This window comes from Dasypus novemcinctus, chromosome 15, assembly GCF_030445035.2.
Source record: "Dasypus novemcinctus isolate mDasNov1 chromosome 15, mDasNov1.1.hap2, whole genome shotgun sequence".
NCBI lineage: Eukaryota > Metazoa > Chordata > Mammalia > Cingulata > Dasypodidae > Dasypus > Dasypus novemcinctus.
Window position 1 is genome coordinate 40,796,499 of NC_080687.1, and position 72,089 is coordinate 40,868,587.

The window sequence follows — 72,089 nt, forward strand, 5'->3', positions numbered from 1 at the left end:
TCTAACCAGACACTGGTGATATCTTGGTAGAACTATTGATGAGGAAATTTGTTGTTGGCGGTGATGTGGTAACATGCGTGGGGTTGAACTGGTCCAGTGGTTTTCAAACATTTGTAGCAGTGTAACAGAGTCTTACATGGAACCCCCAACATAATAATGGTGCTTATTAGACTAAATCTATTTTATACATTCAGACTAATCACATTTAATTATTATAAAGCCTATCACTGTAATAGTGAGACTCTTATGAGCATAAAAATTTGAATGGTGTTATTTATTTATCAACAACTATCAAGTAGTCTCTATATACCAAGCACTGTTGTTAGTGTTGGGAAAACAGCAGAGTTAAGGTTCTTGCTCCCCTGGAATTTATACTTTAGTAGAGGAGACAGACTATCGGCTACTAAACAAATAAATAAGAGAATTTTAGATAGCAATAAGTGCTATGAAGGAAAAATAATGCAGCCTGGTAGAGAGGCGGTAGATGGGTGTAGCCACGTTGAAGTGAGGAGTCAGAGAAGACATCTCTCAGGAGCTAACAATTGAGCTGAGTGACTATTAGGATGCTAAGAAAGAACATTTCATAAAAAAAAAAAAAAAAAAATGGCCAGTCTCGAAGCCAAACTCAGCATGTAAATGCAATGCCTTCCCCCCAGCGTGGGACATGACACCCGGGGATGAGCCTCCCTGGCAACGAGGGACCACTATCAACTACCAACTGATGATGCAACTGGAAAATGACCTTATACGGAAGGTTCAATGCGGATCAGCAGAATATCCACGTCTACATAAAATACCATGACTTCAAAATGCTGTTTGACCTAAAGTAAGGGGGAAATGAAAAGGAGAAATGAGTTTATATGGCTACGAGTTTCTAAAAAAGAGTCTGGAGGCTGGCAGAAGGATTGCCCTCATGCACAACTGAGCAGAGTCAGAGAGACAGATAAAGCAGATACAACCCCCAGATATTGGTTCCTTTGAGGGCTAAAGAGACCCATGGGAGTTATGGTCATGGCCGATGGGGTTAACTACCAGGGCAGATGGCCCCTCTTTGGAAATGGTGTTTATGTGTGATGAATCTGGACTCAGATGGGATCTCCCTTCATAAGACTTTCATGCTAATGTGCTGGAGGTGCAGTTAATGTTGAGGTTTAAGATATATTTAGGGGATTTGAATCTCTGGACTGACAATGTGATAGCCAGGTCCTGAGCCTCAACAGACTCCAGCACCTACAATCTGATCTATTGGACTTACCACACTCAGCTAAGATGGAGTTGAAGAAGGACAACCACCACACCATGGAGCCTAGAGTGATTACAACTGAAAATGGGAAGATTGCATCCAGCATCCATGTGGAATCTGAGCCTCCTCTTGACATAGAGGTGCAATGGACACAACCAATCCAATGTCCACATAGAAGAGGTGGCATTGGATTGGGAAAAGTGGACATGGTGGACGATGGGTATGGGGAAAGGCAGGAAGAGATGAGAGGTGGAGGCGTCTTTGGGACATGGAGCTGCCCTGGATGGTGCTTCAGAGGTAATCACCGGACATTGTAAATCCTCACAGGGCCCACTGGATGGAATGGGGGAGAGTATGGGCCATGATGTGAACCATTGTCTATGAGGTGCAGAGGTGCCCAAAGATGTACTTACCAAATCCAATGGATGTGTCATGATGATGGGAACGAGTGTTGTTGGGGGGGGGGAGAGGGGGGGTGGGGGGTGGGGTTGAATGGGACCTCACATATATATATTTTTAATGTAATATTATTACAAAGTCAATTAAAAAAAAAAAAAAAAAAAAGAACATTTCAGGTAGTGGAAATGGGAAGGCCAAGGTGGAAATGAAGTCCACATGTTTAAGTAACACAGTGATTGTAGTACTCAGTGATTGCAGACCAAGAGGGAGGAAGAGAGAGGTAGACAAAGGACAGATGAGAAGATCTCATAAGCCACTTCTCAATTTATCTATGATAAAGAATCATTTAAAAACGTTTTTTTCCCCAGTCACAGACCAACACGAGATCTAACTGCACATGACTGGTTCTCAGCTTGTGCCACATGATAGCTATCATGCCAGTTTAATAACACTCCAAGTGGATTATATACTCTTCAGTGAAATCAGCCCACTGATCACATGCTTGAATGTTGTGGCAATGTCCAATTTCTGTTAAAAGTTTCTAACAACTTAACAACTTAAGTGTTGATTGTGCTTATCTGCATGCAGACTGGAAATACACAGTTCATGGTTGTGCAGACCACACTTTGAGTAGTACTGTGGTAGGCCATGGAAAGGACCTTGGATTTTGCTTTAAGTACAGTGAGAAGCATATTTGGGGGGTGCAAGAAAGAGAGGAATCAAAGATGACTTAAAGGATTGTGGTGGTGCTCTTTGCTAAATAGACTAGATCAGAGGAACAGATTTGGTGGGGAGAGGGGGAGAGGAAATTTCTGTTCTGAGCATGTTTGGAGATGTCTAGAATTCCAAGTAGAGAAATCAAGTAGGAAATTAGATATATGAGTCTGGGGCTCACAGCTGAAGTTAAGGCAAGAGTTGTGCTTTTGGGGAGTCATGATAGGACTAGATGAATTACCTAGCAAGTGTCATTATGGAAGAAAGGAGATCCCAGGACCTAGACCTGGGGGTGGTCTAGCCTTAGAGTTGTCATCTCCATCTGTCTGGGTATCTAAGCAGTTTGAATTTAACATTTATGGAACCCCAGAGCTTCACAAAACATAATAAAACCCAAATCATCACAATGCTGGCATGAAGTAGCAGTCAGTATTGCATGTGGAATGAATGAATGAGCTCCCAAAACCTTTCCAACTCTAAGATATTATGATTCTAGTATTATTCAAGTTATATAAATCCATGGTGTAGTATGGATTGAATGGCAGCCGCTCAAAGAATATGTCCACATTGACCATGAGGTGCAGCGGTGCTCAGAGATGTATTCACCAAATGCAATGAATGTGTCATGATGATGGAGGAGAATGTTGCTATGGAGGGAGTGGTGGGGTGAGGGGGGTGGAGGGGTACCTGGGGACCTCATATTTTTTGAATGTAACATAAAAAAAATGAATTAAAATAAAAAAAAAGAAAACAAACAAACAAACAACAAAAAAAAAACAACTGGAAAAAAAACACAAAAAGAATATGTCCATAACCTGGGATCTGTGAATGTGACTGTAGCAGTTTGATATGGTTATGAATTCCAAAAATTGATATTGGATTGTGTTTGTAATCTGATCTACACCTGGGCATGATTAAACTATGATTAGGGCTTTGATTGGACCACATCATTAGGTTGTTGAGTCCCCACCCCTTGGAAACCAAGGATTGGCAGGACTCTCTCCCAGAGCTTCCAGAGGGACATTTTGATTTTGGACTTCTGGCCTCCAGAACTGTGAGAAAATGTGGTTTCCGTTGTTTAAAGCCTTTTAGCTGGTGGTGATTTGTTACAATAGCTTCAAGAAAGGAACGCAGGTAGTATTTTTAGCTGACTCCATTGCAGCATTTCCTTTGGAGCTGTGCTTTTTTTTGACTCAGAGGTTCTCAACTCTGGTTGCACATTAGAATCATCTGGTGAATTTAAAAAAAAAACAACTTTATTTTTAGAGAAGGTTTAGATTATATAAATGTTACATAGAAAATATAGGGGATTTCCATATGCCTCACCCCATCCCCACTCCCCCATACTTTTCCACATCAATGACATCTTTCATTAGTGTGGTACATTTGTTACAATTGATGAGCACATATTGAAGCATTGCTACTAACCGTGTGATATAGTTTACATTATAGTTTACACTCTGCCCTGCACAATTTTATAGGTTTTGACAAAATGTATAATGGCCTGTATCCATCTTTGTAATGTCATGCAGGACAGCTCCAATGTACTGAAAATGCCTCCATATTACACCTATTCTTCCTTCTCCCTCCCCTCAGAAGCTCTGGGGACCACTGCCTTTATATTGAATGATACAAGTTCTTCCATTGCTAGAATAATAAGTCTATAATAGAATAATAATAAGTCTATTTTAGTCCATTGTTCATTCCCCATTCTTGAGGATTTTGGGATGGTGATGACTACTCTGTTTCTAATTGAGAGGGGGCTTAGATAATACGCGGTGGATGGATGGAACTATCTTGTTTGCAGTTGCAGACACTCTCTGTTCCTTGGGTTGGGCATTGTCCATCATCATTTCCTTGTTACTTGTCCTGGATGAGTCCAATGAATTGGAGAGTAGGTGTTACAACTCCGCTGAGATTCAGGATTCAACTGGCACAAGAACAGACTAAGGATTTAAGTTTCTACTTAAATCTTCCCGGAAGTCCCCCTGGTGAGTTTTTAAAATGTTACTGCCTGGGCCACACCTTCAGAGATTCTCGTTCAGTCAGTCCATGGTAAAGGCCAGCATTGGTGTACAGCCAGAATTGTGAAGTACCATTTAATTAGGCACAACAATATCAGGGGGTAACACAGAGTACTGGGGGTGTGGGTGGGGGAGCAGCTATAGACGTTTTTTTAAAACCATAGGAATCTGTTTTGAAACATAACATTTTGCATCTTTATGCTCACATATAAAGCATTCTTGGAAACCTGCTGAAGTAGTTTCACATCAGCTCTCCATACAGGTACTTGAGGCACTAAGATGGCCCTACTTTCACCCTGAAGGAGTAAATGAAATCTCTGCAGGAGGTCAACAGAAGCCTTGGGGAGGCATTACCATCTATTCTGAAGGTTCATGCTACTTAACTTGTAGAGTAAATCAAAAGATGTAAGCCTTCACTCCAAATTGTCCCTCTACCTTCTTTAAAACTAGGTAATGACAATTTTGAATTTCTGGTGGAAGGCTACTTTGTGTAATTAAAAAATTTTTTTTACCAGATAGATAAGCCAAAGAGCATAGTAAGTTATTATTTGGAGGGAAGAGGATCCCTAATTTTAGAACAAATCAATTCATTGTATACAGTGCTAAATAAACTTTTTTTTTTTTTTGAAGATGTGTGACATCCTCTAGTGATCCTTGTAGCATGTCTTTGAGCAGTCATGAGTGAACTGTGGTTAGCAATAAACACTGGTACTAGAAGGCATTGAGAAGGTCCTTTGATGAAGAGCTAACTGCATCAATTGACTCCCTGGGAAGTCTTGGGTCACAAGCTTGGCTGGAGCACATGAGCCCAGATAAAGAAGATGGTTTCACCCTCTTGAAACATAGCCAGGAGGAACTTTATACACTTCTTTGTGCACTCTGGGTCATGTGCTAACAATGAGGATTTCTCTAATACTAATCCCCCTAATGACGGCTTCTCCCAGCATTTACACAAACCCCACAAGGCCCTGTGACTTGGCAAGCCAGACAGAATAAAGGTAGTGCAGTCTCTGGCTTTTGAACTGAGTTCAAGGCAATTAAAGTCAAGAGCTAAGGGGGAAAGGAGGGGCTTTAGAAATACCAGCATAATAAGTAGTCTGGCTGGAGCACTCTGTAAATTAACTCAATTAGACAAAGCCCAATTTAATGGGGAAATGGTGAGGAGTGCTGCCCTCATTAAATTTGGCTGTTAGAAGTGCTTATAATGAAATTAAATTTGTTTTTTAGTTGTTTCAGTCACATAAACTAGTGCATTCATGTACATGTGCTCATGTGCACACGTGTGGATTCTGTGATTTCGAGGGGATTTTTTTAAGGGAAGAGGAATAGAACACAAACTAAAGCAGATTCAAAAAACTACAACACCAAAAAAACTGAGTGAATGCTCAAGAGTGGAAGACAAAGAAAAAGGCAAGCTAGAAACGAGGAGTGGAAGCGAGAGAAAGGACTGGCATGAGAGTGAATTCTTCCAGTTGCAAAGCCATGAGCCCCATTTGGTGGGGGCTCCTGGTCAGTTGCCTGGGCTGTGGAATCCTACCTGGAACCTGGGCTCAGTTCCCCCGTGTCTGCATGACGGTGGACAGCCTGGTGGCCAAGGAGTGCTGTCCGCCACTGCGTGGGGAACCGGCCAACATCTGTGGCTCACAGGAAGGCCGGGGCCAGTGCGCAGAGGTGCGAGTGGACACCAGGCCCTGGAGTGGTCCTTATGTACTGCGGAACCTGGATGACCGCGAGCAGTGGCCAAAGAAGTTCTTCAACCGGACCTGCAAGTGTACAGGTGAGAGACCCGATGGGCGAATCTGGCCCCAATCCTGATCTTGGTGGGGAGGGCCTCAGCTGGGAAAGCGAGCCTCTTCTAAGAAGGCATGAGGCTATTGACAGAGACTGGTGGGCTCGGTTTCAAAAGGCAAAAGCGTACAGAGGAAGGCTGATGCTTCAGTTATGTTCTTCATACTGCCTAGTACACCTAGTTACGAAAACTAAACAAACAGTGCATGAGGCAAGCCTGGTTCTATGAATCTGTGCCAATCTACCATTGGCAAGTTGAAGAGCTCAAGCGTCAGCTTTGAAACTGGCAGCAAGTCCTTTCAAGAATTATTCGGGGCCCTCTCCTTCTGAAATGGGTTTACACTTGTTGAAGGGGTGGAAGGGTGTTGAGGCTTGCCATTTAGAGTGCAGGAGTAGAAGGCAGGTCCTCTGTACCCCTCACCCCAGATCTCAAGCAGGGTCATAACTTTGCCATGGTTGGAGAGAGGTGACAGGACGAAGCTTCCTCAGTGAGCTAGGGAAGGGACGGCAGCTCTTAGATAAAAACAAATCTTTTCTCTTGTGTCTAAGATTGAACTGAGTACTTAAAATTTTCTCAGTGTCCTTCTTTTAGAGTCTTGCCTCTCTTATTACCCGTTTCTTTGAAATTTCTGTGCGTTTCTTATTCCTTTGGCTCCCCACGCCTTCCCAAATCCTTTTCAATGGTGCTTCCCTCCCGTTTGCAGCAGTCATGCACAGCGCTGGTGTGGCTGGGTATTTAAGACACAAACGTAACAGTAACTTCAGCAGAGCCTTTGGACACTAGCTTTGGTGACAGGCTACATAGGAATATTTTTGCTTTATGTTTACTTATGCTTTCATATGATGATGAAACAGGAAAATACAGATAACTGAGCTATGTAAGGGAATGTAAGGAGTGCACAATGGACAGTGATGTTGATGTAGGAGTAATTTTCCCCCTTCTTTCTGGTATGTCTTTATAATCATTTTGTGGTTTTACTGTTAATTCTCTCATCCAAAAGATCTTTTAGGTCCTAGTTTTTGGGTGTTTGTCACACAAAAGAATTTATTAGCATATTGAATATATACTCCATTTCCTCTAAGTTATTTAAGCATTTGATTCTATAGACATTCTCATAGATTTTCACAGCTGTTCAGTCTAATGAGAATCAACAGGTTTCAAATTACCTGTGCTTTTGGAAACTACACTAATACAATAACTTTTTTGTCAATGATTCAAAAATACTTCGAGAGCAATTATTTGCAGGTTAATCAATGATAAAGTACAACAGCCTATAAAAGTTAGGAAACTTCATTTTATGGAATCCTGGGCTGAAGGTATTGGGAAATTAAATATAACTGCTAACTCTCCCTATCACTGTCTAGTTTATTTTTCTGACCCTGCTAACAAGTTAAAAAAAAAAGTAGGGATGGGAAGAATAGAGAATGGCAGAATAGAAGGGACAATTGCTAACCTCCTTTACTGAAGGAATGTTTATAACTATTCCTCCAGAAGTGACAGGAACTTAGGGTCACAGTGACCTACTTTCAAAATATAAAAAGGAATCACTTGCTGTGACAGGACAGTGGTGAGTCAGAAATAGGGCCTGTTCTGTAAGTCCAGGCTGTGAGGAAAAAATTCTTACAGAGTCTAGTCCCAGGAAGCAGGGTTTCCGGGCTGTTCCTGTGACCCCATGCCTGGGCTGTGGCTCGACTCCTGTGCTGCAATGATTTGCTGTTTAGATTCATTCAGGACCATTGCTCTTTCCATATCAATTTTGGATGGCTGTACTTCTATTCGCAATTAGGGGCTCCTAGGTAATCTTTCTCTCTGATTCTCAGGGCATCAGACTAAGTCCTTAGTAGCTGAGCTGGAAAGTTATTTAGTATTCACAGTAATCATCATTCCGTGATTCCCACCCTGTGTCGCAAAGCAGGACCTAAGTCCTTCAATTTATTCTATCCAAGAGAGAGTTACTTGCTTTCCTAGAATTGCTTTGTCATGGTTTGGATGGTGGTCTTTAGCTTTCTTCCTCTATGCTAGAATTTAAACCCCAGAGATCCTCCTTTCTTGTAGTCTCAGGATTCTTTTGCAAAAAGGACCCCTGAGACTCTCCTGGGGTTGGTCAAAATTTCGTAAGGAAGAGATGTAGATTAGCTTCTGGCAGCCAGACTATTGATGACACTGAATTTTGTTAAATCAATGCAAATTAAACACCCCACAGTCTCCATGATTGTGAGGCTGATAAAAGATTTTAGCCTAATAAATAAAACAAATACAAACTTTGGGGTAAAAACAAAAACAGCCCTCAATTCTGTGCTCAAATCTGCTATTCGATTTAGTAGGACTAAATCAAAACAAAAAATTACTGAATTATTGTCTTTTATTGTTAGGAAGAGCTGGATTTTAGGAGACTTTGACATTACTCATTCACTTTACAAGTCTTACCAGGCAGTTGGCATTTATGAGAATATACCAGCTGCAGCTGTGTCTTTGGGCTTTTGAAAAAAGAGTACACCAAATAGTTTTTGAACAGTTGGCTGAGAATTTCTTGTCTGTACAAGTGACTAAGTGCCTCCATTTTCCAATCTCTTAAATGGGGATAAAGATCAAACTGTACTTGTAAAATACTTTTGAGCTCTGTAGATGAAAGGCACTGAGTGAGCATAAAATATTGTTATTAAAATAATAGAATCTTTAATTAAAAGGAATAGACTATTTAGAACTCCTTGTAAATTCACTAATCGGTGGTCTTTAAGTTTAGTTAGTCTAATAGTCTTCTGAGGTCGAGTTGATGCAGTTCATGTGCGAACGTGCAAAGTTTGGTGATTCTCATTCTCTTTCCATTTTTTATTAGGGATGTTGTACGTTTATAGAAAAATCATGAAGAAAATACAGAATTACCGTATATCCCTAATTATTTTACATATATATTTTTTATTAGAGAAGTTGTGAGCTGATAAAACAGTCATGCATCATGCACAGAATTTCCATACATCACCCTTCTACAAACGCCTTACATTGTTGCAGAACATTTGTTACAGATTATGGAAGAACATCATCAGGCTATTACCACTAACTATAGTCCACAGCTTACATTTGGTTTATTTTCCCATATATATCCCTATTAACACCATGTATAAGCATTGTATGTTTGTTATGGTTCATGTGATAACACTCTCATATTTGTAGTGTTAACTACAGTCCGTCTTCTACCACATGGCTCACTGTCTTATACAGTCCCATGCCTGGTACAATCTATCCAAAGTGTACACTTAGTAGCTCTCACTTTCATCATAGCATTGTGCAGTTGTCTCAGTAAATTTTTGAACATTTTTCTTTATCAAAAAGAAAAATATTCCATACCCCCTATCATTGACCCATTTATATAATGCATTCTTTGACACTGATGCAAGAATATTACAATATTGCTGTTAACTATAGTCCATAAGTTACATTAATTATTCCCAAGCACCACCATATTATTACCACCTTGTAATAAAAATGTACATTTGTTCTTGTTCCTAGAAGAACATTCTTGAATTTGTGTTATTAACCACAACCCTCATCCACCTCTGGTTCACTGTGTTATTCAGCCCCTTCATTATTCTCTAGCTTTCTTTCAACTGACATTTACATCCCTAGACTACGCCTTTCAGCCACTATCCCATTTATAAACCAGCCGTGTGAGGATACTCACTATAATGTGTTACCATCAACTCTGTTTCCACACTTTTACAGTTACGTTTGTTAAAAACTTACACACATTAAGCTTCAGCCATTTTCAGCCCTCATCCTATCTCCTAGTAACCTATATTCTAGTTTTTAACTCCATGTGTTTATTCTTCATATTCAGTTCATATTAGTGAGACCATACAATATTTGTCCTTTTGTGTCTGGCTTATTTCACTCAGCATAATGTCTTCTCTCTTTCAGTTTTTATCCCAGTCCTAAGTAAGTGTAGGACTCTAACTTTTTAAATTTAATTTTTGCTTAAGGATGTACTCTATGGGAGATAGATCGGAATAATCTAGGGATCTATTTTTTTTCTCTTCATTTCTCAGAAAGAGAACACAATCCCTTTTAAAAGACACCTCTTTTTATATTTGTGCTGCTGATATTAGTAGGTTAAGGGGCAAAAAAATCAACCCATGTTAAATGGATATAAAATACTAATAGGAATTCTAAATTAAATAAACACGTTTTGTGTTGGTCTTTGGCTTTGCTTAACCTTTCCATTGTCTTCAGCATATAAACAAATTCTTTAGGCCAGGTTTGTAAGCTCAAAAACGAAAGGGACCTGATTGTAGAGTTTGATGTATTTTTTGCAGCATGGTGGCATTTTTTACTGGATAAATTTCTGGGTTACAGGTGAGCTCAAACCCAGACAAATGCTTTCTTATTAGTACTTACACATTGTTTTTAGGGGGCAACTCTAGTTATGTTAAAGAAGACATTCTTCGTTCACTGTCATTGTAAAGCATCTCTTAGTTCTTCTGAATCAAGATGAATAATTTTCTCCTTTGTTCTGTGTGCCACAGCATGTTTTTATTCCTGCTTTCACTTTTCCCACAGACTTCAGTTGATATTTCATCATACACATGGCCTTCACCTCCAATAGACTGAGAAGACATTGTGCCTTATTTATATTTTTTGTGTCCCCTAGTGCCAAATGCCTTTTATTCAAATATTCATTGGCTCCTTCACCCCCTCACCCCCCCACCCCACTAACATTCATTTAGCACCAACTACATTAAGGCTTTCAGGTATAAAACAGGAGAAGCCAACATAATTCTTAAAGTGTCCACAGTGCAGTGGATAAGTAAGACAGATAAATAAGCAAATAATTCCAATACTATTTGATAAGTGGTATCTAATAAACTAGTAGTACTAACACCTAATATTGAATTTACTATGTACTAAACACTATTCTAAGTGATCTACATGTATTAATGTGCTTGTTTTTCATAAGAACCTTATGAATTAGAATTTTATCCCAAAATGACAGACTTTGAGAGGTTAAATGAGTTGTCCAAGGTTACCAACTGTGACTACTTGTCTGAATGTAAAAAACACTGTGGAAGCAGAGAGGCAGGTATGCTTAGTTTAGAGTGCCCATTACATAACAGATATTCAATAAATTGGTGAAAAAATAAATGAACGAAATTATTAGTGATTGATTTTTTTCTTTCTGCCATCCAAAAAGAATCATTGTGAAGAAAGTGCAGCCGTCTTACAACTGATAGCAAAAATTGTGAATTATTGTTTCACAATTGATTGAATTTATTATTACAAAAATTTTGTGTATTATTTCTTAGCATTTTGAAGGATGGAAATACTCTCCTATGACAGAGATGTGACTATACCTTTACCACCAATCATCTAACTATAGGTAAACGGCTGGAAGGTGTACTGAATTTTCATCTAGGCATTTATTTTTCTTCAGACACAGCATGTGTTTAAGTCCTTCTCAAAACACCTTCTATTTCTTTAAAAAGCTGCCAGAGTAGGTGATGCATTTTAATTGGAGATGGTTTTAAAATGGATATTATATAGTTTTATTAGGTAGTCTGAGGAAAAATAAGGACACTCCAAGCTCAGTGAGGCCAGAAGATAAGAGTCTGTTCCTGGTTTTGCTTATTAGTGAATCACTAACACCTTGGGTAGCATCTGACATTCTAGTAGCTGCTCAATAAATAATATGTATTGATGAGCTTCATTTCAGTAATCAAAATAGATCTTAATGTTTAACTCACAGGAAAAGATGGATACTTAAACTATTGAAGGGTCAATAGAATATTTTGCAAATTACAAAGATCATAGAATGCAGAAAACCAATTAGTTTCATCTCAATTTTCTCTTTTTATTTTATTATTAAGAGCAAAAGTCCATTGTGGTAAAAGAAAGGGAACCCTGTGCAGTTTCTTTCTATAGTGCAAATGCTAATCACTTTGTTTTCACGCTATTGGTACATTTTCTTTTCCTTTAGAGATCTAAATAACCCTCTCTCTACTATCATCACAGTTTCATTCTTTTTTTTTTTCTTACCGCTGTTTTAGTACTTATAATGTGTCAAGATGATTTACAGGGCCTGTTTTTTTTCCTGCTAAAATATGTGGAAATCCTGAAGGGCAGGGAGAGAAAGGAAGAAGAAAATTTATGTTTATTGAAGTACCTACCTCATACTTTATTCTTCTTTCCTTCATTCAGCAAATATTGATTTTTCACAAGGCCAAGCACAGGCCTAGGTACTGGGTTCACTGCTTTTCAGATGTCTGTAGCTGAGACAAGTATAGAGATGAATAGAGTGGGTATGATAAATCTGCAGACAGTGATTTACGAGCAGTGGTGGGAGCAAAGAGCTGGAGAATCTGACCCTGTTGTGTGGAATCAAGAAAAACTTTACAGACAACCTGGTGTGAAGCTTCAAGGAGTAGGGCCACCCAGGCAGGGGGAATTTGGAGAGGTGGGGAGGAAAGACTGTTCCATGAAGAAGGAATAACAAGGAAAAAGCATAGGGTGCCTGAGGTGGAGGAGAGGAGAGGGAGTGAGTTAGCCTCAGTGGTAAGTGCTTTTCATCACCCTTTAATCCTCTTAGCTACTATCTGAGATAAGGGTTCTTATTCCCTTTTGTTTCAGTGAGTTCTTTCCAATAACATTTAATCAGGGACTCTGACTTATCACCATCTAAGAAAGGAGGCGCTGGGCATACGAGAAGCAATAATCAAGAAGGGTAAGAAGGGACAAGTCAAGGGAAAGCTACAATATTCTAGACTTTAGACGCTCATCAGAAAGATCCTTCCAGCTTGATTTTACTAGTCCTCCTTCCCTGGGCCTTGATAAAGCAGAGCCCTTTGTGTAGTTGACAAGGGACCCTGCAGAGATTTGTACTTCCTGGCACCATAGCAGCTAATTCACCTTTATGACCTGCCAGCTTCCATTGATTTTGTCTTAACTCTGTCTCCTTTGAGAAATAAACCAGATTTTTTATGTTAGATTTCACCTAAATTTCAGGAAATCAACTTATTTATTTGTTTATTTTGGTTCTACCTTTAGCTAGACGTATTTTCTCTTTCTTCTCTAAATCAGTGGCTGTTTTGTGTCAGCCAGCCCTCAGTGATAGCAGGACACAGCAGGGTGAGCACGGGGGCTCCTGCTGGGGAGGGGCAGGGCGTAGGAAGGGCACCCTTGCCTGATTCCTGAGAGGAGGGGGAGTATGGATGAGTATAAGCAATGCCGTTTCGTATCCTGCTTCCTCGTGGGAGTATTCTAGGGAGTTTTTAACCTCCTAGTGTTGGCGACCGTTTGTAGATACAAGGATTTCAAGAGGAAATTGACTTAGCCCTCTGTAGCCCCTTCTTCTCTTCCATTCTACGGGAGAGTTGAAAGACAGATTTCTCCCAGACTGCATAAACCTTTATCTTTCTCCATCTGTCCCTTTTTTGTGAACTAGGAAACTTTGCTGGCTATCACTGCGGGGACTGCAAGTTTGGCTGGACGGGCCCCAACTGCAGTCAGAAGAAAACACCGGTCGTTCGTCAGAACATCCACTCCTTGACTCCTCAGGAGAGGGAGCAGTTCTTGGGTGCCTTAGTCCTGGCGAAGACCACCCCACACCCCGACTACGTGATCACCACGCAGCACTGGCTGGGCCTGCTGGGGCCCGACGGAACCCAGCCCCAGACTGCCAACTGCAGCATTTATGACTACTTTGTGTGGCTTCATTACTATTCTGTTAGAGATACATTACTAGGTGGGTATTCCCTCTGGCTTAAGGTATATTATTAGAGGTTTGGGGGTGTATGGGGTAGGAAGTAATTTCAGGTAAGCTAAATAACAGGAAGAACAAAGGAGGGTTAAGTTTATGTCAGTCATAGAATTCTCAAATCCTGCCTGATGTTAGAATGAAGCTGTTTCTTCCTGTACATTGGCTGCAGACACTTTAAAACGCTCTCTCCTCTAGTTTGTGTTTTTGGTTCAAAGTCAAAACTGCCCTCGATGAAGCTATTAATCTTCAAATGTAAGAGTGGCTGAAGTGGAGATAAATTCATTTTGAGTCCCTAAGAAAACATTTCTAAATATGGTCATGGAAGCGCTCTGTGAACCTTACTTCAAATTGGAGGTATTAGCTGACCATGTGCCCAAGCACACGAAACTTCCCCGTGCAGAATTAGAGTGTTTGTGTTGGAAGTGTGTGTCAAATTAAGTTCCTCTGTGTCATTCAGTAGCCTTGTAGATAATCATTTGCGTTAACCATGCACTGTTGGAAATCCTGAAGATTTTTGGAGTTGTTTTGTCAAGAAAAAGCAGGAGCTGAGTCACAGCAGTATAGAGTTCCTCCTGCCCCGTCCTTGAATCCCAGTCATGTGGACACTTGAGAGCATGGGGCCCTGTCCTTCTGGATCCTAAAAACTGGGGTTTGGGTTGGATTTGGAATGGGGGAATTGTCTGTTATGAGCTTCATTATTTTAGTAGGTCCAGTTTCATCCATATTTATTTTTTCCCTCAGAGAAAGCCATAGACACCAGTTTGTTCCAGGAGAGTTTGAATCCATTCTAGGTTCCACTCAGAGCTGTTCTGAGCCCTTGGCTACATTTGGAAATTTCCTTACTTTTGGGGTCCCTTGTTGGGAACAGGGAAAATGAGGACAAAAAGCTCACTTTGGAATATTTCTTCCTTGAGTTTATCATTTGTCCCACATCATTCAAGTCTCCCTCATCTTTTTTTTTTTTTTTTTTGAGGTACCAGGGCTGGGAATTGAACCCAGGACCTCATAAATGGGAAGCCAGTTCTCAACCACTGAGCCACATCAGTTCCCCTGAGTTGGTTTTTTTGTTTGTTTGTTGTTTGTTTTCATTTTTAGGGAACTGAACCAGGGACCTCCCATATGGGAAGCAGGTGCTCAAAGGCTTGAGCTGTGTCTGCTTCCCCCTCATCGTTTTGTCTGAGAATGTTAAACTTTGTTCTGGATTAAAATGTCAAAAAAAAAGGATTGTGTAGCCAAGCAACAGCAGTTCTTTTCTCTTTGTGAATCTTTGAACACTTGCTTCATAGGTAAACATCTGTCTTTCTTTATCAATAGATAGGGAGGCTTTTCTGGCTATAAATCTTTATAGTTTTTCTGCCATCAATCTGAGGAATTTTTACTTTATGAGAGGGTAGTCTCTCAAGAGGAAAAGAAAGCTATAGTGTCTGGTTGTATCTAGGAATTAAATTTATATTCATGTCTGCTCAGCTATCTGAAGTTATTATGGGTACTTTGAAAAGGCATCAAAGTCTGCTAAAGTTTCTACATAACCATCAAAAGCTGTTCTGAAAAGGGGAAGAAGGATGGAACAGGCAGTAAGAAGGTCATTAAATTGCCCAAAGCTTTTCACTAAAATTGGCAGTTCCCATGGTCAACCAAATTGGTTTGAATGTTATTTTCTCTCTTCTGGTTTTGGCGACCATTTTGTCAGCTAGTAGTTGTAACTGATTGATGGGTGAAGCAAAAATCCATGGAAATTCATTTTGGTTATATAAATACTGCATTAGGATTAAGTACAATTGAAGTTGCCATATTACTAATTGACTCTCTCCTAATATGCCTGGAATAGGCTAGAAAATGTCTTTTAAAATTAAGTATATTGTTTAGGTCTTAATGACCTACTTTTTTGGAGACTCTATTTCATCTCAAAGAATGATTGCTTAAAAATTAAATAAGTTAGGGGGGTTCTTAAAGCTGAAAGGGACTTGAATTTCTGGATCTCTGTTGAAAATCAAGCTTTTGGAGAGCTTATCCTGAAAGCAATCTCTGAAATTGTTTTGTCCTTGTTGTTGTTATTGTTGCTTTCAGATAGAGAAAGGCCAAAAACATCTTTTATATTTTACTGAAACAGCATGGGCTTATTGGTTCTGTAGACACATCATAGGTAAGGTTTTTAATCTGTTAAATTAGATTCTGTGCTTTTAAATATATATAACACTTGTTTTAGGACCAGGGCGTCCATACAAGGCCATAGATTTCTCACACCAAGGACCTGCCTTTGTCACTTGGCACCGGTACCATTTGTTGTTGTTGGAAAAAGAGCTCCAGGTTGGTCAAAAGTGTTTATTTGGTAATTTTTATTTTGCTCTACATTTGGTCAAGACACATAGCAGTCTTTGCCTTTCACTTTCTTGTTGTATCTGGTGGCATAAATTAAATGACTAGGTATATTCTTTTCTTCTAGCAACTCACCGGTAATGAGTCCTTTGCTTTGCCTTACTGGAACTTTGCCACTGGGAGAAATGAGTGTGACATATGTACAGACCAGCTGTTTGGGGCAGCAAGACAAGATGATCCAACTCTGATTAGTCAGAGCTCAAGATTCTCCAGCTGGGAAATTGTCTGCAATAGGTAATGGCATATGCACCTGCAACGGAGACCATATTTTCTTTTTTTTTTTTTTTTATTATTTTTTTTATTTTATTGACTTTGTAATAATATTACATTAAAAATATATATGTGAGGTCCCATTCAACCCCACCCCCCCACCCCACTTCTCCCCCCCCCCCAGCAACACTCCCTCCCATCATCATGACACATCCATTGGACCTGGCAAGTACATCTTTGGGCACCTCTGCACCCCATAGTCAATTGTCCACATCATGGCCCACACTCTCCCCCATTCCATCCAGCGGGCCCTGTGAGGATATACAATGTCCGGTGATTGCTCCTGAAGCACCATCCAGGGCAGCTCCATGTCCCAAAGACGCCTCCACCTCTCATCTCCCCCTGCCTTTCCCCATACCCATCAGCCACCATGTCCACTTTTCCCAATCCAATGCCACCTCTTCTATGCGGACACTGGCATATTTTCTTACCTCTTAGTGAGTTGGATGGAGGAGCCACTTTGTATCTTTTTTTCTAATGCATGTTGGGTTCTGTTGATGTGTTTCTGAAAATTATTTTCCTGTGGAAAGTAGGATTTGTAAAAGTCTAAGCCCTTTAATAAAAAAGCAGATGTATTGAAAGCACATTTGTGAACTGAATATGCTTGGTAATCCCCAAAAGTGTGACCCTATCCATGAGTTAAGACTTACGTTATTTTTCATCTTCTTACAATTTTAGCTTGGATGACTACAACCGCCGCGTTACCCTGTGTAATGGAACCTATGAAGGTTTGTTGAGAAGAAATCAAGTGGGAAGAAACAATGAGAAGTTGCCAACTTTAAAAGACATAGAAGATTGTCTTTCTCTCAAGAAGTTTGACAATCCTCCTTTCTTCCAGAACTCTACCTTCAGCTTCAGGTTGGTGCTCAGAGCTCTGCTGGGCTGACATTTTGCAGTTCTTTTAGATTTTTATGTCTGTGGGGTAGTGGACTAGAAAGAAATCCAGGTGTTGGGAGACATCGGCAAAGTTGAGTACAGAGGAGGTGATGATAAGAAGGGTTAACAAGGTGGAGGACTTGGCCCAGTGGTTAGGGCGTCCGTCTACCACATGGGAGGTCCGCGGTTCAAACCCCGGGCCTCCTTGACCCGTGTGCAGCTGGCCCATGCGCAATGCTGATGCGCGCAAGGAGTGCCGTGCCATGCAGGGGTGTCCCCTGTGTAGGGGAGCCCCACATGCAAGGAGTGCGCCCTATAAGGAGAGCTGCCCAGCGCGAAAGAAAGTGCAGCCTGCCCAGGAATGGTGCCATGCACACATGGAGAGCTGACATAACAAGATGACGCAACAAAAAGAAACACAGATTCCCATGCCGCTGACAACAACAGAAGCGGACAAAGAAGACGACGCAGCAAATAGACACAGAGAACAGAGAACCGGGGTGGGGCGGGGGAAGGGGAGAGAAATAAATAAATAAAAATAAATCTTTAAAAAAGAAAAGGGTTAACAAGGTAAGGAAATACATCTTGTTTGGAATGCCACCATCCACCCTCTAAAATGAATAAGGTAGTTTTAATATATTCTAACTAGGTTGTTCAAAATCAGCTTTATTGTTTTTTATTTAATGATTTATATATTTATTTCTTCCCATTCCCTTGTTTTCCCTTGCTGTCTGTTCATCTTTCTTGTTTCTCTAGGAAGCACCAGGAACCGAACCTGGGACCTCTGATGTGGGAGGGAGGTACCTAATCTCTTGAGCCACCTCCACTCCCTGCTTTGCTGTGTCTCTCATTATGCTTTTTCCTCCCTGCTTCTCTTGTTGCATCATCTTGTTGCATTGGCTTGCCGTGCCTACCCATCAAATCAGCTCGCTGTCTTCAGGAGGTGCGAGGATCTGAACCAGCAACCTCCCATGTGCTAGGTGGGAGCCCAGTTGCCTGAACCACATCTTCCCCAAAACCAGTTTTTGTATTTCTGTCTACATAGGTACAGGCTTAGGAATTAGGGTACATCATACAATATACTATTTAAAAATGTTTACTCCTGCCCTTTCTTTTTCTTTTCTTTTTAATTTTTTATGTTGACACTAGAAATTCATTATTATAAAACTTAATACTGAGGTCTGAGAACTCAGAGGAGTATAACAGACTAAATTCTATCAAATTATAGCACACTGATGATATAATAATGCATGAAATTAAAGACTTTAAGAATTTTGAGAAATTCGTTTACACATAAATAAGATTTTAAGTAAAGACAGATGGTCTGCAAAAAAGGGATGGGGGTTAGGATTCAGGGTCTTCACCATAACCAGAGTCCCCCTCTCTCTAAACTGTGTGTAAATCATACAAATGATAGGATTTTTCAGGTCAGGGACAGGCTAGGCTGAGACTGAACTGTAGATGTGCTGAGTGTGGATGGCTCAGAGTCTGTGCTGAGAGTGGGCAGAGGAGTACCAAGGTGACATAAAAGGTGACAGTTAAGATTGTTCAGAAAAGAAAAGGGCGTTTGCTTTTTGTTTGTTTGTTTTGTTTTTTAGAGGTACCAGGGACTGAATCTAGGACCTCGCATATGCAAAGTGGGTGCTCAACCACTGAGCTACACACGCTGCAGCAGGCATTAGCCACCCCTCCCCCCGGATGGCTCCCTTGTCTGTTGGCTCATTGCTTGTACTCATTGTCTGCTCCGCTATTTTTTGCTAGCTTTCTGGTCCTTGTCTATTTGTTTTTTTTCTATAGGAGGCACCAGGAACTGAACCCGGGACTTCCCATGTAGGAGGCGGGCACTCGACTGCTTGAGCCAAATCTGCTCCCAGCTTTAGTTTTTAATTGTGATAATGCTAACAAAATATGCTGCATTATATCTGGATTTGAGTTAGGGGGTTAGTTCTCAAAGACTCGTGTCCAGATCACCATGATTAACAACACCTTAAAGTTAATTAGAGGGAAGCAGACTTGGCCCAATAGATAGGGCGTCCGCCTACCACACAGGAGGTCTGCGGTTCAAATCCCTTGACCCGTGTGGAGCAGGCCTATGTGCAGTGCTGATGCTCGCAAGGAGTGCCCTGCCATGCAGGGGTGTCCCCCGCATAGGGGAGCCCCACGCGCAAGGAGTGCGCCCCGTAAGGAGAGCTGCCCAGCGCGAAAGAAAGTGCAGCCTGCCCAGGAATGGTGCCGCACACATGGAGAGCTGACACAACAAGATGACGCAACAAAAAGAAACACAGATACCTGGTGCCGCTGATAAGGATAGAAGCGAATGGACACAGAGAGCAGACAACTGGGGGGAGGGGGGGGGGAGGGGGAAATAAATAAAAAATAAATCTTTAAAAAAAAATAAAGTTAATTAGAAATGCAAATTCTTATGCCCTACCTTGAACCTACTGAACTAGGAAATCTGGAAGTGGGGTATGAAATATGCATTTTTCTCCAATGATTCCTATATATGCTTACGTTTGAGGATTATTGAGTTAGGGTATGGACACTCAGAATTTTCTGAGGATAGGAGACAGAAAGAAAGAAGGCTAAGGGAATTTTGGAATATATTTGGGATGTTGAATATATGATAGTCAAGCCACAGGCCTATTTAATTAAGAAATATGCATATAGGATTATATAATAATTTTAAAAATTATCGATCCCAGACTATTTGCTAGGCATGATGTTGAGTCCTGAAAATAAAAATCAAAAGAAAACATAGTCCCTGCCTTGTAGAAGTTCTTATTCTGGCATAGGAGACAAATTTGAAAGTAAATAATTGTCATAGAGTACACAGAAAAGATATAATTCAACTGAACAGGTGTAAAAGTAGCACTGATTGAGAACATCTTCCCCTCACAGAGGATCATCATCAAAGGTTTGGGCTATTCTTAGGTACTTAGCTTCGAGAGCTTTCCATAGCCCTACCCAATCTCAAATTACAAGATTATTGTCTAGGATGGAAACAGTAAAAAGAGACCTTTAGCAATCTATGACTGTTGTCACTGATGTACTGGTTTCTCCTAGGAATGCACTGGAAGGATTTGATAAAGCAGACGGGACCCTTGACTCCCAGGTGATGAACCTTCATAATTTGGTTCATTCCTTCTTGAATGGAACAAATGCTTTGCCACATTCTGCTGCCAATGATCCCATCTTCGTGGTATGTTCGAAAACTCAGAATAGTTTAAAAAAATTCTAGCTAATATGTTGAATTGATTTGCTTTTAAATAAGGGTTGGTGATGTTTCATTCTCTGTGATATATGAGGGTGTAAATTATTTTTAATCTACATCATAGGGGTAGTTGTTTGAAGTCCCCTAAATGGAAGCTCATGTTTCAGGGATGGTTAGCTTTTGAATCACCTTAGACAGGTTTCCACAATCCCGAGGTAGATTCATCTTTATACCAGAAACTTTATAAATTAGCGTGCTGATAGATGACTTTGATGAAGTGAGTGGTGTTGAAGACACACAGTGGGCCACAACGACTGTGCAGGTCCTACCTACTGCCCTTGCCTGAAGGAAACGTAAGGGCCCAGAAAGGCCAGCAGCCTGGCAGCTCGGGAGCACCGCACGGCGTGCAGAGCCCTGTTTGATGTATGGTCGTGGGTCTCCGCACCTCACAATGGACTTTGATGAAAAGTGAGAGGCTCCTGTCATCAGAATATCATTGTGTCCACTGTGGAGGGAAACTTTCATGCAAGACCCTTGTCATAGAAGAGTATGAACTTCTAGGGATGCACTGGGCATACGAGAACTTGTTCTTTCACCCATCTGTGCCTACTCGCTAATAAAGGACTGTAATTTTACCAGGGCTTATACTTGTTTTCATGGTCACACACCACCTGATGACAAGTTTATTTGTGAGGGGGAAACATATGGCCAATACCCAAACTTTTTTTTTGGTGAGAGGCCACTGATACTTACCAAAGAACCTGGTATTGCTGAAAGGACAGTTTAGCTTGGGTCAGCTTGCGAACTGGAAGGTATACTATTCTTGTCTCTTTCATTTGCAAATGAACAGAGCTCCAGCTCAAACCAATTTGGGATAAAAAATCAAATGACTCTCATATTACTGGGAAATTCGCAGGTGCTGCTTGGCTTCAGGCAAAGCTGAATTTGGGGGCTCTGTGTCTGTCTACATAGACAGCCTCTTTTCATGTGGCCACGCAGCCACAGACCCACATGCCCCCAGCTCTGTACACACAGCTAGAAGAAGCTGTGCTTCCTGACGGCCCCAGGAGAAAAGCCCCAGGCTTGGCTAGGGCTGGGCCACTGCCTCGCCTGAACCAATCAATGCACACGGGGAATGGGGGGTTACAATGGGTCAGACCCAGGATGCAGGTGAACCCCACCCAAACCACTTTCAAAGTGTTCCCTGCAGGAAAGAAAGGCTCTATTAGCTAGAAGAAGGGAGGAGAATGGAGAAGAGATGCTGACAGACAAAAGCACCAATGGCATTAAAACAAAAACTCTCATTTGATGTCACCTAATTTGCTAGCTGGTCTCAAACCTCTGAGATGACATCCAGTCTGTAGAGAGAGTTGCTGTGGACTGTGGAGGGACCTCCCAATTCTTTAAAACTCAAAGTGTGAGTACCGCCCTTGATATATTTGCCTTTGATTGCTATCTCACTTTAAAACAAAGGGAAAAACAGAACAAAACATGACAGTGATGGGATTGCCGATTTTAGAATTTCACACTTTCACTTTAATGGCTTAAAAATATGCGCATTGAGGGGCTTTCTTGGGACAAATCAGAGTGAAAGTCGGGGCCACATTATGCCAGCTGCCTTTAATTAATGCCCTACAGTCAAGACCACCAGGCACACATCCATAGTTGAACATGCTGGTTTATTACTTGTGGAGGTGATAGAATGGGAAGCCATGCAGTGCCTCAGGGAGTGTTAGAAAAGACTTAAAAGATTTGGCTTGTGTTAGTGATTTGGGGAAGTGTTTAAGGAAACTGGAAAGGATTTGGCTTGTTTTAGTGAGTTAGGGGAGCCTTTAAGGAAACTGGGCTTTACTCTGGATTTGATGCTCTCAGGAAGCAGGGGTAATTCTAGGATTGGGTATCTCAGTAATTCTTCTCTACAGGGGACACTGGACAGAGGTTACAGCTGTCACTGGTAAAGAAACTGTGGTCGTTCATATTAGCCGGGAGAGGGGATGTTTGGTATTTTGTGGTATGGACAACGTCCATGTTCTGTCTATGCTCAGGCATGATTATGGAGTTCTCTTGCTTTTGTCTTGACCCATCACCGTCACAGAGTGGACTTACCTGATGTTGATGCTCCATGAAATTGTTTTTGCCCAATAGGAGACCATCAAGGCCCACTTGATAGTACCAGCTGGCTCCTGGATGTCAGTGGCTGCTTTTTTTCTGTCTCAAGAACACTTACCAATGCTAGCTTAGAAGCTTTAGACAACATAAATGTTTGTGTCTCTGCTGCTGGATTCCAACAATGTTTCAACTTTACAGACACTTACCTCACCCAAAACTACTTTAACAGTCTCTGTCTTCAGGCTTGTATGACTTGGATAGACGGTTTAAGGAATTATGAAGAGAACTCTCACCTCTTGGTATTCTACCAGCATTTTGAGTTTATATTGTTATCTAGTTTAGATGGTATGGTAGCAAACACTATATATTTTTCCCCAAATTTCTTCACCTTAATGTTAATCTTAGCAATGCATCCCCAAACCATCTATTTATAGCAGTTTGTTTTTCATGGGCTCCTGGGAAGCCATATAACATACTAAAAAGAGCATGAGATTACAGGTCAATTCTATTTTATTTAGCCCTGATGTACACAGTATGAAACTTGGAAAGGTCATCTAACTATATGGAGCCTCAGTTTCCTACTCTGCCAAGTACTGGTCACATGACCTGATCTGGTATTGTGAAAAAGTGTTTATGTTCCTTAAAGCCATCTTTTTTTTTGAAGTACCAGGGGATTGAAGCCAGGACCTCATATGCGGGAAGCTGGCACATACCCATGGCTCCCCTGAGTTGGTTTTATGGTTTATTTTGCTCGTTGTTTGCTTTTTGTTTTTTGAGGAGGCACCGGAAACCAAACACCAGTCCTCCCATATGGGAAGCAGGTGCTCAACTACTTGAGCCACATCCACTCCCAAAGCAACTCTTAATAAATTGGGGCAATATGAAGCTATTCTAGAAGTTGTCAAGTTCGATACAAATGTTACAATAAAATAATAAAAATACTGTGTTTTATGGTTGTCTCTGTAAAAAAATTAGAGAATTATGTGTTGGGTTTAAATTTTCAGACCTTAATTAGGGTTCCTTATCTTGTTCTTCATAGCAGACAGTTACAGCCTAAGGCTATTTGCTGACAAGAACAAAGTTGGAGGAATTGTGAAGATTTATTATTTTTACTCCTCGCTGAGCACAAATATATATAGAGAGAGGGAGGGTAAAGGGATACCTTGCAATGACTCTAAGCTTGCTAGTGTTGTGAAGGATGGAATCCTGCAGGTATGGATAGCTTTTGCGTTTTCCAGACAGATCAAAGCACAGTAAGGGTGAGACTCAAGAAATCCTGAGATGGAAACAGTAGGTGGAGCTGTTTCTTCTTTCTAAAATTTTTTCTCTCTTCATATTTGTGTAGTGGCAATAAACAAAGGAATTGTCAGGAGTGTGAACTACTGGTCCCACTCTCTAATAAGATGGTGGCTCATGGATGAGGACTCCACAGTCATCTCTGCTATATCTTAAGATGCCTGCCGTGATCAATGGTTCTAACTTGATATTTCAGGTCATTTTTCTGCTATCATCTCAGCCATCCGCTTGTTCCAAGCTTTTTTGGTATCTGCCTTCTCTGCTATACATCAAACATCTATATAGCTAAACTCTGTGTTTCTAAATATGTTTTTAGTAAAACATAAATTTTCAACTATATGACTTTTATGTACAATCCATATTTGTAAGGAAAAATTTCACAGAGCTCTAAAATATTATAAGTAGAACAGGGGAATGGGGCCCTCGGACCAACTGAGGACTAGCTCCCCCAATTTTCTCTTCTATGAAATGAAATAATAGTGACTCTACTAATTTGATTTTCAGCATCTTACATCTCCAGAAGTGTTAAACCTTATCTTCTTCTACTTTTGAGGGTGCCCATTAAACCCACAAGGGTTGGCAAAATTTTCTGGAAATTGTCAGAGAGTAAATTATGCTTTGAGGGCCAGATGGTCTCTGTTGTAACCACGCAACTCTGTCACAGTAGCACAAAAGCAGCCATAAATGAGATGTAAACAAATGAGTGTGATGTGTTCCAATAAAGCTTTATTTAAAAAAAACAAAACAAAACAGGTGGTGGGCCAGATTTGGCCTGCAGCTTTAGTCTGCCAACCCTTGCTCTAAGGAATCAAATATCCCTTTTTTACTCTGCAGTAGGGAGAGTTCTTTAATTATATACGTCTTCTTGCTCTAGGTGGATGCCTACATTATGATTTTATGAGGATTTGTGTGACTTACACGTATTTCAAAGATACTACATGTTTAATCATCCTTGTCTGTTACTTTTTAATATTTTAAATTTTGTTTTTTCTTTGGTAATATATTATCATGTACATATAAATAAACAAAAAGCCACAGAAGGAAGAAATTTTTGATACTAGTTGTAGAACTCGCAATGACTTTAGGCCATTTAAAAAGAGTTTCATATTGAAGTCAGTTCAGACTTAAATGATTTTTCACATATTGAGATCCAGGTTAAAGCATTTCATTTAACAGAATTATAGCTTCTGGAATTTCAAAATCACGAACAACTCATTATATTGCATATGATATTAAAATTTTTTGTGTGGACTCTCTTCAAGAAGAGAGGGGCAAAATGTGGTATATGATCACAATAATGAGTAAAACAAGGTACATAATTAAAGTATAGGAAAAACCCTTAGCTAGCCTCTGAAATTCTAATAAGTACTGAGTTAAAAGAAGCAAATACACCCATTTATCATGGAAAATAATAATAGGCCACCGGAATGCTAAATAGTACTGTCTTCAATATTAAATTTAGATATAATCCACAAGAGAATAAAAGGAGGAAACCCATAGATTGTGAAGTCAAATAGTTGACCTAACTGCTAAGAAAGAAATTATATTAGATATTGGTAATTTTCTTCCCAATGCCTGAAAGTAGCATTTTAAAAAATTATTAAACATTTTATTTTGAAATAATTTCAAACATACAGGACAGTTGCAAAAATAATACAAAAGCCGTAACAAGAATTTCAACATATCCCACCACCGCATACCCATATTTGCCAGCTTTTAATATTTTGTTGTATTTGTTTTATCATTATGTATGTATGTGTGTATGTATGTATGTATGTATGTATGTATGTATGTATCTATCTATCTATCTATCATCTGATATTATTCTTAAGTGTATATTTGTATGTTATCCTTTTAGAAAGTACATTTGGAAAGTTCTAAGTTTTTTCAACTCCTGGGTGGCTGGGACTTCATAGGTCACATGATCAGTCCTCACTGAGGAGCCCATGCACTTGTTTTCCACCTTATTCACAGAAATTCTGCATGGGATAATATAGGCAAGTAATCTTATAACCATTTATATGGCTTAATCATGACATAGAACTGGATAAGATAGGTCTATTAATTTAAGAATAAAAAGTAAGAGAAGAGGACCAATGCATTTTTAAAAAATGACACTCTAAAAACAAATATCTAAAGGACTACATTGAGTTAATCTTTTAAGACCATTTTTTTGTTTCTAATTTTTTTTGTACTAATAAATTAGATAATTTTTTTGTTTTTGTTTTTGTTTTTCATTTTTTAAATATTACATTAAAAAAATATGAGGTCCCCATATACCCCTCACCCCCCTCACCCCACTCCTCCCCCCATAGCAACATTCTCCTCCAACATCATGAGACATTCATTGCATTTGGTGAATACATCTCTGAGTATCGCTGCACCTCATGGTCAATAGTCCACATCATAGCCCACACTCTCCCACGTTCCATCCAGTGGGCCATCGGAGGACCTACAATGTCCGGTAATTGTCCCTGCAGCACCACCCAGGACCACTCCAAGTCCTGAAAATGCCTCCACATCTCATCTCTTCCTCCCATTCCCCACACCCAGCAGCCACCATGGCCACTTTCTCCACACCAATGCCATATTTTCTTCTATTACTAATCACAATAGTTCATGAATAGAATATCAGTAAGTCCACTCTAATCCATATTCTATTCCTCCATCCTGTGGACCTTGGATTGGTTGTGTCCATTCCACATCTATGTTAAGACCATTTTTGACTACTCTTCTAGTCTTCAATACAATTAGTAAAATTAAAAGATCACAATAGTAAGTTGATCACATATTCTACTTCTGAGTTACTATGAGTTTAGTTAAAATTAAAAAAAAGAAGTATAGGAAATACTTTTCTCCCCAAGAGTGAAGCACTTAAAAATGGATCCATTTAATTTATTTTTCTTTAAATAAAAAAATAGACTATATTGTTAGAAATAAAAATAACATTATTTCATGTCAATCTTTTATTTCTTTATTTTTCATTTCTGTCCCCCCCGCCACCCTGCCATTTTTGCTGTATGTGCCCATTCACTATGTGATCTTCTGTGTTTATCTCTCTTTTTGTCTTCTTTTCTCATTTTTTTTCCTCCACTAGGATTCACCAGGATTTGATCCTGGGGACCTCTAGTTTGGAGAGAGGTTCCCTGTCACTTGAGCCACCTCAGTTCCTGGTTTCTGTTGCACCTCACCTTGACTCTCCCCTTTGTCTCTCTTTTGTTGCATCGTCATCTTGCTGTGTGACTCACTTGCATGGGCACTGGCTTATCACGTGGTTACACAGCTTGCTGTGTGAGCACTCAGCCTGCCACGCGGGCACTGGCTTGCCACATGGGCACTGCTCGCCACTGTGGGCATGGCCTTTTTTTCACCAGGAGGCCCCAGGGATTGAACCCGGGTCCTCCCATATGGTAGGTGGAAGCTCAATCACTTGAGCCACATCTGCTTCCCTCAATCTTTTATTTTTAATAATTGAATGACTTTTTAATGATTTATAACTATATAAATGTTGGCCAAAAATGTTTTTAAAATGCCCATTATTTCATTTCAATTTTTCTGATTTTTTACTTTCATTATCTTAATGTTTTATGTTGTTGCAATTATAATGCACCTATTATATAAAATATCCATTTTCACTTGTTATTTAATTTTTAGGTCGCTACATATTTTCCTAAATTAAAAAAAATTAAACGTATAATTCATGTAACAGGCTCAAATGTCTAATGTACAAAATGGTCATGTGAAGTCTTTGTATCACCCCATCTCCCAGCTACCCATTATTATTTTTCCCTTATTTTCCCCAATATATTTTATAAATATACAAGCAAGTATGTTTGTATATTTCTTCCCACTTTTATCCAAATTGCAGCATCCCATAGACACTTCCTTTTTTACTGCTGTATGGTATTCCTTCCTATTACTTTATCCCCATATTTTTAACCAGTCCACTATTGATGAACATTTTGGTGATTTCTAATCTTTGCCCCACAAACAATGCTGCAATAAATAACTTGAACATGTAGCATAAGAAGAAAGGATAGAATCACTGGGTTTAAGGGCAAATAAATACATTTGCAATTTTGATAGATATTGCCAAATTGCCCTCGATAAGGCTGAACCAAATTATTCCCTCACCAGCTATGTATCAGATTGACAATCCCACTACTGTTATTAATGACAGTTTATCATTCATCACACTTTTTCATTTTTGCCTATCTGATAGGTGGAAATGATATTTCAGTGTATTTTAATTTGCATTGCTTTCTTATGAGAAAGGTTCAACACTTTTTCACTCACAGCATCTATTTGCATTTCCTTTTCTGTTTTCTGTTTGTTCACGCAGGATATTGACTTCTGGAAGAAGAAAGAAAAAGCACTAACGGTTCAACAGAATATAATTACTAAAAATGACCTGTTCTCTATGTAAATCAATAACAAAATAATTTTGTTTTTTAAAAACCTAACAATCTGCATTGAGACTGGAACTTAGATTCATTAGATTTTTATTAGAACCATGTTATATTATTGAGCATCTATTACATGCCGGTCCTAGCTTATATATTACACAAACATCTTTTAACTTCACAAAACTCTGTATGGTAAACTATTATCCTTATTTTAAGAATGGAGATAATAAAATTCAGAGACCCTAAGAAACATGCCCAAGATCACACCAGTCAGTAAGTGGCCAAGCAGGGATCTTAAGAAAAGTTTTCTCCTCAAAAATTTCCCCATGTCAAGTTTTCTAGCTGCAGATATTTTGTCCCCCTGCCTTTTTTTTTTTTCAGTTTAGACCATCTTAATTTGATCCCATCACAAATGCTTTCATTATAATTGAGGAAATTTAGTCTTGTTAGCTCATGTCAGTAGGAATTAACACTAACTGTTGAAGGACAGGTCTGAAAAATTTGACGTGGCTTTAGAAAAGATAGGGCCATTGGTTTTATCATGAGTATTTATTCATGTCTTTTAAAATTCCACATTTATTTATTTGAAATATAACTTTTAAAGAACTGATATACGCAGTCACTAGTTCCTAAGTAGCATAACATCTTCGTGATTTTAATAAGAGTTGAGAAATGAGAAAGGGTGGCTGACTGCCTGCTTGGGCTGGGCCCCCCAGGCAGGCAGGATTTCTATATGTTCATCTGGGGGCACTGTATGGTGTTTTAACTTGGTAAGAGCTAAATGGACCTGAAGGGGTTCTTTCCAACTCTCGACTTTATAAGGATAAACATTAACTCATTGAGAAGAATGAAACCTATACTAATTGGTAAACTATATACACTTCATTATTGATGGCATTAGGTGTAATGGCGAAGCAATTTATATACAACTCTAACATGGTATTAGGATTGATTTGAGTGCTCTTCTTTTAGAACTTTAGCAACTTCTTAGCCAGGAATGGCCTGGGAGTATCTCAGTTCTTATCTAGAATCTCTTCTAAGACGCTGGTTTGCTTTCTTCAACCTGTATTGTCTGTTTATGATGCATTGAGCTGGAGGTCACTTCTTTCAAAGCTTCCAGACCTTCTGACTACATCTGCTAACTTAATCCTTAAAATACAAGCTTTCTTTGTCAGGGGTTTAGCAACTGTGTTTCTAATGCTCTTGATATTTCCTTTTTTATATAGCCAATTTTATTAGGCACATCTATGCTGAAGTGGTACTTTCTGGAAGTAACTCCTCCAAGATGCCTGAGAAATAATACCTTCTGTTCTGTTCTGCTCTGTGCGCAACGAGGGGGTGGATAGGAAAGGATAGGGAGAGAGAGTTATAGCAAAATTGAAACACGAGCCATCCGGGCTGACGTTGAGCTGGCATAGCCTGTCTTCCTCCGCCAGTGGCCTCCGTGAGGCCAGGACCGCTTTCCTCCATCCTGCAGACTTGCCTGGATGACTCTTACCTACAACCTTATGGTCTCTTCCGGCACCCTGTAACATCGAGTGTCTTCTCTGTCTTCTTTCTCACTTCACCGGACTCCCTTTGCCTCTCCCCAAATCGGGCTGCCAGGATCCAGCCCCGCAGAGGCGACAGTCAGAGCCACGAGTGAGGGCGCCCCGCCGGCGTGGCCGTTCCAGGCAGGCAGCCTGAGCAGCGCCCCCAGTGGACAGGACGTTTCGGCAACGCAGCCTGAGCTACTTGTGTGGATAGAATCAGCACTTGCCGGCTCCATAACCTGACATTTTTATTTTCTTTTTCCTTTGTATTTCCTTGTCTATTCCTTTCCTCAGACTCCGTCCAAGGAGATGCTCTCTGATCTCGTGCTGCAGTTAGAGTCCTTTCCCTTCTCTCCATGCCCCATTCTTCCTTTCCCAAGGAGAGGGGAGCAAAGTTTTTTAGGGACAGGCTGTGGCCATTAATGTCAGGCTAGTGAGGGGCTGGGGGCTGGTGTTTCCTTGGTTCTAAGCTTTTCAGGGGACCATTGCACCTCCAGAGATGTTTGGGGTTTTACCTCTGCCAGCCTGGAAGAGGGTCTTGTAAAGCTGCAGAGGATGGGTTGGTCCTTGCAGTTCCACCGTCTGCTTCCATCCTGGGACCCCTGCCAGTAGTGGGTGGGCAGCCTGAGCTGCCCTGGGCTTGCCTGCCAGCCTGGAGCCCTCTTCCTGCTCTCAGACCACCTAAGCTGCCTCCAGACACTATTTATTTCTTTCCTTCCTTTTAAATTTTATTGTAATCCCAAATGTCTGAATGTTTTGCTGTGTCTAGGGGTTTGAACCCTTCTTCTCCATTCTGCTTCCTTTTTTCCCCCTTCCCTCTCCATGGAGTGATTATGCTGACAATAATGGTTGACTTGTTTTTTCTTCACTGGTTTATCTGCAGGCATTTTCCTGGGCTCTGTGTGTATGTGTGTGTATGATTCAACACTGTGTTAAACGGGGGATATTCCACTGAATAAAAGTGTGGTTTTCCAGGGGAAAAAAAGATGCATGCTCTCCTTCATTTTATTAGGTTTCTTTGTGACTGCAGGCACACTAGTTATTGCTTGATTGCTTTCTTCCTTAAGGGGTGCGTTTAAAAAAATTCACCAGAAAGCTCATATAATCACATTTTCTTCAATATTGTCACTAAGTTGGAGTTAAATGATTTTCCTTCCTGTACCTACCCTTATTTTGTTGGAACAAAATAGGATAAATTTGCGTACCAAATTTCGGAAACTCATTTCTGAAGTCCTCAATTTTTAACACCAAAATTTAGCTTTCTATTTCTACAGCAGAGATAAGGGCAACGAGAATATCTTTTACTCTACTTTTGCTTTCATTTCTTACCCTCAAATTACTTTTGGCCTTAACTGATATATTACCTGAGGTCATTTTCAATTTGTGTCTAACAAAGACACAATTAGTTTCTAGAGAATAATTCAAGGTATCTTATTCAGGGACAATGCCTATAATTCTAATGAAATTACCTGTTCTATGGGTTGCACTGCTTCCCTTTCTATCCTGTGGATTGATTATTGCTTGCAGCGTTTTGTTTATTCCATTTTTTGCATCTTCTTGGCACATTCCAGCCTTTTATTTTTAGTTTATTACTATTTTCTATAATTGGGTACTCTCTGTATACTTCCCACTAGAGTATTTAATGTATAATACATTATAAGTCATCTGAGACCTATAGCTCTCATTTTTTCCCCCTGTTCTTTTCTCTCTCCAGATTATGAATTGCTTTGGAGTCTTGTCCATTCTTATTTACATTTTGCATTGGGTGAATTCTGGTGCTTTTCAAGTTATTTGCCTCTTGCAACAATGAATCTGGATTTTTTCTCTCTTAGGGTGGTAGTATAGAAGGTAGAGGGTAGTAGAGTATGTTGATTAAGATCTCCCACTCTAAACCAGACTACCTGGTTCAAATTCTTACTCTACCACTTACCAGCTATGTAATAGCAAGACTGATATGGCATCTTCATAGTCATCAATAACCTAGGCACCTTCTGTCTTTCTGTACTGGAGACTGGCTTCCTTCTTAAGTTTGCCAGTTAGATATAAGATGGCAGCTGTGTCTCCAGTCATCACATCCATGCTCCAGGAAGCAGAAAGGAGAAAAGAGACACTTTTCAGCTGAAATGACCCCCTTTAAAGAGTTTTCCTAGAAGTTTTTCCTAATGACTTCTATTTAAATTTCATGGAATATGGTATCTATCCGGGAAGGTGGAGTATACCTAAATGCTTGGCATACTGCTTTACTTAAAATACGAAGGAATTTACCAAGGAAGATGGAAAAATGGATGCCACCCTGAGGCTTTCCTCCTCTTGGGCACCATGCTGGAGGCAAGACTTCTCTATGAGGCTGGCAGGCCCCCCAGGCTACATGGGGAGCACAGATTTCCTCCTCCCTGAGAGCCTCCAACCGTGGAGTTCCCAGGGCTCAGGCATGAGCACCTTTCTCAGGGACTTAAACCAACAACTGACACCTCCTTCCCCAGAGCTGACACTCTCCTCCGAGATAACTTTTTCTGAGCTCTACTTTTGGGAAATATTGATCACTTCCATTATTGTGTGTTTGCCCAAAGCTGTGGTTTATGCAACAGACTCTATGCCTTTCCTCCTTCAGGGTTTCACTTTTGTTATTCATAGCCAAGATCTTAGAATTCAGAAAGTCTCTTCTCTCTCCCCCAAAGCCCAGGACTTATTATTTAATGTTTTGATTTTCAAGATGATTGTCACTGCCATGAACTTAAAAAAATCCACCCGTGGGGGAAAAATCTCTTCAGTAAATTACTTGATTTCTTTTTCTTTTTTATTTTATTTTATTTTATTTTTAATTATTTATTTATTTTTTTAAATTACATTATGAAAAATATGAGGTCCCATTCAACCCCACCGCCCCCGCCCCCCACTCCCCCCACAGCAACACTCTCTCCCATCATCATGACAATTCCATTGCACCTGGTAAGTTCATCTCTGAGCATCACTGCACCCCATAGTCAATGGTCCACATCATAGCCCAGACTCTCTCACGTTCCATCCAGTGGGCCCTGGGGGGATCTATAATGTCCCGTAATTGTCCGTGAAGCACTATCCAGGACAACTACACGTCCCGAAAACGCCTCCACATCTCATCTCTTCCTCCCGTTCCCCACACCCAGCAGCCACCATGACTACCGTTCCCACACCCATTCCACATTTTCTCTGTGGACATTGGATTGGTTGTGTCCATTGCACATCTATGTCAAGTGAGGGCTTAGATTCCATATGGGTACTGGATGCACTCCTCCCGCTTCCAGTTGTAGACACTCTAGGCTCCATGTTGTGGTGGTTGACCTTCTTCAACTCCATGTTAGCTGAGTGGAGTAAGTCCAATAAATCAAAGTGTAGGAGCTGAAGTCTGTTGAGGCTCTGGGCCTGGGTGTCATATTATCAGTCCAGAGATTCAAATCCCCTACATATATCTTAAACCCAGCACTGACTACAATTCCAATAAAGTAGCATGCAAGTCTTGTGAAAAGAGATCCCCTCTGAGTCCAATTCCGTCACGCAGAAACACCAGGTCCAAAGAAGGGCTATCTGTCATGGCAGTGAACCCCTTCTGCCATGACCATAGAACCCGTGGGTCTCTTTATCCCTCAAAAGAACCAATACCTGGGGTTGTATCTACCTTATCTGTCTCTTAGACTCTGTTCAGTTGTACATAGGGGTATTCCTGACAACCTCCAGACTCTTTTTTAGAGACTCAAAGCCTTATAATCTCATTTCTCCTTTCCATTTCCCCCTTACATTAGGTCAAACAGCTTCCCGAAGTCATGTTATTATATGTAGACAGGTATATTCTGCTGTTCCGCATTGAATCTTTAATTCAAGGTCATTTTATAGTTGCTTCTTCAGCTGGTATGTGGTAGTGATCCCTCGGTGCCAGGGATGCTCATCCCCGGGTGTCATGTCCCATGCTGGGGGGAATGCATCGCATCTACACACTGAGTTTGGCTGTGAGAGTGGCCACATTTGAGTAACATGCAGGCTGTCAGGAGGAAACCCCCAGGCACAATGCTACTCTAGGCCTTGTTCTTATTGCAGGTGTATAGGCTCAAAAGTGTAACCATTAGTATCACGAGCCCACTGTTGGGCCCTCCTTCCTTCCTGGTTCTTGCCGTTGCACCTGGAGGATTGCCGCTGCTCTCCCAGGGCCCACAACAGTGACCCCCCGGCCAGGAGCCCAGTACCCCCCCAGCTGTTGTTTTTGTTTCCACTATGAGTATATATAGACATTACCATATACCCTGGGCATATGCCCTGTATAACTCCCTGTCAACCATATATATCCTGTCAATAACATCCCATATCAGTATTCCTCCGCTGCCATTGTTGAACCACTCTGTGATCCAAAACTTCCCGTAAAGTGAATCCCAACATAATGTCAGCTTCAGAAGAGTCTTAGATCACTGAAATTCATATATACAATATACAGTATTTCCCCAGATCCACCATAAAACCTTTTCCCTTGCACAGCAATAATCTTTTAACTTATTCATATCATATTTCCTGAAACTGATGTACAGATTCCAACACTATAGTTTTCAAGCAAGGTGACATTTGTGCTTACTATGTGGTCCATATTTTAGGCTGTACAGTTTTCTAAATTTTTTAGTTATCCTATGTTTTGTCTTATGGTTTTCATTATTAGTCTGTCGTCCCCTATATGTTTTTGGTGTAATATTAGCTGTTTTATATTCATCCTCGTGTACTCTCACATAACTCCTCTTTTGCCCCCTTATTTACCTTTGTTCCATCCATTCCACATCCATTTTCCCCTCCCCTTAGGGCCCACAACGCCTGCCAATCTAATACCCTGGGAGCCGTCCTTTCTCACGAGAGATACAGTTCTCTCTATTCGACGGCATTAGTCTTCCCCAGGATATGGGTCCACCCCACCCAATGGTAGAACCCACCTTGGCAAAATGAGCCTTCAGCTATTCCCTCCGGAGTCCGTCACGCATCAGACCATACCCCCTGAGCGTCCTAACCAGGTAACCCTCCTACTTATACTTTGATACGTTTTACTCAACATTTAGTTCTCAACGAACTTCTGACACTCTCCCATATTCGTATGTTGCCCCTCCCTCCCACCTATTTCTTGGACAATATTACCCCTCTTCCCATCCCCAGCCCCCCTCAAACCCAGAAAACCCCACCCGAAGGTAACCCCTTGCCCCCATTTTGTCCCTTCTTTGTGCTCATACTTACCGCCAGCTCATCACAGATTCTACTCCTGCAGACATTAACTCACATCCTTCCTCCACCCCCCGATTTCCTGTAAGCCACTTTTCCAGACTCTAGCTCTCTGAGGCAGTTAACTTATTTCATATCATTGAGGTCATATAGTATTTGTCCTTCAATGCCTGGGTTGCTTCACTCAACATAAGATTCTCAAGGTTCATCCATGTTATCACGTGCGATTGTAGTGTATTGGTTCTTACAGCTGAGTAGTATTCCATTGTGTGTATATACCACATTTTATTGATCCACTCCTCTGTTGATGGACATTTGGATTGATTCCAACTTTTGGCGATAGTGAACAATGCTGTTAAGAACATTGGTGTACATATATCGGTTTGTGTCCTTGTTTTCAGATCTGATGGGATAATACCCAGCAGTGGTATTGCTGGGTCATATGGCAAATCTATGGATAATTTTTTGAGAAACCGCCAAACTGTCCTCCAGAATGGTTGGATCCTTCTGCATTCCCACCAGCAATGGATGAGTGTTCCCCTTTCTTCACATCCTCTCCAGCATTTGTATTCTACTGTTTTTTTCATGGCTGCCAATCTTATGGGAGTAAGATGGTATCTCATTGTAGTTTTGATTTGCATTTCCCTGATAGCTAGAGATTTGGAGCATTTTTTCATGTGCTTTTTAGCCATTTGTATTTCTTCTTTGGAGAAGTGTCTGTTTAAGTCTTTTTCCCATTTTTTAAATGGGTTGTTTATCTTTTTGTTTTCAAGATATATGAGTTCTTTATATATGCAAGTTATAAGTCTCTTATCAGATATATGGTTGCCAAGTATTTTCTCCCATTGTGTGGGTTCCCTTTTTACTTTCTTGACAAACTCCTTTGAGGTGCAGAAGGCTTTAATTCTGAGGTAGTCCCATTTATCTATTTGTTCTTTTGCTGCTCGTGCTTTTGGTGTGATATTCATGAAGCCATTTCCTATTACAAGGTCCTGTAGATGTTTCCCTACACTGCTTTCTAAGGTCTTTATGGTCTTGGCTCTTATATTTAGGTCTTTGATCCATCTTGAGTTGATCTTTGTATAAGGTGTGAGATGGTAATCCTCTTTCATTCTTCTACATATGGCTATCCAGTTCTCCAGGCACCATTTGTTGAATAGGCCATTCTCTCCCAGTTGAGAGGGTTTGGTGGCTTTATCGAATATTATATGGCTATATACATGAGGTTCTATATCTGAACTTTCAATTCGATTCTATTGGTCTGTGTGTCTCTCCTTATGCCAGTACCATTCTGTTTTCACTACTGTAGCTTTGTAGTATGTTTTGAAGTCAGGAAGTGTGATTCCTCCTATTTCGTTTTTCTTTTTCAATATGTCTTTGGCTATTCGGGGCCTCTTTCTATTCCAAATAAATTTCATAGTTAGTTTTTCTAGTTCCTTAAAGAAGGCTGTGTTGATTTTTATTGGGATTGCATTGAATGTGTAGATCAGTTTTGGTAGGATAGACATCTTAATAATATTCAGTCTTCCTATCCATGAACAGGGAATATTCTTCCATTTATTTAGGTCTTCTTTGATTTCCTTGAACAATCTTGTATAGTTCTCGATGTATAAGTTTTTTACCTCTTTAGTTAAATTTATTCCTAAGTATTTGATTTTTTTATTTACTATTGTGAATGTTATTTGTTTCTTGATTTCCTCCTGATCTTGCTCATTATTGGTGTACAGAAATGCTACTGATTTTTGCGCATTGATCTTATAACCTGCGACTTTGCTAAACTCATTTATGAGTTCTAGGAGCTTTGTTGTAGATCTCTCAGGGTTTTCTAAATATAGGATCATGTCATCTGAAAATAATGAAATTTTGACTTCTTCCCTTCCAATTTGAATGCCTTTTATATCTGGTTCTTGTCTCAGTGCTTGAGCAAGTACTTCCAAGACAATGTTAAATAGGAGCGGAGACAATGGGCATCCTTGTCTTGTTCCTGAGTTTAGAGGGAAGGATTTCAGGATTTCGCCATTGTAAACAATGTTGGCTTTCGGTTTTTCATATATACGCTTTATCATGTTCAAAAAGTTTCCTTGTTTTCCGATCTTTTGGAGTGTTTTTATCAGGAAGGGGTGCTGTATTTTGTCAAATGCCTTTTCTGCATCTATAGATATAATCATGTGGTTTTTTTCTCTCAATCTGTTTATATGGTGTATTACATTGATTGATTTTCTTATGTTGAACCATCCTTGCATACCTGGAATAAATCCCACTTGGTCATGGTGTATAATTTGTTTAATGTGTTGTTAAATACGATTACCAAGTATTTTGTTAAGTATTTTTGCGTCTAGGTTCATTAGAGAAATTGGTCTGTAATTTTCCTTTCTTGTGGTGTCTTTGTTTGGCTTTGTACTAGGGTAATGTTGGCATCATAGAAGGAATTAGGCAGTGTTCCTTCTGTTTCGATTTTTTGGAATAGTTTCAACAGGATTGGTGTTAGTTCTTTCCAGAATGTTTTGTAGAATTCACCTGTGAAGCCGTCTGGCCCTGGGCTCTTCTTAGTTGGGAGATTTTTAATGACTGATTCTATCTCTTTGCTTGTGATTGGTTTGTTAAGATCATCAATTTCTTCTTTTGTCAGTATGGGCTGCTTATGAGTTTCTAGGAATTTGTCCATTTCCTCTAAATTGTCATTTTTGTTGGAATATAGTTTTTCAAAGTATCCTCTTATGATAGTCTTTATTTCTGTGGGGTCAGTGGTGATATCACCTTTCTCATTTCTTATTTTGTGTATTTGCATCTTTTCTCTTTTTTTCTTTGTTAGTCTCGCTAAAGGTTTGTCAATTTTGTTGATCTTCTCAAAAAACCAGCTCTTGGTCTTGTTTATTTTTTCAAGTGCTTTCTTATTTTCTATTTCATTTAGTTCTGCTCTTATCTTTGTTATTTCCTTCCTTCTTCTTCCTGTTGGGTTACTTTGTTGTTGTTTTTCTAATTCCATCAAAAGTGCAGTTAGTTCTCCAATTTTTGCTCTTTCTTCTTTTTTGATATATGAATTTATGGCTATAAATTTCCCTCTCAGTACCGCTTTTGCTGCATCCCATAAATTTTGGTATGTTGTGTTATCATTATCATTTGTTTCAAGGTAGTCATTGATTTCTTTCGAGATTTCCTCTTTGACCCACTGTTTTTCTAAGAGTGTGCTGTTTAATTTCCAAATTGTCATGTGAAGTCTGGGTCTCTGTCCCTTGCAAATTTCCAGCTTCACTCCACTGTGGTCAGAGATATTGTTTTGTATGATTTCGATCTTTCTGAATTCATTAAGCCTTTCTTTGTGGCCTAGCATATGGTCAATCTTGGAGAATGTTCCATGTGCGCTTGAGAAAAATGTATATCCTGCTGTGTTTGGGTGTAATGATCTATATATGTCTATTAGATCCAGCTCTTCTAATATACTGTTCAAATGTTTTGTTTCTTTGGTGATTCTCTTTTGAGATGTTCTGTCCAGAGTTGATAGTGGTGTATTAAAATCCCCCACTATAATTGTAGATGCATCTATTCTTTCACTTAGTTTTTCCAGCATTTGCCTCACATATTTAGAGGCGCCCTTGTTAGGAGCATAAATATTTATGATTGTTCGATCTTCTTGACAGATTGTCCCTTTCACTAAAATATAGTATCCTTCTTTGTCTCTCACAATTGTTTCGCATTTAAAGTCTATTTTGTCTGATATTAATATAGCTACTCCTGCCTTTTTTTGGTTGTTGTTTGCTTGTATGATTGTTTTCCAGCCATTCACTTTCAACCTCCATGAGTCTCTGGGTCTAAGATGTGTCTCTTGTAGGCAGCATATAGATGGGTCGTATTTCCTTATCCAGTGTCCCAGTCTGAATCTTTTGATAGGTGAGTTTAGTCCATTGACATTCAGTGTTATTATGTTTAGAGAGTTATTTATGGTAGCCATATTTTGGTTGGATTTGTGTTTGTTATATTTTGTTTGTATTATTTTATTTTCCCCTTCTATTTTTGTCTTTCTTGTTGCTTTTACACTCTCCTCCATCTCTGACTGTCCTGTTTTTTCCTTTCTTCCTGCAGAACTCCCTTAAGAATTTCTTGAAGGGGAGGTTTCTTGTTGATATACTCTTTCAGTTTCTATTTATCTGTGAATATTTTGAACTCTCCATCATTTTTGAATGCTAGTTTAGCTGGATAGAGTATTCTTGGTTGGAAATTTTTTTCCTTTAGTACCTTGACTATATCATACCACTGCCTTCTTGCCTCCATCGTTTCAGATGAGAAATCAGCACTTAATCTTATGGAGTTTCCCTTGTATGTGATGGTTTTCTTTTCTCTTGCTGCTTTTAGAATTTTTTCTTTGTCTTGAGCTTTGGATAATTTGACAAGTATATGTCTTGGGGTGGGCCTGTTGGGGTTTATGACCAGTGGAGTGCGCTGTGCTTCTTGGATATGTACATCTGTCTCTTTCAGTAGATTTGGGAAGTTTTCATTCATTATTTCCTGCAACACTCCTGACCCCTTTCCCTTCTCTTCTCCTTCTGGAATGCCTATAATACGTATGTTTGAGCGTTTTGCGTTATCATTCAGGTCCCTAAGTCCTATCTGGATTTTTTCTACCTTTTTATTGACCACTTCTACTGTCTGTTTGATTTCCAATGCACTGTCTTCCACATCACTAATTCTCTGCTCTGCCTCTTCTAGTCTGCTGATATTTGCTGCAAGTGTATTTTTGATTTCTTGAATTGTGGTGTTCATTTCCATCATATCTGTTATTTTTTTGCGCATGTCTGCAATTTCCCCTCCAAGTGTTGTCTTCATGCTGTTAACCTCTTTCATTACTTCATCAAATTTGTCGGTGATAAATGATCTGAGATCTTTCATTGCTTGTGCGAAGTCCTGCCCCCCTTCCTGATTGGATTCAGCCATGTTTTCCTGATTACTGGTTTGGTTTGTAGATTTTTGTTGCTGTCTTGTCAACATTTTTTCTTGACGGGTTTAATCAGTTCCTTAGCTTCTTTGTCTAGTCTTGGAGATTAATTAGCTGTTGTTTTTGCGTAAGTGTTATATCTTCTCTTTGTCACTTTGTTCTTCTTATTCCAATTTCTTATTGGTAGTTAAGCTCACTTTAAAGGAAAGTATTAGTGCTGGGGAAAGGCAATTGTGTAAGGGAGGAAAAAGTGTGAAGTAGTATTGGTGATATATGTTAACAAAGCAACAATATGAGTTCTGGGAGGATGGAGGTTAGATCATGTAAATTGTGTAGAGTTATAGTAGTAGGAAAGTACCTATAATGAGGTAGACGACTGAATATGGGAGGAATGTGGTACGTACTAAGAGGCTATTGTTTTCGTGAGAGAGGGAAAGAGAAAAGAAAGGTAATAGTTTCAGGGACGAATATCAGATGGAAAACTAAACAAAGGTATTAGAAATTAAGAGTTAGACAGTTTGTGGATCAAAGAAAGGGAGATGGAATATAGGAGAGATAGCAGATGGTGGAGGATATCAAGTTGTAGGGGAAAGGGGATATTGTAGATAGGTTAAATCTATTCACAGAGAAATGAGGCAGTGGAGGGTGAGGAAACCCAGCAAATGTGAGGTATTTCCTGTAGGACCTATTGTACTGTTAAGATAAAATAGTATAAGAAGAATAATGGGGACAGGAAAGAGAGGATTAAAAACAACAACAACAACAACAAAAATAAAATTAAATTAAATTAAAAAAAAACAAAAAACAAAGAACAGAAACCCCGCCGCCAGGCTCGGCTGGGCTCGGCTGGGCTCGGGTCCCCCGCCCGTCGCGGCTCGGCTCTCCCGCCCGGCGCGGCGCAGCTGGGCTTGGCCAAGCTCGTCTGGGCTCGGCTCCCTCGCCCGCCACGGCTCGGCTGGGCTCGGCTGGGCCCGGCTGGGCTTGGCTTCCGTACCCGCCACCCGCCGCGGCGCAGCGCGACTCGGCTCTCCCGTTCGCCGCCCTCCGCGGCGCGGCTGGGCTCGACTGAGCTCGGCTGGGCTCCGCCCCCTCACCCTCCGCGGCTCAGCTGTGCTCGGCTGGGCTCGGCTCCCTCGCCCGCCGCCCGCCGCGGCACAGCGCGGCTCGGCTCTCCCACCCGCCACCCACCGCGGCGTGGCTCGGATCCCCCGCCCGCTGCCCACCGCGGCCCAGCTAGGCTACCCTGGCCGCCGCCCACCGGGGCTCCGCGCAGTGCTAGCTGCCTCGGCTCTGCCTACCCAAGGAGGGAATCCTCCACACGTAGCTGGGATCTCTGTGTATATTTCACAGACGGATCCTCTCTGTTACCTTCCCTCCAAATCGATGTCCAAACACCTTGGGACCAGGAAAAATCCCGAAACAGCCCGGTCCCAAAGAGTCTCCGACGCCTCCCAGCCGATTCCCTCCAGGAGCTAGTAACCGGGAAGTTCCCTCAGCCGCCATCTTGCCTCCTCTCCCTTGATTTCTTTTTCTACCTCAAATCTAGCCACATGAGACAGTGCAGGTTGCAAGTCACTGTTGGGGCTAATAAGTACAAGTAAGGGGGTGGGGAAGGAAACTCAGGTAAGAGTTGAAAATATTACCTACTAAAATAAACACTGGTAATACAAGTCAGAAGGGCAATACAAAAAAGTACAAAAAGCAAAGAATTCAGACTGGGAAATGTGGTGAAAGATGTCTCAGGACAGGGAGCATTTGACTTGGTCCTTGAAAGATTTTGATGCTAGAAAACACAAGGAATGGTATTGCAGGATGAGGACAAAGGGGACTCTTTATGTTGAATTATACAAAACCAGCCTGAACCAATCTACTGTCTTCTTTTAAGAAATGGATATTTTTTGGGGAAGCAGTATTGAATGGCAAAGGACGTTTGGGGAAGCAATTGAATGAGGGTAAACTATGCAAATAAAACGACTTTGCATAATATGCTGTCATCTGATAACAAATATGTATTAAGCGTTGACTCTGTCCCAGTAGCATGCTAAGCACGAGACTTCAAAGGTGAAAAGACCTTATGTGTGACCTTAAGAAGTTAGGGTTCTGTTGGGGGAAGTAGATCTGTAAATAATAAGTTATAGTATAATTTGATAAGTGTTGCAATTGGGGTTCATGTGGGGTATAGTATGAATGTATGAATGAGTTCATTTAACAAGTATTTATTGAAATAAGCCCACTTTCTGCCCTCCTGTTCTGTCCCCCCCCCCCCCCCCCAGTGACAGGCTCTGGGGTGACAGGTGCTAGGGATACAAGGGAAGATCAGATGCTGTTCAGCTCCTTGCACATGTCTAGGGATTGAAAGAAGAATTCTTAACTTCTAGGTGTAAGGCCATGCAGAGCTCTCACGTTTATATCCTGTTGCAAAATTAGGGCTATAAATATGGAAATTTTACTGTTGATACTTTAAAACTTGTAATAATTGCTGTTATTTGAAAAGGTCTTTAACAGCTTTCCAGAAAAAATAAAAATGTAAAAATGGGCACTATGTGTATTACAACATTTAGACTTTCTTGTGCTGGCATAACTCTAAGAATTCAGAGTGAAATAGTTATAAAATGAGTAGATAGAAAAACCTACATTGGAGATTTTTTTTTTAACTGTCTTTTTTTTCAAACTGTCCTTTTTGTATTATAATACTGGTAAACACAACCGCCACTTTCCCTTCTGTTAATACCGAACAAAGAGTCTGAATAGTGACTAAAATAAACATCTCATCATACTTGCCTTTTCTCTGAAGTTAAAATAACATGTTTTTGTTGAAGTTCTAAAATGTGTCCAGAGTAGTATTAAATCTACAATATGAACCTTCCTTTGTGCACTTGACAAGGGATTCATAATTCTTGCTATTCATATATCCTTGGAAACTTAACTAAAATGCCAGGAGGTATGTAATTAAGGTTAGATCGGATATAGTGAAGCTCTTCATGTCAAGAAGAATCCCATTCCACTTTATGGAAGGAAAGCTTGGGATTCTGACTGGAGCAGATCAGTCAATATTAACGTGCTGCTCATCTGTCTTGCAGGTCCTTCATTCTTTCACTGATGCCATTTTTGACGAGTGGATGAAAAGATTTAAGCCTCGCATAGATGCCTGGCCTCAGGAGCTGGCACCCATTGGTCACAATCGGATGTTTAACATGGTTCCTTTCTTTCCTCCAGTGACTAATGAGGAACTCTTTTTAACTGCAGAGCAACTTGGCTACAGCTATGCCATTGACCTGCCAGGTAATGAACATCACCTCTTAATGGGCTGATTCATTCGTCCTCTACCGGAACGTGTTTGCTTTCTTCTTTCTTTTTTTATAGTGTAAACCAAGACCTTTAATATGTAACTAGATCAAGGGCTAGTTTTATTTGTTGGCCATTTTCTAGAACATGTGTGTGACAGTTAAGTTTCTGTGTCAAGTTGGCCGGGTTATGATGTCTGGTTGTTTGGTCAAGCAAGCAGTGGCCTGATAGTTACCATGAGGATACTGTGTGGTTTAAGTCGTCAGTTGATTGCGTCTGTGCCCAATTATATCTACAATTACCAAAGGAGATTGCCTTCTGCATGATAGAAATCTCATCCAATCAATAGAAGGCCTTAAAGGGAGAACTGATGAATCTAGAAAGAATTTTTCTTTCTCCTTCAGCCAGTCAGCTTCTCCTGGGGAATTCATTGAAACCCTCATTGACATTCCCAACTTGTGGCCTGCCCTACTGAATCTGGACTTGTCAGTCCCTGCAGTTGCAAGAGCCAATTCTTATAAGAAATCTTATAATATTTAAATATATATATCCCCTATCAGTTCTGTTTCCCTGGAGTACCCTGACTAATATATATATATCTGAAAGAGCCTTTAAACTACTAATTAAATATCAGAAAGAGACTGGGTAGGTGACTTATGTTTCAGAGAACTGAAAGTGATTAAAAGACCTTACTCTACAGGAGTATCTCCTCCCATACCTGATTTGATAATTCTGTCTGAATTAATTGGCTTAATCAAAGAACTTTACTTCTCAGAGGAGAAAGAATTCAAACTAGTGTTTGAAGTGACTAACCAATAAAGTCAAAATGAGATAGCCACATGTGGAACTAGCAGGATTTAGAGATCATTACTTGAAGGCAAGTCTAGGATTAGGGTAAGGCAAGTGCAGCACTTGCCTCTCAAGCACAAAATTTAAGGGAGATGCCAAAAAGACTCCATAACCAAGATGTCATAATATAATGAAATATTTTTAAAAATCAGTTAAAAGTGAATCCTTGATGAATAAACTATCAAAATGTTGCTATTTGTTTTACACCTTTGCATTATTATGCAACTGGATCAGTTGCTTCCAATTAGCCTGCATGTTGCCCACTGGATGGGTTTATGGGGGTTTGTTGGGAATTGAATTATGTCCTCCACAAAAGGCATGTTTAGGTCCCACCTCTGGTCTTGTGGGTGTGAACCATTTGCAAATAGGACCTTTGGAGTTGTTATTAGTGAAGGAATGCCCAAACTGACGGTGGGCCTTATTCAAATATGGCTGAAGTCTTTATAAGCAAAAGAAATTGGACCCACAAAGAGAAGCCACAGGGAGCAGCCAGAAAATGGAAGTCAACAGAACCTGGAAGAGAAAGGAGATTTGCCATGCACATTGCCATGTGATGGAAAAGTCCAGGAACCCTAGAGATGAATAGCCAACCAGAAGATACTGACCCCTGGAGGAAGCAGGGGATAATGAATTCTTATTGTTAAGCCAAACCATTGTGTGATATTTGTTTTAGCAGCCAGAGAATTAAAACAGAGTTGATATTGGCCTGAGAACAGATTGGGCTACACAGAGCTTATTTATTGTAGAACTTTGTTAACTTTTCCCACCTGGTTCAAAATATGGAAGGATGCTCAGGTAAAGCTGTGCAGAGATTGTCTACAGCGACAGACCACGGGGTACAGAAAGTCTCCCAGAGGGCTGTGTCTTACTGAGTCTTTGTGGCTCATTTATCATCCAAAAGAGTCAGAACTCATTCAGTTCCAGGCTCAAGCACTCAGGCACATGACCCAGCCAGGTAATATCATTGTCAGCTAAACAGGAGAGGGGGCCATAAAGCGAGATGGATATTTTTGGCTGACTCATTAGCAATAACTGAAGATAGAGTCAGCTGAGAAGTTCAAAAGTTGTCTTCAGCAGTCATGACATCATTAGAATCCATGTGTAATAAATATGAATATGTATTTAAGTTCATGTATATTTGCTAAAAGTTCAGTCTTTTTGCTTCATAGCTTCAAGTGTCTTTTTTCCCTTTGCCCAAGCTCCAGTATGCCTCCACACAGCATTTAAAGAATCTCGGAGCTGGTTGAGAAAGGAAAAGTAAAACAATAAAAACATTGTTTATTTTTAATATCCATAAACTGAACAACACACAGCCTATCTGCTGGTGGCTTCCCCCATTTGTGTCTACTTCATCTGCCTTGAATCTCAGCTGACCAAGTAATTAACAGTATTTCTGAACTTATATCTGTCTCTCTCTGTTCCAAAGTCATTCAGGCCCTAGGATCTGTCCCTGACTTTTCCTCCTAGTTCTGATTCTGCTATGGTTCGTTCTCCTTAAAGTTTCTTTTCTGTGGGCAGCTGAGAACACATCATTTTTTTTTTTAATGTGATCATGTTTTTATTTATTTTTTTATTTATTTGGCAGTACCAGGGATTGAACCCAGGACTTCGTATATGGGAAGCAGGTCTCAACCACTGAGTGATCTCTGTTCCCCCATGAGAGTTTGTTTGTTTTTAGGAGGTACTGGCGATTGAACCTGGAACCTTGTATTTGGGAAGCAGGCACTCCACCACTTGAGCACATCTGCTCTCCAAAAACATACCTTTTAAACTTCTTTATTTCTCTTTGCTGTCTGGACTTAATGAGTTTGGAAGGTGATTCTGAGCATGCATCCCTATCCTCTGATCTCAATTAACAAGGATATAGGGAGGGCCCAAACATGCCTGAAATGTGTTAAATGGAAGATACACATTAACCTTCATTTATTAATTTTACAAGGACATTTGCAAACCTGTCTGGGGAGATACAACTGAAAATGAAGGCTGGAGAAGGGAGTGAGGGATTAGGGAAAGGCTTCTTGAAGGAGGTGAACCTTGAACTAGATTCAAAGGGATGGGTAAATTTCAGTTAGGTGAGAGGGAAAGAAGGGTGGAGAACAGAACGAAGTCACGCTTGGTCTATATGGAAGACCGGGTGACAAAAGCCTACTTGTAGTGGAAGGCTTGTGTAGAGGATGTGAATTAAGGTTGGATCTGCAAGAAGGACCTGATTTACAGAGGGCCTTAAAATCTAGGTGAAGGAGTTTGGACAACAACAAAAGGCAGTCATTTTTGGTCCCTGAGCAAGGAAATGGCACAATAAACATCTGTGTTTTAAGAAGATGAAACTGGCAGCAGATGCTTTGGGATTGCATAGTAGGTAGAGATAAAATTAAAATTCTCTTAGAGGTATATATCCAAAAGAATTGAAAGCAAGGACACTAACAGATATTTGCACACCAATGTTCATAGCAGCATTATTCACAATTGCCAAAAAGATGGAAGCAACCCACATGTCCATCACTGATGAATGGATAAACAAGATGTCATATATATTTTTCAGCCATAAAAAGGAATGAAGCCTGATACATGCAGCAACATGGATGAACTCTGAAAATATTATGTTGAGTGAAATAAGCCAGACACAAAAGGACAAAGATTGTATGATCTCACTGATTTGAAATAATTAAATGAGCAAACTCCTAGAGTGGAAATCTAAAATATAGGTTACCAGGGGATGGGATGGGGATAGAGGATGGGAAGTTAAGGTTTAAAATACACAGGCCTCCTATTTGGAATGAATGATGGTAGTGTTTTAGTAATGGTTGGTGGTGATGGTAGCACAGCACTGTGAATGCAAATAACAGCACTGAAATGTATATCTGAATATGATTGAAAGGCGAAATGTTAGGTTGTATATATGGTAACAGAATAAAAATTTTTTTTAAATCCATGGAACTACGCATCGCAGTGAACCCTAAGTTGAAATATGGAAATAGTTAATAGTACAATGATAAAATATGCTATCATTAATTTTTTTTTTTTTTAAAGATTTATTTTTATTTATTTTTAATTCCCCTCCCCTCCCCCGGTTGTCTGTTTTCTGTGTCTTTTTGCTGCGTCTTGTTTCTTTGTCCGCTTCTGTTGTCGTCAGCGGCACGGGAAGTGTGGGCGGCGCCATTCCTCGGCAGGCTGCTCCCTCCTGCGCACTGGGCGGCTCTCCTTATGGGTGCACTCCTTGCGCGTGGGGCTCCCCTACGCTGGGGACACCCCTGTGTGGCACGGCACTCCTTGCGCGCATCAGCACTGCGCATGGGCCAGCTCCACGCGGGTCAAGGAGGCCCGGGGCTTGAACCGCGGGCCTCCCATGTGGTAGACGGACGCCCTAACCACTGGGCCACCAGTGTATCCTGTTAATAATAGAGTGGTATATGGGAATCCTGTATTTTATGCCTGGTTGCTCTGTAAACCCACAACTTCTCTAGTAAAGAAAAACAGTCCTCTTGAAGGAATCCCATCAGACTGAGTAAGGACCCTATTGGTATTGAAGGAAAAGGACCAGAAGGAGAATACTACTTTTAGAGGAATGCAGGTTATAAAACAACATCCCAATTCAGAAAAACTGAATTTAAGAACATCTGGCCAAAGAAAAGAAATGATAAGTAGACATAAATATACGAAAAATATGAAATCCACTAATTTTGTGGAAGAGTGCTTAAAAACTATATTTGAGCAGAGGATTAGATTTATCATGCAAAAGTTTCAGATTTTATTCATAACTATTTAAAAGGGAATAAATTTCATTTTCTCCTGCTGTTGAATGACTCCTGTTTTAAGAGCCAATCTGAGATATCTTAAGCATTTATCACCCTATAAAAAAGGTAGCAACCAGAGCAGATTTTCTCCGCCTCGAGGTTGTATATTTTGCAGTTCCCCAGATACCATTTTAGCATGCACTTTTACAAATGAGTTTCCAACTCGCAAAAGTAGTTATATACTTCCTTGGAGGGTTTATTCTGCATAAGTATTTATTGTAAGAAAAATTTTTAAATGCAATATAAGCTATATTTAAATAATGGAGTGCCATTTCCAACTTCTTTCAGAAAAACAATTGTGGATATGATAAATAGTTGGTGAGGAAGGAGCAGATAAATTTTATTCTGCAAGAGTAGTTTTGCTTTATCAACAAAAAAATACATGTGAAAAGAAAATTGGTTTATTCTTTCCTTATGTCACAGTGTTCAACTGATGAAAATTATGACGGTAGATTCTTTTCTTCTGTTTCAATTTTAGTCGAAGAAACTCCAGGTTGGACCACAAGCCTCGCAGTGGTTATGGGAGTGCTGGTGGTTTTGGCTGGTCTTCTTGCACTGCTGGTTTTTCTTCACTACAGAAGACTTCGGAAAGGATATACACCCCTACTGGAAACATATTTAAGTGACAAGAGATACACAGAAGAAGACTAGAGTGTTCATGACTTACCTTAGAGAAGAGGCTGTCCAAGCTGTAGTTCTGACCCTGATAATGAACCAATTAATCCTCACCTTTCTCCTGTTAGTTTAAGATCTTTGGCAAAGATTCTTCCATTGTGGTGGTGATCCCCAATCCAGAAGATGTTTGGCTGTAGATTCCCGTGTGTTTAACAAACTCAAGTTATTTCTATCATCAAATAAAGATAGAGTGACAATTTGTGGTATCTCATAATAATTCCTCATATTGATTAAACTTCCCAGGTTCCTGAGAGCACGAAGAAATTGATTGGGTGAATTCACTTAAATTTGCAAGTCAGTGAAATTTGAGACCTGGACAAGAGAGTGGCTCAATCTCTCCTGGCTTATATCTTCATTTGTAATGGAGGGAGGGGTAGGAGCTGAATCTCCAGGATCTCTTTTAGCTGTCCACATCTATGCTTCTAGGTGCCCTCCCCTGATTATCTTCCTGAGCCCTACTTTAAAATGGCCTTGAAGATGCAAATAAGCCTTATAAGAGGATGGAGATCGAATGAATGAATGAGCAGTTCAGTCCTTTTGTAAATTAGACTTTATAGGACTTGTTAAAGGTCTGCAGTTTTTAACTTATGGCAGGACTGAATTAGCTGGGTAAATATTGATCCTATATTGGTAAATAAATAGATGAGGGACTAAAATTATAAAGCTTTCTAGTTAACTAATATACTGTTTTAACCTATTAACAAGTACAGAATCACTCATTCCAGGAAAGGGGGACTGAAGAAGACTGGTAAGGTTATAATTCAAGCAGAACCCCATTACTCTGAGGTCTCATTGACTGATCCTAAATCAATTCCTTTACTAGGTAGCCTCCGATGAAAAATTACTCACAGACCATGTGTTTGACTTGTTTGTAAGAGCTGATTTTAAACTTGTTAATGCTTCCTTGTACTGACAGTTACTTATGAAAGTTAAGCAATTAAGCCTTATCATTTTAAAGCAAACCGTCCATACATAATATATAATAGTTCAGAATTTAATGGCTGTTTTGTTAAGCAATCATCAGATCATGAGACGGAAGAATGAAATGATCTTTACTAAGATGTTCAGGCTTTATCAAGATGGTCCCCACTTCTGAGAAGTTGATGGTTATTGAGATTTCAGGGTTAATTTCTTATATGCTACCTGTGCTTCAGGAGTGAGGTTGCAGAGGAGGGGACAGCAGTCTGTAGGCTTGTTTTGGCCCTCTTGCTCTGGAATGGATGCCTGCAAAGAGGGCCCTGCAGCTACCTTCTGCAGGTGGAGGGCCCGGAGGGTGCGAGATTCACAGAGACCCAGTGCTATGCCCTGGGAATAGCACTGTTGAAGACTCGAAAGCCAGGGAAATGGGCAAAGCCCTGTTTGGACTGAACTTGAATCTGAGTCTTACAAAGACACAGGTTCATCTGAGAGTGGGCTCAGACATGAAACTCACAAGATAGACATAATCCCTAAGTTCTTTATCAGTGAAGCCCTTTGGGGCCAGGTAAACCCCATGCAGGGATCTCAACCCATGCCATTAACAGGATTCATGGAAAATACAACAATGTTTCTTTTACATTTTCCACTCTGCAAGGTAAACACTGTGAGCATGCAAAAATGGGAGGGGGCGGGGCGACCACACAGTTTTACATTCTGGTTATAAACTAAAAGATAAATATATTAAAATGGAAATATAATTGTGCATGGTAGATATGTTCCTGAAAAGTTTCATACCAATCAATTACCGGTTAAAAGTACCAGGGGAAATTACTTTTATAGATATACTATTATGAATAATTCTATAAAGCAAATAACCACCTCTGGCTTATCTTTCCGGCATATCACAATTTTCTTACATAAAATTCTTATAAGACTTGTTTAAAGCAAGAGGTATCTGAGGTAGAAATAAATAGTATGCATTTTTACTTAGCTACTTTTATCTATAGTGCACGTGAATTTTTATAAATGTCTTATAATGTCTTCCTAAGAAAAATAATTTCCTAATTTTGTCATTCATATGTAAGGAATAAAATTTTCTAGCATGTTCTAACATTACAACAAATCAATGGTGAAGACCTTTTAACAAATATAGACGCAGGCATTAACCTGCAGAATAAAAAAGGTTGGTTTTTACTTACATTGAATATTATGCAAATTAACCCAGAAAATCATTAAACATTGTGGAGTTATATTTTTCAAAAGAGAAAAAATTCAACCTCGAAGAAAATGAACAGATCACTTTTTTTAAAGTGTTTTTTTTTAAGATTATTTATTTATCTCCCCTTCCCCTCCCCCCACCCTGCTGTTTTTGCTGTCTTCTCTTCTCATTTTCTCTCCTCTTTAGAATTCACCAGGATTCCATCTTGGAGGCCTCTGATGAGGAAGAGAGTTTACCTGTCAATTAATTGCACTACCTCAGTTCCTGATTTCTGCTGTGCTTTGCCTTGACTCTCCTCTTGTCTCTTTTTTTTGATGCATTATCATCTTGCTGTGTGACTGACTTGTGCGGGGTGCTGGCTCATCACACAGGCACTCACGCGAGCACTGGCTTGCCATGCAGGCACGCTTTCTCTTCTTTTTCACCAGAAAGCCCCAGAGATTGAACCTAGGTCCTCCCATATGGTAGGTGGAAGCTCTATCACTTGAGTCACATCTGCTTCCCTGAACAGATCACTTTAAATACTTATCTCCTTAATATTAGAAAAATTATATATGAATCATGATTTCAATATAGAAAGCTAAGATTCAGAAGTAAAATGGAATTCAATAGCATCTTTACTTAGTGGATTAAATTCCCTTCTAATTCTAAAAATCTTTGGCAATAATTTGTATATTGCTTAGAATTTAACACTTAATTATAATACGATTGAATAATTTTAATCTCACATTACGAAGAAGTAAAAAACTTATTAAAGAGGAAAAAAAATATTTGCCCATTGTTGTTTGTCTTTTGGGGGACTATTGCTTTTTAATTTGTAAACATTAATTCTTATCTTTGGGTACTCAATATACATATATTGAATGATACAAATAATACCTAATAGCTACTCTACTTTTGAAAATAAGTTATTTGTTAAACACTGATATTTCTACATTCTCTTGAGTTTCTAAGCAAGTGCTACTCCTAGGCTTTCTATTGTGTACAAGGAAAACGAGATGCCAGCCTTTTTCCATGGGAAGAGTTACTCTTGATCTCCTTCAATCTAATGAAAGATTCTGGGGGGCGAGGAGTGGTAATGGCTAATTAAAGTTGTTGACCAAGGAGGAGGGGTGCTGTAGCAACTGATGTGGTGATCCTCCTTAAAGACTTTAAGGTCAATCAACTTGTTGGGGACCTCTCCTCCACCAGAAGGAAGTTAAAGCCAATGACAAAATGGTAATGTGGTGTTCCCCTTCTACTTTAAGATGGGACACTTCTAGAGGTCAGGTTGTACAACTCGCTGTATAACTTTACTACAGTCATCAAAGTACCTTATCATAAGTGCTTTAAAAAATGTTGGTTATTAATCAATATAGGTGCGGAAGAGTACAGCGAGATACACCCCAGTGGGAGGTAATTACTCTCCTAAAGGCAATGGCAAAACCCAAGGTTTAACTCTCCTTGTTTCCACAGAGCTTTGCTCATATTAGAGACTCTAGATATGCAGCTACTTTGACCTTAGCTGTAATGGCAGTTAAAGCTGAAAATAACCACTGTAATGAAATATACACACAAAAGAAATTTGTGAGCTATAGGATAGGTTAAAATTTTCTTAACTAAAACAAAACAAGTAACAAAAACAGGATTCCCATTCAAGGACAGTAAGCTCTATTGGGACAATGACTCAAATCAGACTTCTGGGGTAATATGACTGAATTTGGTCCTCCTTCTTCTAGCCGTTCACTGCCCTTGGGCAGTTTATAAATACAAGCTAAAACCATCATCCTGTCTCTCATGTGTAATCTTTCAGTGTTGCAAATAATGCCAACCAGAAAGGCTTAGGCTTTATTTAATCTTTATTAAAATAATAGAGATTTCAGTGCTGGAGTTACACATCCTGGATACTCATTCTCTTTGTATGTTGTTGTGTGTTTCTGAGTTTGCAATTAGCACAATTACTGTTCTGATTGCTAAGAGTGGAATTAGGCTTACGATAAAGCAAAATCTGCCCTCTTGTGTTTTATTAGGAAGTTGCACAATGTGGTAAAGTTCTTAGAACTGTTTTCTTCTACTATGGTTACTTACCTAGATCAGAGGGGGAAAAAAACAACCCAAAAAAGCAAATGTTGGAAGTCTCTCCCTGAATTTTAAAACCTGCACAGGCAAAGCATAATATTTGGAAGGAAATGATTTTCTGTGCAGGCAAGGTGATAATATAATTAAGCCTCTCAGAATTTTCATTTTTAAATATTTTGAAATGTAAAATGTTCACCAGGAAACCATAAAAGTTTGGGGGAACATTTCAAGCCACTGGGCAAAACTCTTTTACACTTGGCAAACACACACAGGATATAATTTAGTTAAATATAATTTATATGATTGCACAGCAGATGGAGAGTAGGGAAACTTCCTTCTAAATTAAAAACTGTTATAGAGAAGCTGGTAAATTTTGGAAAAGGTTTTACAAAAAAATATTGGATTAACGTATTGCCCCTCAGATATTAATATCTGAATTCGGGTGTGGGTGTGAGCAGTGGGAAATTGACTTTTCAACGGGCTATTTGAACGATGATGTCATCAGCAAAAAGTTTATTGGATGCTCACAGTGGTATATCTTACATTAGATGGTTGAAAAAGCTTCTCAAATGATAAAGAAAGGGGAAACAAATGTGACTCCAGCGACTGAGCTCCCCCCTACCACATGGGAAGTCCATGATTCAGTTGCCAATGCCTCCTAAAAGAAGACAGTGAGCTGGGATGATGGGCAGGTGTGGCAAGCTGATGCAACAAGATGACACAACAAGAGACACAAGAAGAAAAACATGAGAGACACAACAAAGCAGGGAATGGAGGTGGCTCAAGTGATTAGGTCCTTCCCACATTGGAGATTCTGGTTTCAGTTCCTGGTGCCTCCGAAAGAAACAAGGAAGACAAAAGACAAAGCAAGTGCAAACAATGAGGAGTTGGGGAGAAATAAATAAATAAAATAAATTTAAAAAAAATGGATAAAATATGGTTTCTGTCCTGTTTAGCTTTTATAAATCTTTCTTTTCAAAATTATATACAGGTAAAGATTAAAGAGAAACACAGAGGAAGTTGTTCATTTATTCCAAGAAATTTTGCTTAAACGGGACTCAAAATTTCCAACTCTTTCTCTGTTAGTCTCCTTCTCTGGTGGTTCTTTCCAAATGGAGATTCCAGACATGGTGATGGTAGCTGTTTGTCTTAGTTTCTGAGGGCTGCTGTAACAAACAACCACAGGCTAGTTGGCTTGAATGACAGGATTTTATTGTATTAGTTTTGGAGTCTAAAAATCTGAACTCAGTGCCTGTCAGGATCATGTGTTCTCTGAAGTCTGTAGCATTTTGGTGGTGGCTTGGTGGCAATCCATAACTCATGGTCATCTCCATCTGTCTCCCCTACTGTGTCCAAATTTCCTTTGGATTAAGGCCCACCCTGATTCAGTTTGCCCTCATCTTAACTAGGGACTTTAAAGATCTTATTTACAAATGAGTTCATATTCCTAGGACGGGGGCTTAGGACTTGGTTCTGTCTTTGCAGGGAACACGATTCAACCGTTAACCCTTTTCATGGAGAATAGGGAAAAGACCAAAAAAAAAATAGTAATGAAATTGGGAAGTCAGATTGGAAACAAGAGTGCTGCAAGAAGATGCAGTCTTATCTCAAGGAGAATCATTAATTTACTCCTTCTTGCTAAATATGGAATGATGGGACATACCTTGCAGAAGACAATTTCCAAAGAGGTAAATGTATTAATAACACTTCTACTTAAAGTTTCATTTCCAGTGTTTTAACTTGCTTTTTCAAATGTGATTTGTATCTTGATCATTGCCATTAATCCTTTCTTTTCTTCTTCTTAAAAGAATATTTGTATTTCAAAGTCTTGCCTTTCGCACCCAGGAGTCATGCTCAGCTAAAACGTGCATGCGCTGATGCTGTACATCAAGGTCCACTTGGAGTAGGAAGTGATCAACTTTGAAAACAGAAATGTAATCTAAATCATAATCCAGGCGGTTCCCTATTGTTCCCTTTGCTCTTCTTCAACTGAGGCAAGCATACTACTTTCAGCCTTTCCTGGCTCTAAAATTCTCATTTGAATTGCACATTTTCTTTTCATTTTAGGCATTTTACAGTTCTGAGGCTGGCAATATTTTATACATTCAAGGTCGTTTTCTTTCTTTCTGTGCTGTTTTTCTTCTCAGCAATGGCCTCTTATCAAGATGCAGGCTTCTTTGTGTTTTTTACGTTTTACTTGAGCTATTCCCAGCTCTTTGATCCAGTGCTGAGTCTAAATCGTTCGCTGTCATCCGCATGAGCGCAGAGCAGGGAATCTGCGGCGTCTGGGTGCCACTCTGTCTGTCTGCCAGCGCTTGACAGCATTATCAGCCCTTTCCAACAATCAAAGGGCCTGTACAACTCAGGAACATGCAAATTTGTTCCTTTTCTGCATCAGTCTGTCACAGCCCCCATTTTTCAGTTTAGCTGCACCAAAGCAGACACTGTAAAAATCATTCTGAAGCTGACGCTGAGTGTAATGGATGTAAATTTGTTGTTTTTAAACACCAGCTACTCAGAACATCAATACTGTAAACCCACCTTGCAGCTAGATGGCTGTGTCGGACCTGCTTTTTCCCCTGGCAGGACAAATGATACAACTGAGTGGCTTTTATCACAGAGAAATCGGCTCCCCTTTGTTGTAGCTGTCAGATGGTAAAAATTTTGGTGCATTCTGGACAGGTTTGCTGAGGCTTCTGGGTATGTAACAAACTATACAGAGTCACAGGAGAAAACAGACTCCTCTCACCATAGCCCTTCATTTCCCGTTGTCAGGTTTCCCACTTAGTACTTGTTCTCTTCTTCTGAACACTAAAAAATGCTACTAGAAAATATTAGTTAAAAAGCCCACTATTTTTTTTTCCATTCAAACTACCAATAAGTGATTTGACCTTAATTATCTCCCTGTGCGAAATCTTCAGAAGCTTAAGATAAGGGTTCTCAGTTTTTGTGAATAGTATGGTATTTCCTGAGCCCAGTCACCAGTCAGCATTCAATACAATCTGAACATAATTCTCTCTTTGGATGTTTGGCAGGTTTCTTTTCATGGCTCTTGGCGCTGGCCCTGGTTCCGTTAACCCAAGGGCTAGTTTCAGTGGCAAAGGGGCACTTTGGGGATGAAATACGAATTGACCTTAGCTACCTTGGAGTGAAACTTGTCAGGAAAGTTGTTTTGTTTTAGGGGGTGCTGGTGATTGAACTTGGACTTCATACCTGGGAAGCAGATGTTCAAACCACTGAGCTACATCTGTTCCCGGGAAGTTTTTCAAATTGCAAATTTTAGGAAGGCATGAGAGGAAGCATTGGAAGTTTCCCTTAACCTCTGCCTTTCTTCCCTACCTGCTCATTTTGGGTGATGACCAGAGATATTAAAACATACAATCTGGCTTTAAGCATTTGCTTAATTGTAAATCAGAACTTACAAATGAAGAGGAGGACAGCTACATATTTTAAGACACTAGTGTCTTTGAGTTCAGGAACCAAAGCATATGTGCATTTGATCAAGGTTTTGCCTATCAAGAGCGTCCCACAGGAGGCTTTTAGAATCTGGGGCAAGTGACACAAAGAAAGAAACATTATTTAGGTTGATTGACTCCTTTACTACCCGTACTACAATCCAGATGAATTTATCTTTCCTGAAATGACATCCATTGCAAGAACTAAAGGCCTTGCTTTCTCTAATTTCTGAAATCACTCTCAAAAGTGTTGTTTCATAAACATTTCATGCAATAGCAGTATTTTTCAATTATATATCTTAACCAGTTAAATATTTTTGATTGTTATTTTCTCCTGGTGAATTGTCCCTTTTGTTAGGATATAATGACCTTCCTTGTCTCTAATAGCAGCTTTGCTTTTAAAGTCTATTTCATCCACTAAAGTATAGCTACTCCAACTCTTTTTCAGTTACTGCATATGTGGACTATTTTTTTCCAACCTTCACTTTCAGTCTCTTTGTATTCTTGGTCTAAGGTGAGTCTCTTGCAGATAGCATATAGATGGCTCATATCTTCTTATCCATTCTGCCAGTCTATGTCTTTTGATTGGGGAGTTTAATCCATTAACAGTTAATTTTACTGTATAGGCAGTTCTTACTTCACCCATTTTTATCTTGGGTTTTATCTGTCATATCTTGTTTTCACCACTCTCCCTTGCTGCTCTCAGGATTCTCTCTTTAATTTGGCATTTGACATTCTGATTAGTATGTATCGCTGAGTAGGTCTATTTGGATTTATTTGGATGGGAGTATGTTGTGCTTCTTGGATATGGATATCTATGTCCTTTAATAGGGTTGGGAAATTATTATTTCCTCAAATATTCTTTCTGCCCCTTTTCCCTTCTCTTCTCCTTCTGGGACACCTACACATGTATGTTTGTATATTATTGCTGTCATTTAATTCCCTGAAACCCTGTTCAATTTTTTCCATTCTTTTTTTCATCTGTTCTTTTGTATGTTTGCTTTCAGAGCCCGTGTCTTCAAGCTCACTAATCCTTTCTTCTGCCTCTTCAAATCTGCTGTTATATGTCTCTAGTGTATTTTAAATTTCATTTATTGTGCCTTTCACCCTAGAAGATCTGTTATTTTTCTATGTATGTCTTCAAATTCTTCTTTGTGCTCACCCAGTGTCTATGTGATGTCCTTAATCTCTTCAGCCATCCCATTGAATTTATTAAGGAGATTTGTTTGAACATCTATGATTAGTTGTCTCAATCCCTGTATGTTTGTTCCTTTGATACTGGGCCATATCTTCCTGTTTCTTGGTGTGGATTGTAATTTTTGTTTATGTCTCAGCATCCAGATGTATTTATTCTTACCCCTTTTCTCTCTTTAGTCTAGGGCTTTCTATTTGGCTTTCTTCTACAGCCCATCTTTAATACTTGGTTCAACTTAATTGGGAACTTTATAGTGGCTTGTGCTTAGCCAATCTGAACTTTTTCTTGCCCCTTTTCCCTTGCCAGTTGTGAAATAGGAGTCAAGGATACAGTTGGTACAGTTAGACTGAAGCTGCCTGCCTTGCCCCAGATATGATGAAGCTTCTCCCACCTCTCTTCCCTGCGGGGAGAAGGGACAGCACTTCAGTCATGTGCAGTAATCCAAGCCATTCAGGCCAAGATTATCTGTAATTGCCTAGAGAGACTGATGAAGCTCCATGTCCCTTTCTTTCCTGCCAGGGATGGGAATGGAGCCTCCAGTGTGCCTGGCAATCTAGTCTGTGCAGGCCAAAGTGACTGAAGTTGCCTGGAGAGGGTGAAGTTGCTCTGTCAAGGGCTGGGAAGAAGCCACAGATGTGTTTACCAATCTGATTTGTGTGGGCTGAAATCACCTGCAGTTGCCTGGAGAGGCTGAGGGAGCACTCTCCCTTTTGCCCTGTCAGAGGTGGGGATGGATCCACAGGCTTGCCCACCAGTCTGGACCATGCAGGTCAAAAGCATCTGCAGGTGCCTGGAGGGGTTGGTCCAGGTCCCCTCAGCTTCCACCGTGCTGGAGGTAGGGCCACAATCCAACTTGGGTGGAAAGATGCCGGTCCCTACCTTCACTGTGATTTTCAATCAGCCCTGCTTTCCCTCATTTCAGGGTTGGAGTTAAAATGGAGGCTATTGGCCTCTTTCTGACTTGGACAGGTTCAAACTTTATCTGTTCTTAGGTCTAGACTTTAGCCAGCTGAATTTCCTAACCAGTAGCTGAAACTGGCACCTGACAGTCTCTTCCCCCATTTTTGGGAAATGGAGCTTCCAACTTCAGCCAAGGAATAGCTTCTGAGGAGGTTTACACCACCAGTGGGGGATGGGGGCTTGCCTCCATTGTGTGGAGTGCTCTCTGTTCATGAATCTTCACTGCAGATGGGCAGTCCCCTTTGTCTGCAGGATGCTCCTCTTCTCTCCTGAGTCCCTCAAACAGGTGGTTTATGTAACTCTGGCTGATTACTAACTGCCCTGTAGGACAAGCTGACTCTTGGAGGTTCTTACTCTGCTGCCGTTTTGCCTCCTTCCAGAATCTATGAGATTTGATGAGATAATTTAAGAATAGGAGGAATGGGAGATAGATGAGATTGGAATATAGGAAGATTTCTTTAGATACTTATGTAAAATTCTGGAGGCAAAGACTTAGAACTGTGATTCTTAACCTTGGATGCTCATGTAGCGAGCTTAAAATAATACTGATTCCTGAGTTCCAACCCCACATATCTTAATTTAATACACCAGGAGTTTCACATAGATTTAAGGGTTTTAATGCATAGCTAAGACTAGGTACTACTGTCCTCCAAGGACATGATAACAAAAGGAGGGAAAAGGATAGAGTGAATAACGTTTGGCTTATATAGACTCTTGATCCAAGTTCTCGAATTGTCATGAGTGTGTCATCAACTTCTCTTTACTTCTCCAGTCCTGTCTCTACTTGCTCTTCACTACTTGATCCACTGATATGTCTTTCTACTCAGCCAACCCCTCCTAAGACAAGAAAGGACCTCTGTGTCATTTCCAGAGAGCACCTAGACTTACCTTTTCTACCTGGACATAAAGAATGAGTCACAACTGCTCAGCTTCTGTGCTGTTCTCCAAGTCACCTTGCAGCTAGTCAGTCTGACTCAGTATTCACAAAACATCCCATTTTCCAAGTAGAGTACAACTAGCTAGTGAACCTGAGAGCCACTGAGAGAACAAAAACCTTGCCTTACAAAAAGAAAATTATTTTCAGAAGAGTTGACCCCTGATGTGGGTCTTGAGGGACACATTTGAGTATTTAAGTGAAGAAGGAAGAAGACAAAGTAGAAAGGCATGGAAGCTTAGAAGATCATGGTGGGCTGGGGGCATTGGAAGAAACAGTTTTCTTTCCACTCATCTGGAGAAAGAGCATAGCACTGTGTTCCTAACTGTGCTTCTTTCCAAATGCTGGCCCATTACCTGCAATACCTCCCCTTCAATCAGACCTCTGCCTTGAACCCCATGCTAGTGGCAGAGGGCTTTGCGCTACCTGTCTTGTTGACTAAAACAACTCCCTGTGTGGGTTAGAGCTCCAGCCTTGAACCTGGAGACCTGCTTCCCATGAGCAAGGTCCCTGGAATGGTGAGGCTGTTCTGTTGTTCTCCAGTATCTGAACCTTCACTCCTTTATGCTAAGCCTGGCCTCCTGAGTGGGCCCGGATTCTGGCTGTTTATCTATTCATACCTGGGACCAACACCTTTTTGAAAACTTTGCCTTGAAAGCCTTGCTACCTATGTAGAGCTCCTGCTTCTTGAGCACCATCTGTACTTAACAACTGGCAGGGTAGCCCAACTCCAAGGGATGCCATTCAGTGTATTCTATGCAAATGAGTCCCCTGGAGTTGTGCAGCTCTGCAGCCTTGCCTACCTGCTTGCTGTGTGTGACCCATGATGCTGCCTTGCAAGTGAACTTTGATAGAGGAGCCAGATCACCACCAGCTTCCTGAACTCTCCTGTGGGCTGGGAATAGGCAACACTGATGGTATTTGCTAACAATGCTTTGTTGGAAGTAGAATCAGAATCCTGAAAAGTGCAGGCTTTTTCTTTCCTGGCTGGCAACAGGTTTCCCACAAGGGATACACTTTCTTTTAAAACTTACTGGGAGCAGATGTAGCTCAAGTGGTTGAGAGCCTTCTTCCTACGTATGAGGCCCTGGGTTTGATCCCCAGTACCTCCTGAAACCAAATGAAAAAATCAACTCTCTTAGGGGAGAAAATGTAACTCAGTGGTTGAGTGTCTGCTTCCCTTATACAAGGTCCTGGGTTTGATCACCTGTACCTCCTAAAAAAATAGAAAAATTCTTTTTCTTTTTCCTTTTCAGATCCAGAGTTTTAAAACAATCTCAATAAACAGTTGAGTGTTTAAAAAATCAGCTAGAAGAGTTGTCTTGGGATTTTAAAATCACTTAGTCTTTTGGCCATGTGTGAATTTTTACCCTCCTTTGCCCATGCAGAGCAAATTTGTTTGGTGTTTAGAGAGCCCAGGCCCCATTGGCAAAATTAGGGGTTAGTCACAATTCCTCAGTTATTATTTGACATCAGTTATCATTGGTGGAGACCAGTCATCTGCCTCCTTGCTCCTTCCTAATATAGCCTTACTGTTGTGTTCTGAGACCTTTAGCACATTTATTTGGGTGGGAACCTAATTGTCTTAAACAGAGTCTTCTTTTGCATACACTCAGCTGCAGCGTTTCAGTGATGATGTAAAGCCAAAAGCTAAAGCAATAAATAGGTTGAGATCATTGCTGAGGATTCTGTGAAATAAAGCCAGAAGAGGGAAGCAGATTTGGCTCAACTGATAGAGCATTCATCTACCATATAGGAGGTCCAGGGTTCAAACCCAGAGCCTCCTGACCCATGTGGTGAGCTGGCCCATGCACAGTGCTGATGCATGCAAGGAGTGCCATGCCATACAGGGGTGTCTCCCACATAGGGGAGCCCCACGCACAAGGAGTGCGCCCTGTAAGGAGAGCCACCCTACGCAAAAGAAAGTCCAGCCTGTCCAGAAGTGGTGCTGCATGCACGGAGAGCTGATGCAGCAAGATGACACAACAAAAAGAGACACGGATTCCCAGTGCCACTGACAAGAATGCAAGCAGACACAGAAGAACACACAGCACATGGACACAGAGAGCAGACAATGGGGGAAAGGGGAAGGGGAAGGGGAGAGAAATAAATAAAAAAATAAATCTTTAAAAAAAAAAAAAGCCAGAAGAGATGGTACCACTGAGTGATACAGGGTAAAGATACAAGATCCAGAATTGTAGCAGCCATTTTGTTTCTTCGAGACAGCTTGAATCAGATAGAGGGACTCCCTCGTGTTTGTTTGTTTTTAAGCCAATTAGAATTGGGTTTTCTCTCACACTTTAAAGAATTCTAACTGATAAACTCATCTCCAGGGGATTTCAAAATTAAGGAGGAAACTTAGCTTGTTTATAATAAACTGTCTTGTTTATTTTTTTTTTACAGAAGCCATAATCCATGCCTTCAATTTAGAAAAAGCAAAAAATTTTTGTTTGTTTTCCTTTGTTTCTTACAGATTTCAGTTGTAACAGAGCACTAAGCATGGCCCTTCTGTGTGCTGAAGGTGAGTGGTTCAGTTTGTGGCCTCTGGAAGCAGACCAAGTACAGGCATTTAAATTCCAGCTCAATCACTTATTAAGCATGTAATCAATCTCTCATACTTTTATTTTTAAATGACTCTGGATTTCAATTTTCTTGTCTGAGAAATAAGGATAATAATACTTCCCCTGCCCCATACGCCCATAGGGTGTTGTAAGAATTAAGTTAACATATGAAACGTCTTCACAACAGTGCCTGGAACCTAGAAGCCACAGAGTTCATGTTGATGCTATTGGCCAAATCCTTTTGGAAAGCTTGGAAGGTGAAGCCAGGACTGCAGAAGTTAATGTTGACTTTCATGGTTCCAACAGGAAATCCTGGCTCCTAAACCCAAAAGTAGGCACTACAGAGCATGTAAAACTATCTGAAAACCTAAGCAGGGCTCAGTTGTAGAATCGTTGCTCTTTCTTCATGACAAAGGGACCTGTGTTCCGGTGAGTTATCAAGTCACAGACGGTTTCAGTTGGCGTGTGAAGACCTCTCACCACCAGGCAGGAAGAAAGGGAAGGGAGAGAGAAATAAGAAGAGACACTTCAAGGAGAGCCAAGCGTCCTGCTAAGCCCCAAAGGGCACCATTGCCTTTTCCGCTTGATGGAGAGAGAACTGGAATGCAAATGGTGTGTGAAATGTTAAATGTGAGTGAACTTTAAGCAACTGACATGGTGCTTCTGCTTCATTACCAGTTTCATTTTTTTCTGACAGTGAAACCTGGGAAAATGTTCCCAGGTTCCAGTTATTTCTAAGAGAGGAAGAATTTCAATGGTGACCTCAGGTTGGATTTAACACAGGCAGTCCTTTTAAGGTTTCCAGAAACTGTCCTTTTCTTGTTTTGCATCATTTGTTTGACTCTGGGGTGGTACAGAAGCAGAAGGGAGGGAGTCATCAGGAGGGAAAGGGCTGACTAGTTCCATGATGACTGTCTCATCAGGAGCTTGAGCTATTTACTGCCTGATAGTCTCAGCAGGAGAACTGAGGAGATTCTCCCCTGCTTGGCCACTTGCCCAGCTGGGCCCCTGCCTAGACAGGTGCTCCCCAGTATTGTGCTTCCATTTACAAGTTTAAGCTTTGAGGGGTCATTTATTTGTCTTTGAGTAATTGTCTTCCAATTCTTGACTGTTGTAGAATATATTCTTTCCAGAATTTATGCCTTGGCCCTCTTCGACAGCTTTACAAATGCATATTAGATTTACACACATCCTTGAACCAGTGAAAATTGTGAGCTACGCTGCACAGGTGCTTCCTGCCAGCAATCAGCTCGGTTTTGGCAGAATTGTCATGTTTTTCTCCCGTGTCCTCTGCAGTATTTTGTGCAATAATTTAGATATTTGATTTCATTTTTAACTCTCAATATTTTAGAAAAGTGAATGAAAAAGTTTAAAAAAGAAGAGGATTAAACTAGAGATGAATTTCATGAACTTAATACATTTGAGACAAATGGGGGTAAATTTAACCTCACTGGAATATAAGCTGGCTCACTGGATTTAACTGTGCAGGAAAAGGATAGGAAAAACAAAATTTAAAAATCCTGAAAATCTATCTTTAGAGATTATGGTAAAATAGTGAGGCATTATAAGGAATATTGTAGTATTCTTTTTTTTAACTCTCTGGGAATATATTTACTGTTGAACTTTCAACATCAACATCAACATCAACTTCTTTGGATAATTACCATCTTTAGAATTAAATCGGCTGCTGTGAAGGTAAACGCTATTTGGCCAAAGTTAATTTTAATCTGTGATCCAAATATGAACTATTCTTTTTCATGATGCCATTAAAAAATAACAATATAATGGCTAATTATTAAAACAGTTAAAACTATGAAAAAATTAACTACACTTTTTTTTTTGGCTGGACATTACACACTTAACAAACAAAATTTAAAGAAACAGAGGCAAATATAATTTGTTCCTTTTACCATTAATCACTTTTACCAATTCAAACCTTAGCAAATAGAAGTTGTATTTGTAACCATTATTAAAAAGCCCTTTCCAAAAGTAACAGGAACATGAGTGAGATCACAACATTGGGGTCCAGATAGGGTCACAGTTCTATTTTTCCAGTTAATTGCTACATGACCCACTTGCTATATTAGCAAGAAATCTAGGATTTCCTTCTTGGGGCTTTCTCCTTCTTGGATTAGTGAAAAACTGCCCGGGGTTTATGTAGTCCTCAATTTGACTTCTACCCCTAAGGGGAAAAGCACTGGCAATTTATTAATCTAGTGGGTAATTTTCTCAGTACCCTTTCATGAACTATTTGCTATGGTACATAGATGCCTCAGCTGTGGGGTATCAATGTCATAGCAAAATCAACACATTGAAATGTTTTAAAATTAATAGCTCATATTAATATCAGAATAGGAATTAAATCTTACAAGGTTTTCAGTAGGAGGAAATCAGATTATATAATAAATGGGGCTTGTATAAATGGCTAGCGATTTGGAAAATTCTAACACTTATTTCCAAATGTTACTCTTTTCATCAAAATAAATTGCAGATGGATAAACAATGAAATTTAGGACCTGAAATTCTGAGAATACTGGAGGAAAATATAAGTTAATTTTTAATATCTCATGGTTGGAAAATCTATTTCTAAGTACCATAGCAAATTTAGAATTTAGAAGCAGCCAGAGTGTACATCATCCCAAATGATGAACAAAAATAAGGGGTAAGTGTCACCATGGACCAAAGCAGATTTGTTGCAGCTATTATCTTGTATTAACAGAGTAACTTATAACATTGATATAAAAATTTAAAAAAAGAGAAAATATATGATAAGTAATATGCTGATAAATTCTTTGAGAAAAAAAGTTGGGGAATGGTGCTAACGAGGGCTTCAAAACTGCCTACTCAACTTCCTACTGAGGTGTCTAATAAGCAGTTTACACCTAACATGTCCAAAATTAAGCCCCTGTTTGTCTAATCTTCCAATTCTGTTCCTTCCATGATAGCCTCATTTCCGGGAATGGCATCTCTAACCTTCCAGGGGTCAGGCTACTGCCCTTAAAATTACCCTTGACTCCTCTCTTTTTCTCACAACCATATCCAGACATGAGGAAATCTAGTCAGTTCTAGCATTCACATATCCACTCTGGTGTATGGCTCACATCTCACTCCAAGTCACCTTTCTTGTGGATCACTATAACAGTTTCCTTAGCCTCACTTTCCTTGCTCATTCTGTGCCAGCCACACTGGCCTGCTAGCTGTTCCTGTCGCAGGGTTCCCTCTTTCTGGAATACTTTCCCCTTGATATATGCATGGCTTGCTCTCTTCCTACTTTTATCTTTTTATCACAAAGTTAAACTCCTGGTTGGGCCTTCCCTGACATCTATGTATCAAATTTCAACTCCATACCCTGGCACTTTTTATCTCTCTCCCTGATTTATTTTTTCTTCTTAGAACTTAACATTATCTAGCATACTTTACCGAGACATTTTGTTTATTTTCTCTCTCCCATGCTAGAAAGAAAGCACCATGAAGACAAGGATTTTTGTTCATTTCCCACACCCAGCACAAAGCCTGGCACATAGTAGACACTTCGTAAATATCAGATGAATGATTGAATGAATTCATTACAATTTCGATTATTTTCATTTGTGACCCTTAAGGGATTAAGGTTGCAAACTTGCACTCAAGAGGAAATTTAGGTCTGGAGCCACCAGTTTGGGAATTCCTCTGCAGGAGGTGATCACCAAAACCATTAAAGCAAAGGTGATGAGATCTCTGAGATGGTCCTGGAGGCCAGGAAGATGGGAAGGATCAAACCACAAGGGGGCAGTAAAGAAAGAAAGGCTATGAAGAGCCAAAATTGGGGGGTTGGAGACAAACCTGGGAGGATCTAATCCAAAGGCTTCTATACCTGGCACAGTGACTTGGGTAATTTCTCAGAACCTCACTTCAACCATGTGTAAAATTAGGGAATTGGGATTAAATGATCTCTAAATCCCCTTCAAGCAAAAGAGGAGAAATGGCATGATATAACAGAAAAGAGCACTAACCCTAAGAAGCAGAGAAGCTGGGTCTAAATTTTTTTCTAACATCTGTGCGTTCTAGACCTTGGGGAAACTCTACATGCTTTCTAATCCTCAAATTTAATAAATGGATGATGGTGCCTCCCTTGTACAAAGGGTGCAAGGATTAAATCTGGTGACTTATAGGAGGACACAAAATACTGTTGCTGACACAGAGTTCATTGATTCTGAACTAATGCTCATGAATCTGAAGCTCATGTTTGTGACTATAAAAAGGACTGGGAGAACCTTTATATTTCTTTGGGAATTGTGCCTTACTTTATCTCTCAATACCCTGGCTGACAAAGGTAAATAAGATATAACCATGGCAATTAAAAGTATCAAAAGGACAAAAAAGAAGCAGAAAGAACAGAGGAATCAATATCTTGTTCCTGACGTAGTTTAATTACAGAGTTGGACCCCACTCTAGTTCTGAGTCTCTTAGCAGCTAAATGAAGTCTAGGATTTTTTTTTGAGGTGCTAGGGCCTGGGGATTGAACCTGGGACCTTGTATGTGGGAAACTGGGGCTCAACCTCTGAGCCACATCACTTCCCTGAATTGACTTTTTCATTTGTTTGCTTGTTGTCTGTCTTTGTTTCTTCAGGAGGCCCTGGAAACTGAACCCGGGACCTCCCATGTGGGAGGCAGGTGCTCAACTGCTCGAGTCATATCCACTCCAACATTGGCTTTTTTTTTTAAGATTTATTTTATTTATTTATTCCTCTCTTCCATTTTTTTTCCCACTTGCTATCTGCTCTCTGTGTGTTCTTCTGTGCCTGCTTGTCTTCTCTTTAGGCGGTACCAGGAAACAATCCTGGAGCCTTCCAGAGTAGGAGAGAGGTGTTCAATCTTTTGCACCACCTCAGCTCCTGGTCTGCTGTCTCTTATTCTCGCTCCTCTGTGCCTCTTTTGTTGCGTCATCTTGTGCCAGCTCTCTGTGCGGGCCAGCACTCCTGCATGGGCCAACGCTCTGCTCAGGCCAGCTCTCCACTCAGGCCAGCTTGCAGCGCAGGCCAGCTTGCCTTTCACCAGGAGGCCTCGGGAATTGACCTGCCACTGGCTTTTACAATTAGCAGTATAGTCTCCAAGAAAGCATACATGTTCCTTTGTAGAGACTTTTTTTTGTGTAATATATTTATAGTTGATCATACCAGAATTTTTTTGTGTGTGACATATATAGTTATATCATTACAGAAGGAAGGCTTATAAATTTGGGCGTGTTTTAATCCAAGGTCTTAAACTAAACTAAACAACTAAAAATCACAAAGATGGAGTAAGGTTTTTACTTCTTCTCTCCCTCCCTCCCTTCCTTCCTTCCCTCAATTTGGAATGGGAAAATGAGAGTATTTAAAAATAGAATGATGGGAAGCAGATTTGGCTCAATGGATAGAGCATCCTCCTACCACATGGGAGGTCCAGGGTTCAAACCCAGGGCCTCCTGACCTGTGTGATGAGCTGACCCAAACACAGTACTGAGGCACACAAGGAGTGCTGTGCCACGCAGGGGTGTCTCCTGTGTAGGGGAGCCTCACATGCAAGGACTGTGCCCCAGAAGGAGAGCCGCCCAGCGTGAAAAAAGTGCAGCCTGCCCAGGAGTGGCACTACACACATGAAGAGCTGATGCAGCAAGATGATGCAACAAAAAGAGACACAGATTCCTAGTGCCACTGACAAGAATATAATCAGGCACAGAAGAACACAAAGCGAATGGACACAGAGAACAGCCAACTGGCGGCGGTGGGGTGGGGGTGGATTGGGGGGGAGAGCAGGGAAGGGGAAATTTTAAAAAAAGATTAAAATAAAAAAAATAGAATGATAATAAACTAACACTGGCTTCAAGGAATATAGAGAAAACAATGAAATAACCTCATTAGCTTTTGGCTACCACTTATATAACTTTTGAATAAGGAGCAGTCTTTACAGTCTAGTACCTGATTTATATTTCTAAGCAAACCAACTAGATTCTCTGCTATTCGTTTTAAATAATGAGAATTTCATTGGTTCCAGTGTGAAAATACAGACAATTTACTTAAGGAACAAAGACTGTATACAACTTGAATGCTTTATATACAGAAGTGAGTTGTCTCTTCCATTTGTGTAACTGAAAAGATTTAACACGTTCTGTCCCTTCCCCTGCCCACTGCACACTATACTACCATATAATTTTTAAAACTCTGAAAGATAATATGATTATCTTTCAAGCATTAAAGAAGGATGTCTGCAATTGATTCTTATTAGACTCTTGATTTATATCTCTGCAGGGAAAAGGAGGCATGGTTTGAAGAAAAGATAAAATTGGTAGGAATTTTAAATGACCTTTAAAAGTCACTTGAAACTTCGTAAAATTCTGTGTACATGTATGAGTTATCTATTGCTGCATGCAAACCTAGCACAAACTTAGAGGCTTCAATAATACACATTTATTATGTCATAGCTTCTGTGGGTAAGTCTGGCCCACATTCAAGGGGAGGGGGTCACACAGGAGACCTTGGGGACCACCTTAGAGCCTGTCCACCACAAGAAACAACTGTGCGACACAATCAACTACAGATGAAAGAGGCACACGTGATTTTGGAATGACAATCAACTCAGCAAAGCTGAATAATTGATTAATGGCAATTTCTGGCCCCTGCCTTCTAGCTCTTCCTTCCATCTTGCCTTCAGAGCCTTCTGCCAACATAGCCTCCCTTTTAGCTTTCTCTCCTCGCTACTTGCATTCACAGATCCTGGCAATTGCATCCTCTTATTTTCTGAATGAGATCCTCACCTTCAGAGTTCAAATAACGGCACCTCCCATGAAATCTTTCCTCCTGCCTCGTCTGAAAAGTACTGATCTTGGTGCCTCTTAAACAGACTATTTTCTTTTCTTTCTTCCTACTCTTGGCAATGTTTTGTTTACCGCATCCACCTGCCCCCATTTTAATCTTCCTGCTTTGAATAGTTTTTTCCCCCACTTTATATAGTGGATATAACTTTTCTTTAATTTGTTTCCTATAGGCACCACTGATTTTGAAAAACCTGCTGATGCTCCTCTTTCTAGAGATATATGGGCCTTCTACAGCTGATCTGATCTGTGTGTCATCTCACTCATGTTCAGATCTCAGTGGGTTTTTTTTTCTTTTTTTTGGTGCACAAGATCATTTCGGTGCCTTTTCAAGTGACTTCCTGCAATTTGCTCAGCTAGCTGTAAGTTAGCACCTGAGTTTCCTTTTTAATAACTGGCATCTATCTAGTCTGAATGACCCCGTTCACCTTTTCAAGGGTTCATGTTTTCCACAGGGAAGTGGGTTCTTGTTTTCAAGACTGCCAGGTAGAAGTTAGGGAGTTGATAGCAATTCTAGAAACTACGCTTGCATCCTAGGAAGGGCTCCAGGTATGGGGCCAGTGCAGGTGAGGTTCTAGGGCATCCCCTGCTCAGAAGGGCCCCTTATTTGGTTTAATGCTCAGCTGTCACCGTCTTGAAATCATTAATAATTTTATCTTTCAACTTTAGTTTTATGTGAGATGTCTGCTGTGACAGTGGAACATGTATGTAAGAAAAGGAATTACACGTATGTGTATCTGCTGTCCCTTGCCACCCCTTTGACATGTAGCATTTGCCATGTCCCAGGAGCACAGAATTCTGGTGGACTCACAACGTGTGGGAGTTCAGCAAGACTCCAAGTAAGCACCATGTAACCTGTTAAGATCTAGAACTGACCACCTCGAGGGGCACACTTTGCATTTGCACCAGAACTTACTTTGAAGTACAGAAAGAAGGCCATGGTGTTCTAAGACACAAAAATGACAAGGAACCTGTGGTGTCTTTTCTTGCTCATGTTACTTCTCCATATTAACCAATCACTTGGGCTGAAAATGATGACCTAGAAGGAAAGGGAAAAATAAAGCAACCTAGTAGTTCCTAGGGAATGTGCGTATACCAGGAAGTGAAATTTTTTTAAAAAAATTTAGTCGTTTTATGTAGTGTTTTCACTATTTTGTTAAAAATGATATACATATGTGTGTACAAGCTATGAAATATGTAACTTTGGTTATTCCTGCATAAGACCTAAATGCTCTTCTATTTTCATTTAAAAATGGCATTGAACACAATGGTGAACAGTAAAAAGATACAAAAGATGAACAGTAAATTTAGGCAAATAATTAAAATTTTATTTTTTCCTTAGAATTACATTAAATAGCAAATGGAAAAAACCACCATGAGTTGAGAGAAAGATTGTGTCCTTGCTGGGGAGACTGGCTGGTATAGAAGTGTGTTCCCACTGTGCTAGCAGAGGCTTCCAAAGAGCCTGTCCCTCTTTTCCTTAGAGCAGAGTTCTAGGCAGGCCAAAGAATTTGATTTAGGCTTGTGGGAAGGGTTACCACTGATGAACACCCTGGCCTGTTTGGCCTTGAGCAGTCTCATCCATGGACACCAGAGAGCCACGCAAACACAACCCTTCTGTAGGGTGGAGAGAAGTCCAGTTGTGGTGGACAACAAAAGACTATCCAAAAATCTGTAATCTAAGCCGCTAGTGAGGAGAATGGAGAAGAAGCCTCCTTGAAAATGGATAGTGGTTTAACCTCAAGACCATTCCAAATGTTACCAGTTTTGACAAGAGCCAGGTGGGTAAAGGCAGAACATGAAGTAATCAATTTGGATGATCCTGAGGCGAAAGTACAAAAACAGCAGCTCTGCACTTAATTCTCGTAGTTAGCATAGTGTTTCAAACCATTAGAATCTGTTCTCTTCGTGGAAGAAAAGGTCAAATGAAAGTGAAAAGATAAACAACACGAAGTAAAGGAGTAACATGGTGCACTTATTCCATGCAATTTTTATAAGGATGACTTGAACAATTATAATGGCAGAGCAGATGAAGGGCTTTTTGGTCTTTGTTTTTGTTATTATAGCTACTGTGAATGATGTTTCTAATAAGAAAGCAGTCTATCAAAATGTATTTAGTCATTCCTAAAAATCAGGTCAAATAAGGCATGGGCAAATTTTTCACAGAGGTGAGAAGTCTATACAACTCTTTTCAGTGTAAAAAACTGTTCCAGAATTAATTTCTGTTGTTCTTGGGACTGAATAAACATAACAAGGTCAAGGACTTGAATTGATAAGCACGTCTCACTTGAACAAATGGATTTGATAGTAAGGAGTTGTTAGGGACTCTGAGTCCTGATTTGAAAATGGGGATTCGAAAATAGATTTAAGGGTTTAAGTGTTTACCTTTTTGGTGATTTTAAAGACGGGGTTTCAAACCTGTTTGGGCGGCAGGGATTTCTGCTCTCAGACCTGCTTCCTTTCAGTGGAGCTAGATCCCACCTGACAGCTTCTGTCATATGACCTGCCTGGCGAGGGAGGTGGTTGCCTGGGCCCCCCTTGGAAGTTGCTGGCTACGTGATTACAGGGCGGAGGCAGAACCGGCCCTGGCTCTATTCCTTTCACTGCCCTTCCCATGCCAAAGGGAGAGTAAGATCCTTCTGCTTCATTCCCAGCCTTGGCCTTCCCCTGCATTGGGGCTTCTCCATACTTGGTTCTTCCTATTTTGAAATAAAGACTTTATTAATGGCAATATGGCACAACCAGAGGGGAGTCAGATGCCTAAGGATTTAAGGATACTTAACTCTTTTCCTTTTTTCATGCTTTGCAACTGTGATTAACTCAGCACAGACCACCCTCCACCATTTCTTATTGCTTAATTAAGAAACATCTCAGAATTTTCTCCCTATTTGTTTCAGGCAGATTAAAAGGGAAAAAATATTTTAACAGATGCTAAAGAGTCTTTCCAACGATTCGAAGATCAGGAGAATGCCTTTTATAGAGCTCTCAAAGTGTTCCCTGGCTGCTTCTGCCAGAGTTGAAAAGAATTTAGTGTCTGAGTACTTAATGAAAAGCCAAGAGCCTCTGACAAAGAACTCCTGGGCAACTATTACTCTGGCTCCAAAGAGTTATTGCAAATTAATTTCTTTTCTTGTCCTTTGTGATCTATGTCAGGCAGTAGGTGCAACACCATGATTGAAATATTCTTGTCTTACACTGTTGTTAATAAAAGT

The 72,089-nt window shown here is 40.2% G+C and overlaps 1 protein-coding gene across 1 annotated transcript; it reads left to right on the forward strand.

Moving 5' to 3' along the window:
- Window positions 1–5,862: 5,862 nt before the first annotated feature.
- Window positions 5,863–48,886, forward strand: DCT (dopachrome tautomerase). Its single transcript, XM_004457733.5, has 8 exons — window positions 5,863–6,157; window positions 13,602–13,901; window positions 16,123–16,223; window positions 16,360–16,526; window positions 17,241–17,420; window positions 20,502–20,637; window positions 43,226–43,427; window positions 48,552–48,886. Exons 1-8 carry the CDS (start codon window positions 5,863–5,865, stop codon window positions 48,722–48,724), a joined length of 1,554 nt encoding a protein of 517 aa, XP_004457790.2. The 3' UTR covers window positions 48,725–48,886.
- The last annotated feature ends 23,203 nt before the right edge of the window (window positions 48,887–72,089 follow it).

Bases quoted from the DNA above. Each gene is read 5' to 3' on its own strand.
- DCT (XM_004457733.5), top strand. From the start codon at position 5,863: ATGAGCCCCATTTGGTGGGGGCTCCTGGTCAGTTGCCTGGGCTGTGGA. The intron at 16,224-16,359 runs GTTGGTCAAAAG...CTTTTCTTCTAG, and splicing joins TGTTGGAAAAAGAGCTCCAG to CAACTCACCGGTAATGAGTC. The intron at 43,428-48,551 runs GTAATGAACATC...TTTCAATTTTAG, and splicing joins CTATGCCATTGACCTGCCAG to TCGAAGAAACTCCAGGTTGG.